The following is a 61,194-nucleotide window of genomic DNA, read 5'->3' as shown; positions in this document are numbered from 1 at the left end:
TCCCCTCAAGTAACAACCTGGCTTAGCATTTTCCCTTGTCATTTCAATGGCTGAGTGGGTAATGGGATGTCAGCTGCTCTCCATCAGAGATCTGCATGATGCCAAAGGACTGCAGATAACCAAATGTCTGGTACCCTGCAAACAAATGAAGGTGAATCAGTTTCACAGCTTCTGCTGCTCTTTCGGTTTCCTCTCAGCAACTCCTTCACAAGTCCCGTAGGCTTGTAATATATTTATGCTAATTATTGCCTCACTTATATGTCTGCAGAAGCCCACACCTTCATGGTGAATTGAGTCATGGTTTTCAATGTCAATAAAGCTCATTTAAATGTGAAAACACAGAGAGATCTCCTTTTTCTATGTTGACTTCTCTATGCATCGTTAAAAACTGACAGAAATAATTCGTGCATAAGCTACTTATCAGGGTAATTTGATTTATAAAATACAATTAAAACCATGAGGATTTCCGAGGCCATTCTCGAGGATTAGCTAAATGCAGAGGGTTATGGACTCAATGTAGCATCTTAAGGGAATAGCTCGATATTTCAGTATTCTCCTGCTTTCTTGTCCTCACATTAAAATCACTCTCGTGTCTGTGTTAAACGTAAATCAGGAGAAAGTGAACAATTAGGAGGAGGAGAAATGCGGCTAGCCAGGCTCAGTCTGAAAGAAATAAAATCCACACCTCTAATGCCTCAGTCACATTAAAGTAAAAAAAAAGGATGGCAACTTCCTCGCAACTGAGAGAAAAAATAAAGTGTTGGTTGCCTAGCGATTGCACATTTCACCTGGTGTCAGGCAACTTGTTTCCAAGGAATCGTGAAGTGAGGCCAACTCACTGTCAGACAGATTGACAAAGGTTTTCCAATAACTTCAATTCAGTTCAGTTTTATTTATATAGCACCAAATCCCAACAACAGTTGCCCCAAGGCATCTAAACAGGGTGCTCAACTCAGCTAGTTGCAGACTGGTGGTTTTCTGGTTATACTCCTATATAACAGCAAGGTTTCCCAGTGCCTATACCATTTTGCTCTTAAATTGCCATCCTGTAACAACTAAGTCACTATTTGTGGAGGACATGTCTGTGCAGGTTCTCTGTCATCCAGGTCATAGTACTCTAAGGAGCTTGCGAAGACTTCTTTAACTTAAACAAGTCCAGTCACTTTCAATCCAAGCTCCCCTTGGCTCTGAGTGGCAGCAGTTAATGTGAATTTCTGTTAAAGGTAGATTTCGCTATGTAGACATCGACAGATGGCAACAGATTTCTGATTTTTGCAGATTTATCTCACTTAATCACCGTATTATCACAAACAGATTGCACGTAGATGCCAACTTGACCCCATTTGGCCCATTTAATTGCAAAGTGATATCAGACATGAATCGGTCTTACTACCCCCTTTATCAACATGTTGAACACCAAAGTTGCTTTAAAGAGCCAACTGTCTGCAATTGGTCATGCACCTAGTCCCCATCTTTGAAAGCAAGTACACTGCACATGGTTGCAAACATTGTTGTCATGCTGCATTGTTCAACTGCCGTCTTCCACAGAATGACTGTAACACTACTACTGCATTATTCCTTACTTCAACACTTTTCTTCATTAGTAAAACAGGCTGTTACTTTTATTAAGCTAACCTGTTACATGTTAAAGAGACACGTGTGTGAGTGGTGGCAAGACAGTAAATTAGCATATTTTCGTATCTTTGAAAAAAGTTTATTTTTTTAAAATACTAAATTTATATTTTCACTGAAACGTGAATGTTAGTATGCTGTGAGTTTGGGCCTCATCTGGTTTTAAAGATAAAACAATAGTGCCATCTAGTGGCGTACTCCAGTGTCAGACTGCTTTATGACCACTAATCACATATATTCATTTTTATCCTTCTTTCGAGAGAGTGAGGAAGTGAGACACAGAAATCAGCCATATTTGACAGGTGAACTGAAAAACAACAGAGCAAATTTCTCCTGGGATATACACATTTCACCCAGAAACAAATCACAAAATGTGCAAAAATGGCCAAGATGATCGGCCTACAAATTCCCCCACACTACAGTCAGTAGTGTGTCAGTTTTTGAGTATAGGATGTGCTGGGAAAACAAGCCTGCTCCTGCTCCCATCACCTTACAAGATCTGCCATGTGTGATTTCTTTGCATGTGTGGAATGGATGGGTTGGTACTGACATCTGGTGTAAATCTCATATTTAGAAATATATTAGAAAAACCTAGAAAACTGGTGATGTGCTCAATATTTCGTTTCCCCGCCTCATCATTTGGACCACTTGAGTGAAGAGCAAACACACAATACAAACTCACGAGTTTAAGATTAAGATGGATTTTATTTTTTATTTGTATTCAAACACATGACTCGCACAGTGTAAAACCAACACAATCACAATTTTGACGAACTGTTCCAAATACATGTACACATAAGATTTAAACTATTGTATAGTGTTTTAAGAAATAGTACAAGCAACTGGAAGATGCAAGTGAAAAGAAATTGGACAAGACACTAGAAAGAGCCATTCTTAGAGCAATTACCGTGTGATTGCTGAAAGCTGTTGCAGGTGGCGGTTTTACATGGTAAAAAAGGGCAAGAGTTGCTTGACTTTTTAAGCGTGGAATTACATCTCAACCCTTTAGTATATGAGAGTGTAGTTGCATATACAGCTGAGCAGTTTTCATTTTAGTAGATTGAGCAATCAACCTGGCAAAGCAATGTAGGCAGCGGAAGGATCTCTTCCCTTTTTGCCTTAATTACATAGTGATAGTTACATGACAGGAAAGTGGGGAGACAGTACACAGGTTACAGGCTGCAAATGGCCTGGTGGCGGAAGCCGGGAAGGACCCAGCCCCCACACATGGGGCGTGCACTCTACCAGGACCTCTTTTAATTAGATTTATACTGAATTAGTGAATACATTTTTACAAAGTGTTACAGACTACAGCACAAAGCTTCATGCAGACACAAAAGCTTCGCTGCAGCTTTAGTATCACAGCATATCTCAAATATATATCTTGCACAATCTTAGATGGGAAACCTTCGTATTGCACACTGAAACCTCGGAAAGCATCCATCCTTGTTCCACCGTGTTTCATAAAGGTGTAAGTGTTTCTGTGACCTTACAGCGTGGAGGTTACAGTTGGCAGTGTTGACAGAGGAACGTATCTCCTCGTGTCAGTTTGGGACGTGTGGCTGAAAATGCTGTTGACTGGAATACCCAGCTGGCCTGCTTGCCCTGACCCCGCCTCAGAATTTACACCATAGGGCACCTTGGACGTAATGGCTAAACTTAATTTGAAAAGCACATTAAGGAGAGCCACACGGTACTCTTTTCTAACCAGGCAGTAGATGATGGGGTTGAAGCAGCTGCTGGTGAAAGCCAGACAGTTGGCCAGAGGGAAAAAGTACGCTTGAGCCGAGTAGAACGAGGGGCTGATATCAACCACGTCAAAATGAATCAGGGCTCTCCAAACCGTGAGGATGTTGTATGGGAACCAGCAGGCCCAGAAGGAAAACACCACCACTGCCACTGACTTTGAAATATCAGTCTTTCGCCGAGTGTTGCTGCCTTTCAGTTTATGCCGACAGAGGAAGCGCATCAGAAGCAGGTAGGAGAGGATGATAATGGTGTAGGGCAGCAGAAATCCCAGCACAACTCGCAGGAGGTGGTTTACTTCAAGCCATGTTGTAACAGGGAAACGGAGCAGGCATATTGTGTCGTTGCCAAGGCCCACATTTTTCAGTTCCGCAAACACGGCTCGGGGTACGGCCAAAATGAGCGCTCCGGCCCAAATAAAAGCTGTGGCCAGCGGGAAAGTCCAGGATCTGCTGCAGAAGGAAGCGCCTGGTTTGAGAGCAGTTGCCACATAGCAGTAACGAGTCAAACTCATAGCTGTGAGGAAAAAGCAACTAGCAAACACATTCAGCCCAGTGAATAGGGACACGGCCTTACATGTGCCCAAGCCAAAGGGCCAGCTATAGTCCAGCGCAGTATCAACAGCCCAAAATGGTAACGCCAGCGAAAACATTAGCTGAGCCACAGCTAAGTTAAAAACAAAGAAATTGATATTGCCTGTGGTGATGGTGTGAGTAGAGTAGAGGAGGAACATTACTAACAAGTTCCCCAGTATTCCAGCTGTAGCCACAATAAAGTAGACCACAGAGATGACAATCCTTAGCCAGTGGGGAGGATTAGGAAACTCCAGCCAGTTGTAAATACTCATATTTTGAAAAATCAGCTCAGAGTTGTTACAGAATGTGCCTGAACCGCAACTGCTCATGATGCTTTTGTAGAGCTCAAGTCTGTGCAAGTCAATGTTTGACATTTTGTCAAAGGGAAGGTGAAGTTTGTCCTGACGATGGCGAGATGTGTCCGCTTGTCCTCTTTTTAACTACAATAAATTAAAAATGTAAGTCTTGGCAGTCTGTTTATTAGATGACAATCATCTGTCCCTGCAAGGAAAGAGGAAGTTATTACTGCATAATAGGCGCTGGAGTTTATGAGCAAATAAGTAGATTAGCTCTGTCAGATAAACAAATTACACTTAAGTGTTAGCCACAGAGTTCAGAAAAGCCCCAGAATTAGTTTGTAATGGCGCAGTTATTCTTGTATGAAATAAAAGTTATTTTTGACAACAGCCAAATAGATTCACATTGCTTATGTTCCCGATAAGTGCTCGATTTATTAGTAAATCACTTATCAGTTATCTTGGAGATAACAGATGTGTTGCAAGTGTTGCTTGATGAAGACATATTCCTTTTGAATTTTACAAATTTTAAGCTGCAGCATGAGATGACCTCAATATGTGAATAATACTGGGACCCTGAGACGGTCAAAGCCAGAAAAGCCCCTTGGATGAACAAGGATTTCTTTTTAAACAAAAATAAGTTCTTATTTTTTTAATAAAATTTCTTTTCAACTTTTCAAGTGCAGTAATTTATTTCATGTGTGTAACAGATCAACAGATCTCCTGGAGACCTGTTATTTGTGAGCAAAAAGGAAAAAATTCTTTCAAACATAAGAATCAAAATGTTTTTTACATTAAAATACACTCCTGGATTTAATTTTTTGTTGTTGTTTAGTTTTAGAATGAATTTCTTATAGCTTTAGAGGAATTAATTGTTCGAGTACTTTAATTACATAGACATATATACGAGTACATCATCATCTAAAAACATTTTCACTTGAAAAATCATGGCATCAACCTTCAGAGGTAAACTGTCTCGCATGCACAGGGTTTTTTCCAAGTTCAGAAAAGTATGTTCTGTGTAGCGTGATTTCACACTAATCTACAGGCTGTAGCATGTGGTCTGTGTTGGCAAACATTACAAAGCATCGCTATCAGTGTTATACGGGGTAAAATAAATATTTTCACATTTGCATTTAAACATTTTAAAAACGTAAGTTTATTTTTTTTAAGTTTTCTTGATAACCAGAACATTTTTTCACCACAGGCGGCTTTAAAAACAAAAACAAAAACGTCTGCCATCTTTTAAACTGTCCCTTTTACAAGCTGCGGGGCGAACACAACATGTTTCTATGCTTTTTAAAACATTATCCTTTTTTTGTAATATGTGTATTGCTACACGACATCTCTTCATTCTCCTCTTTCCATTTTTTGTCTGCCAACACCTGATTTCCAATCTTTCTATGTGTTTCATTCGATCTAATATGTTATATCAGGGTAGATAATCATATTGGTAAATAGACTATAGTGTGAAGAATTAATGAAACTGTTCGCTGTATATATACAAAAAAATATTTTACTTACATTATAATCAACTTGGATTTGTTTTTTGTCGATTAAAATATGATTATTGAACTGTGAATTTTAGTTGTTACAGTTTCTGTCGCTCTCTTGGCTAAATCTGTTTTTAAAAATAAACTTTTAATGTCAGTGAGACTTTTGATGGATACATAAATAATATCTAACAACCACTTTGTCCAGAAAAAGCTTTCAATTTTTGATAGAAATGGTCCTTCTTGCTCAAAATGACACGATATAATTCATAAGAGATTTGTTTGAAAGATTTTCGTTCGATCAAGCGTTTAATTTCATTAAGTTTTGGGGGAAATGCCGGGAAATACTTTTTGGCACAACACTGGAACGTTGTCAAGTCAAAAACGAGGAAACGTTAGTTACCTTACCGATAACTAACGTTTAACAGTGTGACTGTAGCTTCGGTCTTTCTCCACGAGCGTTGGTTTCACATGTGAACATAGCCGAAGCCACAGCACAGCCATCCTTTAACGTGTGTGAACGGGGATTTGTAATCAGCTGGCTGATGTGAGTAAGCAGGAGAGAAGCAGACAGATGTAACGCGTTTCCCTGTTCTTGTGAGGAGTTTACTTTTAAATAAAAGTTATAAACACTGGCACAGTGCCAAGCTTACATTTATATCTAAACTTAACCTTATCCCTAGCCCTAACCATAACCTTTTTCCTGACTTTAACCAGGACTTTAATAATGTTAAATAGCGTGTTTCTAAGCGATTTGAAAAAAAAGGAGCGAACATGTGTAGATTGAGTCCATACGGTTCTCACATTTACTCATTTTTCCGAGGTCGTCGTTTAGGAACATGGTGTGTAGCCGAAAACGTAATATGTTGACGATTTGTCACCTAGCGTAAAATGTTACGCTTTGGGAGTGAGAACGTGTTGTTATATCCCACCTTGCAACTGAAAAGGGTATAATAAAACACAAAGACTGTGTTTGATTACGGTAATAATCCAGTTTAGCTTGTTATAAAGTTTCTACCCACAACTTCATGAATAAAAATAAAATTTACTTAAATATATCTTACCCGACTATCAAAAGGTGGCAGGTCTTCAGCAGGTTTTTGTAGCCTCTGTTGCATCGTGCCAGACAACAGCAAGAATGTCCATGCAACCCACTCTGAGTGCATGCAGCTCCACCCCATTCTGTTTTTCAGTTTGCATATTCAGAATCAGCTGAAAAGTTCGAAACACTAAGAAACTTCCCTTCCACGCGAAGTCAAACTGCAGAAGCTCCACACATACCTAAATGGACATAAATGACCCTGATCCTAGGTGCTAATTTGGAGCAAGGAATATTCTTTAAGATGATAGGATAAACCACTGAGTCTTCGCCAACTTGCATATATATGCAAGTGTATCATAGTAGATACACTTACACTTTAGTAGTATTTATAGTACTTACTTACTGAGTAATTGTTGTTTGACTGGTTTCAAAAGACATTGATTGTAAAGTAAAGAAGCAAGAACTGAGACATGCTTATAAACTTGAATTTTTATTTCTTACACTGTCTTTTAATTTGTAAATTGATTTATTAATTTCACTACAAAAACTTCTGAATAACAGATTTTATAAAACATAAAATCCACATTTAGATTTCTTGAGAAAAAAGTAATGACATTTCAATTATTCAGTTCTTGCTTTACTACATTTTAGCATTTAGACATTTCTTACTTGCTATCCCTTTCTAAAGCAACAGTATATAGACCATACGGTAGTTCTTGATTTCGCTCCAAAGGCTACAATTTTCCTGTAAATTTCTCCCACAGAATCCTATAACATTGAATGATTAATCTTCCTTTAAGGATCTTTGCAAGGATAACAGGTAACAGTGTGTTTGACATATTGATTATGAACACAAGATTATGAACACAAAAGAACAACAGCACCAATTTGTATTCTTGTTTTTTCTTCTATTTATATCCGAGTCATTGCTTGGAGATTAGATTGAGCAGCCGAGATGACTCTTTGTTACAAATTGTTGATAGTGGAAGGAACATCAGCAGTGACCTACGAAATGAGATTAGGTGGGAAAAAGCGGAAGAGTGAGGAAATTGATTTATGCTGCTCTGTCTAAGCTGAGGCATCGCTATAAACTGGCTGAACAAAACAAGCAGCTCTCAGTGTTCCTGTTTTTACTGCCAGCAACAGGTTTTCAGGAACTGCATGCTAATTCCAGCCTGTGTACTTTCCTCAGTGACCTTAATCAGTTATTGTCCAGGGCTGGTCTATAATAATCTCCAAAGCTGTGCAGTTATTATGTTCTGTGTTCTTATTAATGTGCATTAAACACAAATGATGAAAACATTGGGTTATGGTTTTGTGAATTATATGCTGTGCTATCATTTGAGCTTTAGCTGTTAGATGGACTTTGTTAACATTTACCAGAGCCAGGCTAAAAGTTTCATCCTGTTTGCAGACATTGCACTAAACTAAGCTTAAGCAATCCCCTGAAATTTCCTGATAATTTCCTGCAGATCTTGTATCGTCGGAAGAATGTGAGTATTTCCAAATCGGAAAATATTTATCTAACTGAGTGTTTCAGGCGGGCCTCCAAAGCAGTAACTAAACATGGTAATAAATCACTCTTGCCAGTGTCAAACAAGCAAAACAGATACCCAGATGTGAGAAATACACTTAAATGTAGTTCAATGGGATTTGCTTATTAATTCCCACAGTTGGCTCAGTGGTGCCATAAATCTAGGACTATTTAAGTGTATGGATCCCACCTACACCACAATGGTGTGTCCCTCTCTGAGCGTGCCAGCTGAGTTGCCTCAGGGAGCACAAAGGTCTGTGGGCAGAATGAGACATTTGCAATAAATGCAAAGTATACCAAGAAAAAAAATCAAATTTAAAAACTAAACTTGAGGTATTGTAGTGACCATAAAAAGTTGTTTTAGTGATCAGATAGTAGGAGAAAAAAAACCACCACCACCACCACCACCACCACCACCACCACACACACATAAAACATATTAAGAATTGTACATTAACATAAAACTGTTGTCGGAACCATACTGAATTTCACCAGAGAAACACACACACACATGAAGAGAGAGAGAGTATGCATAGTATGCAAACAGCTACCAAACAGCCATCATAATTCATCATACAATGAGAACAGAACAAATCGACAAATGACAATGACTAATTAATATTAAAATCTGTAACATAATGTATTGTTTGGAGTTTAGTCTGTTACTGTTGCTATTTTTACCATTTCTTCTTGGAGCAACTGTAACCCACATAATTTCCTTAGGGATTAATAAAGTATTCTGATTCTGATTCTGATTGTTTCAGGATACATACATTATCCAATGACACATCTGCTTACCTGTATCTTTTGCTCGTTTCTCCTCCTCTTCTTTTCTCTTTTTTCTAAACTGAAGACATGATGGCTTTGAATTTTTCTTGTCCATCTTCCATTGGTTTTAATTTTGCACTCCAGTATGAGCACCCATCCCCCAACTCAGGGATCACCACAACATAACCTAATAAACCTACACCTTACTTAGTCCATAGATTCGCTTTGTCTATGGTTTATTTCTGGGATTTCGCACAACCCAGGATTCAAATCATGAATACATAATGGGCTTGGATTTACATCATTATGAATGAAATGTGCTCTACTTGGAAGCAGCAGGGCTCTCCTCCCCCTTCGACGGGTTGTGTGTGAAACTTTAAATCATCAAACTGTAGTCAAGTCAAGTCAAGTCAAGTTTATTTATAAAGCACATTTAAAAACAACCAAGGCTGACCAAAGTGCTGTACAATAAAATACAAATATAAAATACAATAAAACACAAGTACATAAAACACCTCACTGATAAAACAATAAGTTAATACAGTAAGTTAAACCTTGCTAAAAGCCAATGAGAAGAGGTGAGTTCTAAGAGCAGTTTTAAAAGTCCCTAGGCTTGTGGAGAATCTGATGTGAGGAGGTAAACTGTTCCACAGTCTGGGTGCAGCCACAGCAGAAGCCCTCTCTCCCCTAGTCTTTAATCTGTACCTGGGAACATCTAAAAGCATCAGGTCTGCTGACCTCAAAGATCTCCTGGGGCGGTAAATGCTAAGAAGCTCTGCCAGGTAAGGAGGTGCAGTACCGTTAAGAACCTTAAAAACCAGCAGTAAAATTTTAAAATCAATCCTAAAAGCAACTGGGAGCCAGTGAAGAGAGCAGAGGACCGGAGTGATGTGGTCTCTCTTTTTGGAACCGGTCAGCATGCGAGCAGCAGCGTTCTGCACCAGTTGGAGGCGATGCAGACAGGAACGATCTAAACCAGCATAAAGGGAGTTACAGTAGTCCAGCCGTGATGTAATAAAAGCATGGACCACCCTTTCTAGATCGTTCCTGCACAGGTAGGACTTGACTTTAGCTAAAATCCGTAGATGATAAAAAGATCCCTTGACTACGGAGCTGATTTGTTTATCAAATTTAAAAGCACTGTCAAAAGTAACACTGAGGCTCTTAATGGAGGAAGTACATTTGGAAGTTAGGGGTCCCATAAAATCAAAGGAAAGGTTGGGGTCTTTAGGAAGCCCAAACACAATGACTTCAGTTTTACTTTCATTTAGATGTAGGAAGTTAAGAGCCATCCAAGTCTTAATGTCAGACAGACAGGAGAATAACGGCTGCAAAGAGTCCTTACAGTCTAACCTCAGAGGGAGGTAGATCTGAATGTCATCAGCAAAGGTGTGGAAGGACACATTATGTTTGCGCAGCACATCGCCCAGAGGGAGCAAATACAGAGTAAACAACAGGGGGCCTAGAATGGACCCCTGAGGTACACCACAAGTTAAAGGAGCTCTGGGAGATGACAGTTCACCGAGGTGAACAGAAAAACTCCTGTTATCCAGGTAGGACTGGAAAAACTTTAAGACAGTACCTTTCAAACCGACACAGTGTTCTAGGCGGGATAACAGTATGTTGTGATCAACAGTGTCGAAGGCTGCTGTCAGGTCTAAGGTTACTAGGACAGCAGCACAACCAGAGTCTACAGTTAAAAGCAAATCATTAAAAACTCTCAGTAAGGCGGTTTCAGTGCTGTGACGAGCTCTAAAACCAGACTGAAACTGTAAATTATGAATTTTAAATTGTTATTGATCCCTTTACCCCGAGTCCTAAAGTGTATATTTTTTTCTTACTCTTCTTATATATATATTGTTTGTTTACTTGCACTGCTGTAACTGGAGCCTCGTTCTCTCGTCTCTCTGTATACTTTACTGTATGTATGTAAGATGACAATAAAGTTTACTTTGACTTCAGCAGCGAGCAGGCATACCGAGGGCTCTCGCGCTCACTTTTCGCTAATAGAATTTCGAAAAAACATCGGTGCAAATTATAAGTCTGTATCATAATGTCTGGTGTTTTCGTGTTTGTTAGTTTGTTTTTATTTAGTTTTATTTTGGTTGGTTATTAGACGCTGCTCTAGCCAGCCAGAGAATCCCCCGCCCGCCCTCTCCTCCCTGTGCCGCAAGCAGCAGGCGCACCTCGCAAACGGAGGGCGCCCTTACTCCCAGCAAATGGGCGGCAGAAAACCGATTGGTGCCTATACCATTCAGAATATGCGCTGGCATGACATCGGGGCAGCATGGGTCCGAGCAATTTTTTTATTTTTATTTTTTGCCGATGCACGTGATGCCGCCCCCCACCACGATGCCACCACGATGCCGCCCCGGGCAACCGCCCGTGTCGCCCGTATCAAAAACCGCTACTGCTTGTAAAGTTATGTTTCTTTTAAAACTGTTTGAAAAAGAGAAATCGATTCACCTTTATAGTAATGTTTGCAGTTGTATGCTGTGGTGACTATACCTCAGATAGTCTAGCCTGTGACTGGGGAGCCTAGACTATGAGAAATGCCTCTGATATAGTGTGAACAAAGTTGTGGAAAGACACATTATAGCATAAAAAACAAACTGAATATTTTACACCTTCCCATAGCTTAAGTTTTCATTTGTCATGTCTGTCAGTCACTCATATGAGCCATCCATTAATAATCAATGCCTATGTTAACATATATAGATGTACATATACTGTATAGTAGATTTACACAATATGAAATAAGTAGCAGTAGTAGTACTTTAAGCAACTTGATGACTGGAAATAAAAGCAGTCTTTTTGCACCCCCAAGTGGCCAAATGAAATAAGGTTAGGATGAAAACATCAAGGAGTTACTGAAATATGTCCTCAGTTTGAGTATGACAGATATGCTGCAGAATATGGCCTCTGAAAATATGCTTCACTGCCATAGATCCCAGTACTGCTGGAACTGGTATGACAGAGAGTTTGTTTCTTAGGTCATCTATTTAAAGGATTTCAAAAGGTAATTTCATTTTTGAAAATCTCTGACATTTGGCCCACATGTTCTAAACAAGCTGCTGTGCTGTACAGTCAAGGCATGGTAAACAATTAGCTGACTTTCACTAAACAGTATGTCTAAATAAACACATTACTGTTCAGCTTGTGGATTTGTCACATTCTTCAAGCAGAATAAAGAAGAAAAACATGCAATAATAAAGTTTTTGCCCCCAAAGTAGCACCTGCATCAACTGTCTGCCCCTATTAATTAGTACTCTTAATTTTACAGTGATCAAAACACCTGGATAAGTAGTAGGAAAGTAATGTGGTATGTTTACTCAAGTCCTTCACTAAAGTAGCATTACAAATTACTTTTATGTTGTGCTTCTCTCTGCTTCCCCACTAACATTTGCATTAACTCTATCATTAGAAACAGATTGATGATTTCCAATTGGTGTTTCTCTCACGTCTTTTCACTCTGTGAGTCTATACACCATTGCTGTATTTAATCAAACTCAAAAAGACTTTAATTGCGCTCTTTATAAAATAGCTGCTAAAATCTCCAGTTGTTCACTCCTCTCTGAGCCTGGTTTCTGTTAAAAGTGAGTTTTTCCTTCCTACAGTTGCCAAGTGCTTGCTCATAGGGGTTCGTGTAATTGTTGGGGTTTCTTTCTGGTGTTGTAGGGTCTTTACCTTACAATATAAAGCACATTAAGGTGGCTATTGTTCTAAACTGGTGCTATGTAAATAAAATGTAATAGAACGACTGTATATGCAAATATTAGCATTTAAAATCTATACCATTTATTTGAGGAAGGTTTTAATTTATATGCTTTTAATATACTTTAAATCATATAACGTGTGAACTAATAAGCCATTAAAGTAGGATTTAAAGTTTTTTGCTTATATGAAAAGTCTATATATTATTATTTATTATTATTATTATTGCAACTATTGTTGCAAAACATCGCAAAACAATAATCCAAACCGTAAACTCCTCGTTTCTACTCAAGGTGGCATTAGTGAAGTGGCGGTGTGGGCACACTTTTACCTCCGTTTGAGCCGCAAACACGAGCTCGACCTCACTCAATGTTCCGCACGCGCGTGCACCGGTCACCTCTCAGCAGTCAGGCTCAGCTGCAGTGAATGGAAGCGAGGCGCGCGCACGCAGAGATCACTCGCCCTTGCTTGTTATTAACGTTAATAACGTTATCTCTCGCGTCACTCATGTCCCCGGCGACGACGACGGCCGCCGCAGCAGCCGAGGAGCGGAACGGGAACCGCGGTTCAGGTGCACCGCTGTGATTGAAATACGCGGAAGTTTTGACGCCACCGAGCAGAAAGGAGATGAGCACACCGCTCAAAGGATAGCCCCCCTCCGCCTCCCTCCTCCTCCGCTCCCCTCCCTTCGGTTTGTGGACAAGTGTTTATCCGCTGCGAGGCGAGAGCTCGGTCCGTGATGGGATTCCTTCAGGAGCGACCTGCCGCTTATCGTTAACCGCTCTGGAGGTAAGGAGTGAAGCCAAACGACGGTTAACTAACATAAGAGACCCGGTGGGGTGTCGGACGGGAGCAGCCTATACGAGAAGTGCTCCGTTTTGAGTTTGTGCTGGCGAAAGTTGACTACAACATCCCCGTCGGTTAGTTGGCAACTAAATATGGATGTCAGTTATTTGTAACGCACTCGGGAGAAGTCGTGTGTCCCGTGAAGCGAGGCTGTTTCCTACATGTAGCGACTTGACAGCCCCCTCCCTGCCAGCTCCACACATTATCGCTTCTTTAACCATTACCATCATCTCCGGTGCGGTTCGGGCACAGCTGTGAAGGCGGTCGACGCACACAAACTTGTGGTGAGTAAGTGAGCGCAAACGGGACAGACAACAAGGCTGCCATTGTACCGGATCAGCGGCGGATTAACGGAATTCCTTTTCTCTGCTCTGCACTGTCTGAATGGCCTCCAGCCTCTCTCTCAGCCTGCCCGCCTGCCTTCGTGTCACAGTGGGTCTAACATCTTGATTTCTAACCACTCTCACCCCTTGCACTCGTTAGAAACAGTGAGCTAAAACACCCACCGAGCCTCCACACCACAGAGGCCTCAGTGAAACATGTGGATGGGCCACTTAAACTGTATTGTTATCAGGAGAGGACTGATGAGTAGGGTCCAAAAGTCAAAAAATGGTGTGTGTTTTGCTTCTTTTGTCTGACCAGTAGTACCAAACAAAGCAAAAGAAACAAAAAATAGTGCATATTAATCTATAACAAAATATAATTGAAACCTTTAACGTTTTATAAAGATTGAGGCTGATTTAGCACTCAAACTGGATTTCAACTGGGCTAAGCAGGAGGAGCGGTCCCAATTTTTGTCAGAAAGGGCCTTGGGGGGTGTTGTTTATCTACCCCTGCCTCAAAAAGCTCTTGTCTTATGACTGATTATGCACAGCATACATACTGAATGATAAAGATTGTTATGTGGGTGCTTAAAAGTCTTAATTACATCCCACAGAGAGTAATATTGGTTTGTCTTTTATAGTACTCACAGGCAACAAACAAATCCAGGTCTAGATTTTAATTTTAATTTTTTAATATGTTTTACTCCCCCCCTCCCTCTTTGCACTTGCACATCATGCACCATCTCCAGCCCTCCCCTCCTCCCCTAGAGTAACCAACCAACATGTGGGGAGGTAATCCCAGCTATTAGGGTAATCTCCTCAGCATGGCGATCAATAGGGGAGGGTGTGCGACAACTACCAGACAAGACTAGTGGGGGGACAAAATTTGTGCTAAAGAAAAATGATTTAATCATCTAGATTAGGTCAGGAGGCCGGGGGTCTGGACAGAGGCTTGTTGCTGGAAGGGGGAGGGGTGCAGACAGCGCAGGCAGGAGGATGTGAGGGGTCAGGCCATCTCCACTTTGGGCAGCACCCATTGTGACAGTGGGCTGAAAGTAGGGATGCAGTGATTGGGAAATTCTGTGTGGAAAATTGTGTTGAAAATAAGACACTTGTTAAATAAGCAGTGCCCATGCTAATGTTTTTATGTAATGACCTGTTTTGTGGTTGCAAAACAAAGGCAATTGTTATTGTAAGTGAAAATAAGCACAAACACAAGTTTTAAAATGGGTGGTAATAATCATTTCAATTTCCTTTCTTTTTAGTGGGCAGCACTTTAATCTGGGGTGAATGTCAATGACCTCATCAACTGAAAATTAAGCTTCTTAGTCTTTAAATTATTTTTACAAACCTCAGTTTACAATAAAAAAAAAATCCCTGAAAACATTAAACGGTTGTTCCCTGTGAATCCAGCATGAAGCAGTAAATACTCAGCATGTTTTCATGTTTCTGCTTTGTGCCTCAGTGACACCAAAAGAGAAATCAGATGACAACTTCCTTGAATCTACAAAAAAACAAACAACAAACTTCAGTTGTAGTTTTTGTTTGATTGTTTTTTTTGCATTCAGCGACTGATTGAAGTGGCTGCGTTACCAGTTGGTCGCCCACAGGCTGAGTGTTCAACATCCTCAACCTCTGGGTGGCCACTTTTGATCATAAAGCTATTCCTGGAGACAGGCAACCCGTCTCCAATAATTTGCCGTCTAATTGCCAACACTGATGAGGGAAACTCCCATTCAACACGTGTCTTTGCAATAGGGCACCCGATGCAGCTAGTTGTATTCAGGTTATAATTGTATATAAAAGCAAGGCGTCATTATGTCATTTTGCAGTTGAATGGCTGTCCTGCAACAGATATGTCACTGTTGTCGATGGATTTCCGAATGCGTTTCAAATCTCTGAGGTTCTGGATGGATTCTGAATGTAAGCAGTTAATGTGAATTTCTGTTTATGTAGACGAGAGCAGGTTTGCAATTTTTTCAGATTGATAACAAACTGCCTACCTAACCCAGTCTTTGAAACAGCCATTTCAAAGGCAGTAAAATTCCAAGTTCACTGCACCTGGTCTCAGTACTTTTGGTCGTGCGGCAAACACTTCAACCAGTTTCCTGTAGCGTTGTTAAAAAAAGTCATGTTAACACAAATGGCCAAACATGAGCTGCAGTGCTGCTGTTGATCACAACTTCTGTTATCACTTACTGTTTTCATACAGACACTCTCCGCCCCAAATGTTTTAAGCAATCCAGATCATGCAATCATGTAACTTTAAACCATCTTTGAAAGATTTCCTCGTCCGTGAGGGAAAAGTGGCTTTCGTCAATTTATTTCTCAGTGTAACATCTATAGTAGGCGTAACAATCTTTCAGTTATGTTTAACATACATCCAAATCACAGTGGAGTTAGTTTTTTCAGAATGAAACAACTAAAAACCCCTAAAAAAGAAAACAAGTTTTGAGTGGGTTAAACATAGAAAACTGAGCTTTACACTTAGACGTAAAAACATCTGCACTGTTCAGTGGGCCAAATGTCTGCAGCAGGTGAATCTGTGGCTAAAAGGCGTACGCGTTCTTGCTGAGTGTGCATCCTCTCTTTTGATGTGATTACCTAACTGCACATCATACAGATGGATCACATGCTGCATTCAGAGCATGTGGTGGTGGTCACATTACCTGGGCCTTATGTAAACAGATGAGAAACATCATCCTACAGAAAATCTTTAGGGACAAGCGCGTTAAAGCTTAAGCATTTAAAATTTAAGCAATTTAAGCTACTTTTTCCAAAACAAAAAAAGAGAATTATAAATGTAAAATATTTAAACATGCTTTTTTTTTTCTTTTCTAAAGTTCAAAGTTTCAACTTTTATAACGTGTTTGCTAATTTTTTGACACCAAATTATTAATCAGGAAATTTGTCTTCTAATTACAAATGAAAAATATTCATATTTATGTTTAAAAAATTCTGAAAATGTAAATGTAAAACAAATTGAATTTTCTTTAGGAGCTTATTACCATCAGTATTGTTCTTTGAGCAACACTGATCTACCTACTGCATCATTTTTTACAAAACCACAAAGCAGCGTTCCTTTATTTTAGCACAATTAAGAATTGAATGGGCGGAGAACATTTATAGTTTTTGATGATTTATATAGGTTCCTCAATAAAGAAAAGAAAGAAGAACATGGCCTTTAAGTCTCCGGTGGAGGAACTGGAGTGCAGACACTGGCAGATGGAAGATGGGAGGGATGAGTAAGGCGTTCACAGATCCCTTCTGTTTGGTCCCATTGAGACCAATGAGACGAGATTGGATGGGTCTGGAGGAATCAGGTTACTATCGGCTCATTCTATTCCAAAGAAGTGGTGGTGTAAAAGATGCAATACCCCTCTGGGAAACCTAATCCAGACCCTCCTGCCAGCTGTCATTCTTTTGCTCCAGGGTAAAATCGCTAAGCAGGTATCCCCTTACGCTTTTTCAATCCTTACCTTAATCATCAGGAAACGGGAAATTACACACACATGTCGTTACAAATCATTATCTACTACGTAACTTGAGAATTATGATCTTTTACGCAGATCGAGATCAACATTAGATGTCAGGAAAAAGCAAAACCAAATCAACTTCAAGTATGTTTGATTAGAAATATCAGCTTTAGCATTTTGTATTTATTTTAGTTAAAATTATGTCAAATTTCTTTCTGATTTGCAGGGGAGTGATTCAGCCTCCTCAGCCTCTGATGCACTTTTGCATGCAGACATTAATTCTGACTGCAAACCTGTCATAAAAATAATATTTACTGTACAGTTAAAGTGGCTGTGTCCATTATTTGGGCTCAATCTTCATTAGTCTGAGGATCAACTCAAGCTAAAGTTTATGTCCAATTTAAGATGCATAAGATTACAGTGACAGCCTCCTTTTTGATGAACCTATTAGTCAGTCACCAGAAAAATAACTAGAAAATGATGAGAATCATAATTAGGCTTAACAAAACAATAATACTTTTACATAATTTAAATCAACAAAACATTTTCTAATAAGTGTTCTGATTTACTGCTTTTCTTGGCCTTATTCTGTAGGCTTAATCTCCTTTAATCTGTTGTCATTTCTTTTACTTAGTGGCTTGACTCGTATTTAGGTGACAATGAAATCAGTCTCTTCGAATTTACACCTATGGACAGGAGGCCGAACGATGAGAGGAAGGCCGATAAAGTAAAACCAGAGTGATAGAGACATAAAGGGAGACAGTCGGAGTGAGTTTGAGTTGACCTTGCCATGATAATCTAATCCCTGTCGAGAGTGCTTTTTTTAGAGAGCAAGTTAATGCCAGCAGATTATACTCCAGTGTCTCCCACACTAGCCAATCCGAACCGAAAAGAGAGTGGGTACACAGTGGATCCTCAGGCCTACCATGGAGGATAAATCAACAGTAATAATAACCTATAGTAATTGAAAATAGCCCTAAAAATAACAACTCTTCATCTTTGCTTTTCTGCTCTTTAGTGGAGCTGCTCAGGTAGTTTCTGATGTCTGCCTGACACCACTGTGTATTTCTGCAGCAGGTAAAACTGCTGCTGTCTTTTCTGTCATGCCACGGATGCCCCCTTTTGTGCACAAAGGGGCATCCATGATAAAAGCCACTCATTGAGCAGCTCATCTCATGCAATGAAGAGTAATCCCTGTATATGTTGTGTAACCAAGTGGAGAGTTGCCCAAGGAGGGGGATGGGCACGAATGTGCGCAAGTTTGTCCGTGCTTGTGACTGTTGAGCTCATGGCTGTCTAATCTTTTAGGTACATTAGGCTGGTCGCCCACAGCACCGTGTGGCCTCACTGTTTTTGTGCAATTAAGTCATTCTAGGAACGCCATAGGCCCTGAATAATAACAGGAGTTGCTTGTGAGCTGTAAAAGGATAATCCAGCTGTGGTGAGATGGAGAGTTGTCTGGAAGGACTGAGCTGTGTACTTTTATCACTGTGTGTTGATCCTGTTTTGCCAGTTTTTTCACGACTTCACTCTAATGAGGTTGTTCTGTGGTCACTAGGTTATTCTAAGACCTCTACTGCTGCATTCAGGCCACGCTGGCAGAATGGGAAGAAGCATGCCTGTATTACTCTGAGAAAGTCATTGTTAGCTCTGCAGTCACATCACGCAAGTGGAAAAATATCTTGACATTTAACATTTTTATGATGACACATATTTCTTTATATTTTTTATAGAAGGTATTTGACTGAAGGATAGAAGGAAAGCTTCTTCTTTTTTTTAAACACAGTGATATTTCTTTTGTTAACTGGACGAGTTTGTATTCAAAGCAATATATCTGATGTCCAGTTGCTGACTTGTATTGGATAGTTGCTACACATGAAGTCATGCTTGCACCTAGAGTTTGTTTTGAGCCCACAAAACCTGTAAGAAATTATCTTAAACTAACCAGAGAAAAAAAATTGGTGAATTGACGAGTCTAAAAGACAGAAGACACCCTGACACAAAACTGACATACACCTGCTTGTTTCATACATCAGAGTACTGCACAACAGCGCCGGCTAGGATGGCTATCATCTGTTTACTTGTTCCCCTTCTCAGAGAGAGAGAGAGAGAGAGAGAGAGAGAGAGAGAGAGAGAGAGAGAGAGAGGCAGGTAGTGAACTGGGACCTGCTGTTGAACATTAATAAAATAAATAATACATTTAATCCACTAGTATTTCTGCCATTAACTCGGAAGGGCAGCAATATTTAAATGTCTACTCAACTATTTATTGTTTTTTAACATTGACATTCAAAGTAAAAAATTCTTATATCAATTAACCAGAAGCTGGCCATTTTTGCTTTGAAGAGTAGGTAATGATAAAAGATAGATAAAAGATGGGCGTAGCTGCTGTGACATCACCTGTTGTCCTGATCTAAAGCCTTGAGCGTTTCTGCTGTCGCCTTCTTGGTTGCAAAGACTAAGATGGCTCGAGAAGGGGCGGGTCTGACTGTGAGACCACATGCTCAATGACTTGTGATTGACAGCTGCGAGTGTGTGAGTGTGTGGTTTCATACTTCCAGTTTGAACCATCGTATGATCAAGATCTACAAATTTTGTGAATTTGATTATTCAGTATATCCGACAGTGAATGACTTGAGTGCATAAAAAGGGCAGGAAAGTGTCTACAGAGGTCAAGTAAGAAATCCTCTTTCACGTAGATTTCTATGGGATTGAAGGCCATTAATTAAAAGTAAAGTGAGTAAAGTAATTAATCTTTACAGATCATTGAGTTTCAGTTGTGCCTACTATAGATATACCTATGCCAGAAATGTAGAAGTCAGTAGCAATACCAGTAGAATTACATGATTCCCGATACCCAACTCCTTTATTAAAAAAAACACTTGAACATTACAAAATTACATTATCTGTAAATAAAAGCAGTACAGAACAAGAAATGTTAAGATTTTACTTTGATGACAGGAAATGGACTGAAATGTGAGTAGCTTAACTTTAAACGGTAAAACTAGTTAAATCATTAGCCATTATAGTTAACTTCACAACAGCAGTTCTTGCTTTAAAAAACAAAATGGTAATATGTATTTCAGGAGAACATGATACTTTGCATATTTAAATGCTGAACTGAAACTCGGTCGCCTTTCATTCTGTGAACTGGTCTAGATGTCGGGCGTTTAGGTTCTTCTCTTAACTATTTTCTTGCTTGTTCTAAAAATCACAGTAGCATCATTGAACATTGGCTTTTGTGAATCAATAATCACTCCCTGATCATCCTCCTTGCAAATGCAAAGTATTTCCATATCTGACTCTTGCTACTTTTCTTATCATCGGGTTGGGGTGCAGCTATTGCAGCAGCTGCACGAGTCACCATCTTCCACATGTAGTGTTTGCTATGCTTGTGGGCGTCCTCCTTCTTCTTCAGCATGTAAGAATAGAACATTTTGTAAGTTTAAACCGCCCCACACTTTCAGAATTTTCGTAATGAAAGATGTGATAATTATCAGTTCTGAGGATATCTCTGGTCCACTAGGACTTGATGTGGCAAGCTCGACTTTGCTTTTAATTTGTTGTGAAATATCCCTTGTGTAACACTGTATTTCCTGTAATCCGCTAACAACTGACACAAGATTAATCATACTGTCAGGAATGACTGATGGGCAGAAAGGTTTTTCTTAAATTTATTGTACTGTCCATCTGGATAAGGTAAAGATGGGGAAAAAATATGATAGAAAATATCCTGAATATAGACTCAGACTATATTTGCAGCAAAGATAACGTGTAATATTTTCATTTGTGTTTGCAGTTGGTGGACAGGATTACTGGACACAAAACGGTAGATGCGAGGTGAGGCTTAGCGAGTCACTGTGGCTTTGAACACTAGCATAAGGACAGTCACATGCCATCTCCAGTCAGGGGTATGTTGGCACAGGTTTGTGGATGTGAATATTTGGATGACTTCAGCACATGCACACACACACTTGCACTGTGTGCACATATGCATGCACACAGTCATGGGGTATACACACAGCAATGATTTTTCACATCTCTCACTAGTTTGCAAATACAGAAATGCGCAGACTTCAGCTGTTGTGGACACTTCTTTATTGCAAAAGGAAAAATTGGTATTTGAGGCTTTTTTAGGTGTTTTTAAAGATTAGATGGGAGACTTCCAGTCCACAGCAGCAACCGGGCACACAATCAGTGCACAAACATGCAACGCTGTGGATATTTTCATGCGAGTACACACGCACATCGCAGAACGCAGGCTCTCAGCATCAGTGCCCTGACCATAGGGAGTTTGTGCTGAGCTGGTTGGGACGTCAGGATGAATCAGTGTGCGGACAGCTGACTGGACGTGCCTATTCATCAGCCAGAGAAAAGAGAGTGAAAAATGGAGCGAGGGATTCTAAAAGAAACGAGTTAAGCCCCAGAGCAACATGTTTGGCTATCTGCATTACTTTACAGATCCTCCAATGGGCTTTGACTGTTGTATGGGATAAAGGCTGAAGAGGTGGAAAAGATAGCCGAGTACGGGAAGGAGAGGAGGGGGGTAAGACAAGGGGAGTTTTCACGATTATTTTTGTTGTGTACACATGCAGTAGTAGGACACTGCAGATGCAAATATTAACACTCACTAAGCAGATAGGCTGCTTTGACAAAGGCATAAGCTCATACTGTAGAGGCGGCTACCTCCATTCTGATGGCCCGTTTATTCCCATCTGTTGCCCTCAGCTCTCTGACTTTATCCCCATTGTGTTAACTCATTACATTCGCCTTAACCATAACCCCTTAATTGCCACCTTCCAGTTTCTCTCCCATATCCTCCCCCCTCTTGGAGACAGTGTGCCACATTGCCCGTGCGTTAATCTGATAGCGTCTGCCTACCAAACACCTGCCATGTCCAGAAAAAACCCTCCTAAACTCCTCCAGATTCTGGGTTCAGCACCCATTGTAGCGTGAGCGGATCAGCACACATGATAGCAAGCAGGCAGGCACGCATTTAGACAGATGCAGATGCACATACAGCAGATAATTAGACGAACAACCTCACCGCTTGAAAATCATGCTGGAGTCAGTGTTTTTGCTTTAGCCTTTATGAGTATGTGTACCTATTTTTTCCCCCTTGCATTCAAAGAAAGACGAGACAAACAAAAGTTGTCTTTTGTCTCGCCTCTTCGCCCATTTGAAGACAGTGATGGGTAGGCCCAGGCCTCTTGGGTTTAACAATAACTCTCTCGACCCCCTAATGAGGGGTGGAGGGCCAGACATGAGGCGATGTGACAGTTCTGGTGCGGCTGACACAATAGCAGGTTTTTCTTTTGACTGCCTGGCTGAGCTAGAGTACCTTCTTTCACTAAAACAGCCAAACAAATGGTCGTCCTTGCCTGAGGAACATGTTTAGCTACATCAGGCTGCCTCTGCCATGCACTGTTCGTTATGTAGAGCACCACAGCTGCTTTTATGTTTGCCATTTTTTGAGGTCTTGATAAGAAGTCTCTAAAGGAGCTTCTCACATCAAACTCATTTTCCTGGCAGACAAGATCATTTATCTCTAAAATGATGAAGGATTTATCGCGAGATTCCAATTTTCTTTAACCGATTCTGATTTTTCCCTAAGCTTGACCTGCTGATAGAGACTTTTGTCAATTTGGTGTTTCTTTCTAAGTACTGTCAGCATATACAAGCAAAAATCAGATTTTCGTCAATGCAGAATATCATTTTTGTAGTAAAATAAGACTGAATAAGGCTGAGATAGAGCTAGCAGAGTTAAAGATGCACAAATTGCTTTTATAGGCAAAGTTAGAGAGGAAAGGTTGAGATGGTTTGAACTTGAACCTCAAGAAAAAAAAGTTCCCTATATGAGTTGAAAAAGAAACATGTTGCGAATATGAGCAGCTGACCTGTTCAAGATGAGTCTCAAAGCATATATTGGACAGGCATCCATAAGAGGGACAGGATTTTATGCAAACATAAAAGGTTCAATTTTATGCTTATTTTATGTATTATATGATAATATTTAGCTAATGTGTTAAATTAACTCTTTTAAATACCATTTCCTATAACTTCAGGGTCACCAACATTTTTATCTGCTACTGAATCTTGTTTGATTCACAACTAAATATGTGATTATGAATCAGCGTCGCAGGCCATGCAAAAATGACCCAGTATGTGCTGATTAGCCTTGTGTTCATTTTGCCAAAGCTTTTTAGCTATGTGGAGTTTTGATAAAACATTACTGTCCGAGGCAAGCTATTTTGAAATTTAAAAAAAACAACATCATCCTTGAAAAAAAAAAAAAAGCCAAAAATGTAGGTATAAACCAGGTCAGGGATCTGAACAAATGCTACATCACTATACCTGCAGTCTCAACAATGATTTGTGTGTAAAACCTTAAAGATTTAGATTATTTTGATACTAAAAGTTACAAATATACCTTCTTACCTTTTTACTTACAATCTTGCATCAGCACTCAGCCCAGAATCTGTGCTCTGTATGTGCTAGTAAGTGAGTTTCTAAAATGAAGTTTGTTGATAATGGATTATTGATCGTGAATTAGAGTGGATGGCCCCTGGGGGCTCATCCTGGCTGGCCAGGAATGAATACATCTCTTCATGCTTCACCTCACACACTCAATTTCGGCATAAGCAACCAAAGGTCTGACAGACACACGCATGTTGAGACACTGACCCGTGGTCTAATAGGTACAGACAGCCGTCGTTCATCCAGTAAAGGACAAAGGTTATTCCAAAATCTCCGTGATGCAAATTGCCTCAGTGAGGTCTCACCCTCTCTTAGCACAGAGTAAAACAACCTTAATGTGAATCAACAACTGCTTGATCTTAAACAGTTTTTGAACCAAAATATTATTCAATTATTCAGTCATCAGTTTATTCTATTTAAAGAGATGAAATTAAACCATGGGTGTCTACTCTCACTGCAGTGCTTTTTTATATATTGCAAATCTCTTGTTGGTATAGATTGTTATACAATCTGGTTTACAAGATAGTGAGTCACAAATGCTGTGGCCACTTTCACATTCACTTTTAAGCTTTAATATTTTTTCTGTGTAGTTTCTCAGTTCTGAAGAATTAAAGTTTTCCTTTTTTCTTTTTGGACATCAGCTGCTTTTTCACTCATTTTCAGTCCTTGTACCTGACCATGTTCACTGGAATGTTGTTCATCTGTTAGGCCACTTAACACTGAGCTCACATAAAAACCAATGTTGTGTGAACTTGGACAAAAAACAACTATTGCATTAAATTGTATCTTTAGACACTTTGTTACCAGCAGCCTGTCATGAAAACATATGACGTGTTCCTACTTCTTTAGTTGAATTTATGAAAAAAATACATAAAACGCTATTTTTGCACCATTTTGGTGATTTTGGGACGGCTATTACCCGAAAACCTGGCAAGACCTCGAAAACTATCTACAGCAGAAGAATACTAAAGAATTAAGGTGGTCATACCAAGGATTGACTTTCAAGCTTGTTGTCTTTGTGCAATCTCTGTTTTTTCCTTAAATACTGTATTTTCATTTATGTTTTCATATTATTTTAAAGCCATTTGGACAGACTTTTTTTAACTGCCTTTTTTCTGAATTTTGGTAGTTAATTTAATTATCATGGGACTCATTTCAGTTTCTTTTTTTCCAGGTATCATAAAAACAGCATGCCACTTGATGAAGGAACTTCTCTTCAGAGATCGGGATTGGATACTAAAGCTGTGATGTTTGGCAAGTTTTTGTTACCTGTGCTGAGAACTCAATAAGTTTTGGAAGAATAACTTTTCTAGAGTTTCACAGAGGATTTATTAAACAGCTGTGGTGATTCTTGATGACCGGTGGTCTTGGAAAAGTGATGGAGACAGAAGAAAGGGAGGATGTTTCACAAAAACACACAGCTAAGGTGGAGGCAGAGGATGAGGTAACCCCATGCCACACCTGCGGGGTGTGTGGCCGCAGTTTTCCACTTCTAAGCTCTCTATCTCAGCACATGAGAAGACATACTCGGGAGAAGCCTTACAAGTGTCCCTACTGTGAGCACAGGACAGCTCAGAAGGGCAGTCTAAAGGCCCATATTAGAAGCCATAAATTGGGCCTTTTGAGCCAAAACCTCAGTGACAGGGAGGGGGATGGAGATGAAGGGCAGAAAGAGGATGCTGATATAACTGACCCTCCTGAGCTCAGTAGCCCACCTGATAAAGCTCATAACATTAATGGAAAGGTTAAGAAGAAAACAACCAAGAAAAAGGTTAAGGGTAAAGATGGTGTCGAGGTTAGCGATGGAGGTGATGACGGACCTTTTTGCTGCACCATTTGTGGCCAGGTTTTCCCTCAGGTATTACTCCTCAAGTCCCACATGAAAAGGCACCGTGGCTCTCAGGATCACGGTTGCCGGATATGTGGACGACGCTTTCGCCAAGCGTGGTTCCTCCAAAGTCACATGCGCATTCATCGAGTGAAAGCCCAGCTAAGGGGCAGCAAAAGCAACGAACCGCCTGCCACTATCAATGGGGTTCCTCAGGACCCAGCATTACTGATGAATGAAGAGTGCCTCTATGAGCTCTGTGCAGGCTGCGGTAACTTCTTCAATGACCGCAGGACACTGCAGATACATGAAAAGTTGCATAAACTGAATCACACTCGCACTCAGATGCAAAACCCAACACAAGGAAATGTGGAGTCCCCCGAGGTGCAAGATGCTAAGAGGCAGTTTTTGGAAAGCCTGAACCTCATTTCTGCTGGACCCAGGGAAAGCCCTGCGGAAGTGAAGCCGGGCAGTCGAATTCCTGAGCTGGATCCAATTTGTAGTTACCAGTCATGGCAGTTAGCTACAAGAGGACGGCTAGTGGAGGCTACAGAAAAATGTCTGGGATGGGAGGAGAGATTAGCTGATGCGGAAGTGGCATATGACATAGAAAAAGGCGAGTACGTCCCCTTGAAGCAAGAGAAAAAGAGAAAGCCAAATGACACAGCCGGCTCCAATCTTAAGAAGAGGAAGGGTGACGCAGGCCTTGATCACAAAGGTGGTGACAAAAAGATTAGCCAGAAGGACTCTATTCTGCTGAATGGACTTGGTCAAGCATTTTATGAGGCACTACAGACTAAAAACGTTAAAGATGTTCACTCCTCATCTAAACAGACGAAGAACATCAAGAGCCTGGACCAGGAAGGTGAGCCGAATACACCACAACACACCATAATACATTATCCACGACAGAGCTTAGACAAGAGTTTATATTCGTTGATCAGACTTAGAACAGTTTTGTACTTTTACCATTTATAAGCATCAAAGCATCAATTAAGGGCTGTATTTTATACAAATTGATTTCTGGAAGGTAAATGAAACTACAACTCTAGTACAAAAATGAGTTAAATTGGCAATATATTGTGTAAAGGAGAGATCACTAGCGAATTTCTAAATGAATTACAGCAGCAGTAATTGCCCTTTTTTAGACAAGAATGTCTGTAAAAATACAAACGCAGTAAGGTTACCTTACCTAATATTTTTAAGGGACTCCTAATATATAAATCTCAGCATTAATAATTGTTTTATTGGCTTAACAAATCTTTAAAAAACTGTTTTGGTTGGATTTGTAGATTCAGATTTAGATTTATTAATTGTGTGTCAGGGGTGGGACAAAATATCAATATGGAAAATTTTATGTAACAGCTTCTATTTGTGTACAATATCTTTAGACTAATGGCAAATGTCTTTATTACTATTAAAACATGCTGATGCTATGGTCTACCAGTCTGACTTACCACAATGACTGTCAATACTTATCATGGCAGCACCAATAATCATGAAATAAAGCTAATAGGGCCAATATTAGCTGTTTGCTAATATTTTGGCATCTGCATTTATAATGGCCAATAAATAAACACAATTTACATTTAATAATAGCACAATACATAATTCTTGCTTTTTGTCTAATTAGGGGTGTTTTTTCCTTCCTTAGAAGGATCACACATCTAGCTATCTTTATTATACAGTCTTTTTGTATATGTAAAAAAACCTGACCTCATCTGTTATGAATGTCCCCTTCTGTTTTTACCTGCAGATAAAAAAAAATATTTCTGCGAGCACTGTGATTTCCACACTGTTGACACCGCGCTACTCAGGTCTCACCTGCACACGCAGCACCAGGACTTCCTGAGTTCCTACAGCAAACAGAGCACCAATTTGGACATAAGCAGAAGTGGTTCCAAAGCCTCAAGATACATGGACTACCTCAGAAGCAGGAGCATCCTGCTCAGTCAGCCATATTGGAATCCATATTCATGTTCTCCAAGCCAGGAGTTAGTAGAGTCAAACATTAAAATGGAAAAGACAAATGGCTCAGAGGTGAAAGAGCAGGGACATGCTACTGGCGATGCTAGCAGCCTCCTCAATCTTTCTTCTTTACCCATAACTGATGTTAGTTTTCCAGTAAAAACACAGGGCCTGGTGAGACATCAGTGCCCATACTGCTCCCACACCACCAACTACCCAGAAGTACTGTGGATCCATCAGCGTGTTGCCCACAGGGTGGATGGCAGCAGCACCATGGCACCCAAGTGGGCACCTAGCATTAATAGTCTCAAGAGTTTAAAGGCAGGTGCTTCTCAGTGGAGACGCACAGGGCCGCCACCCTTCCTCGAAGGCAAGGACTGTCCAGCTTTGCCTACTCCAAGAACGCAGCGCACACAGCCTCCCGGTGTCACAAACCATGGCAGCAGCAGCAGCAATAAGCAGTCGTCCCACAAGAATCAATCAAGCACCTTGAAGTCCAAGCATCAGTCAAAGGACTCACGACCTTCAGATGCGACACAGTCTAGTGGCAAGGTTGGACTCCAAAATCAAAAGAAGGAGCATAACCGAACAGTGGAGGGTGGATCTAAAGGCTCCAGCACCCAAGCTACTTCGTCAAACAGCATTGTGAACAGCAAGAGTCTCCAGAGCTTGCAGCCTACAAGCAGCCCAAAACAAAGAGGCAACAGAGTCACTGTGGAGGGGAACTTCCCACAGGAGGGTTTGGGTTTTATGCTGGCAAGAAATCGCAGTGGGAATTCTTCTTCTTCTTCTAACACAGATAAGCTCCACTCTCGCAGGCATTCAAGTGACTTTTCTTCAGGTCCCAAAGGTTCTGATCTCTGGGCTGCCATGAATATGTGGGGGCTACACGGAAGCAAAGCATATTTAGATACACTCCGAATATCTCAGGGAAAGAGTGAATCAACAGGAGAAACGCCAACGGACATCGATATTTTAAGTCTCCTGAAAAACTACAGTCCACATGATCTGGCATCTCTCTATCAGCACTGGGGCTTTGTTGATCCCAGGCTTGTTTCACAGGGTAAGGAGGAAGCTTTGCTTTCTGCTTTATTTTCTGTAAATGATCAAAGAACTGAGTACTGTTTAGATCAGGGGTGGGGAGCTCCAGGCCTCAAGGGCCGGTGTCCTGCAGGTTTTAGATGTGTCCTTGATCCAACAGAGCTAATTTAAATGGTTAAATTACCTCCTCAGTATGTCTTCATGTTCTCCAGAGGCCTGGTAATGAACTAATGATTTGATTCAGGTGATATCTAAAACCTGCAGGACACTGGCCCTTGAGGCCTGGAGTTCCCCCACCCCTGGTTTAGATGGAGGCCTAACGTTTTTCAATGGTTGATGTATAGTTGCCAACTATTATAAAAATCTACTGCTTTCAGCATGAGAAACAGATGTTTCAATGCTCTTTCACTACTTTCTACTTTCACAGCAACGATGCAGTTAAATGGAAACTTTGGAAATGAAGTCCATTCCTCGTCTGAAGCTTCCAAACAGGTATGTTTTTGATTTTACTGATAATTTCTAGATTTGTATTTCAGGCAAAAAGAATTGTGAATTAAAATAATCTTTGCATCCTTCATTTTAAAATCTTTAAGACTTTTCGAATCATTGATGATCATAATTGGTTATTCGACTAGGTTGGTGTATATATACACTTATAAATTATATAAATATGGTTTTAAAATGGAAAAAATAGCATTTTGTGCTCCAAACCAATTATATCTGAAAACATAAGCCCACCTTTACATCATTATTGATTAACTTTACATAGAACATGTTTTTAAAATCCTGTTAGTTATCTGGTGCAGGGCAGTGTTTCTCTTTATATTTGTATCACAGTTCAAACCTTAACTACAGTTTCATCTAAAAGGTAACTCAAGCCAGTTAACCGTAGATCAGTTATTTCACTTTCCAGAGCGAAGTACAGCATAAAGTCCCTGCTCACCTCGTGTACAGTATGTCTTTACCAACTGCGTGTTCCTGCTCTGTGTCTGTACCTCGTCTGTGTCTGAGCACAGTCTGTCATTTCTGCGCACACGTGTGTCTGCGTATTGTCTTGTATCTACGTGCGTGGCTGTCAGCTCCCACAACCTGGCTGTCTCTTCCTTCTCATTTCTGTAACAGAAGCTGACAGGGATGAGGCAAACAAATAATAAAAAAACATTGTTGTCCCCCTCAGGGTAAAATTCGCACAGCATCTCCATATGGTGTGTCATCAGCTTGTCAGTCAGGCCTACCCTGATGCTACCTACAACTGTTCTTGCTTTCTCCTATTCCCCCTAGAGTAATGTGTGGGCAACTTTTTGAACACGAGTGATGGGCACTGTCTGTCTTCAGGGTTGAGGATTTCTAAGCCAGACAACAGTTGTATGTGAGGTGTAAAACAATACTGGAGAAACATGACTTTGTGAAAGATTTTTACAGATTTCTATTTCTCCATATCTTATACAGTATTTGTGCATCGCTCATTTCCATCTTTGTGAGGACACTTATAGACCTTTGTCTTAACTAAAGGGCTAAAGCCGACCCACCGGTTCTCAAACTGTGGGTAAAGCTACTGCAGGGGTGAGGGGTGTGGGCAGAATTTAATGAAAATGAAGTTGAGATAATGAATGATTTATTGCAGGGACTATGGACTGGTTCCTTTATAAAACTTTTCTACTCTACCTGAGCAATTAAAGTGCTTTATACAACTTGCTTCATTCGTTCAGGCACTTTTTTCTATGCTTAAGTGCTTTTTTGATAACATTCACACACATTCATACTCCATTGGAGGCATCAGAGTAACTTGGTCAGTCGCACCACCAACCTTCTGATCAGTAGTTGACCTGCTCTACCTCCTGAGCTACAGCCACCCTCAAAAACGAACCAGTTGAAAATCTGTGCTAGTGCTAACTATTGTTACTCACACTTGTCTTCTGCAGATGAACAGCCACTCCACTTCATCCTCAGGGTCTCTGCATAAAGGAACGTAACGAAACATTGTGCTTCTCTTGGTTGCAAAGTTCTAACTGCTGAAAAAAGAGAGGCCTGCTGTTCTTCAAAGGAACTAGCCATAACTCCTGGAGAGCACAGAGGCTCTGGAATATGCACAATATATGCAAAGCAATGCGGTGGACTTGTTTGATTTTGTATTATGACTGTTTGATTTGAAGTGTTAAGCATGTTACGAGTGTAGATATGATAGTTAAATAAACACACATGATGTGTTTTTGATTATTTTATTTGGTGAAAATGAGGCAAATGTTCAGGATTATTGTACAAAACAACAGGAAAGCATTGTAGAAGTACCACAGCCAGGTGGAAATTAAATGTAGAGCCACAACTATGTGGCTGAACAGATGTTCTCTTGGCTTTAGGCCCAGATATCTGCTTGTTTTTGGTTACAAAAAGTAGATCCTTGCAGAGCAATACAACATACCAAATCTTACAACTCATAATTCCACTAAAACAGCTGTGATGCAAATACATGTTTTTAACTGCTGTATATCAGTGTCGAGTTTAAGTTTGTTGTTTTGTTTCATGTACAAATGTCTTTTTTTTTAAGTTTTTAATTTCCTTGGCTGAGTATGTGATTTTTGTTGCAGATAACGTGGTGTCACTTGTGTTTTTAGACCACAATTTAAATAATAATAATAATAATAATTTAAAAACTGCGAACAGCTTTTGAGTCAATGTTTTGAGTTTGCCAGTTTTTATTTGGTCAAAAGTTATTTGTCACTATGCACCATCTCAAGAGTAGTTTGGGCAAATTCAGAGGACTCTCCTTTAAAATGCAGGTGTTGACCCAAGGCCTTAGTCACACAGGCCTAGAGACCCTTTTGCAAACCCCTGGCAGACTTTTGGTACCCTAACAGCTGGTGAGTCGTTCCTGGAGGTTGCTGAGTGAGACGTGTCGCAAGGAAAAAATGTGTCGCACCAAAAATCTTCTTGTCATTGCTTTGGTCATTAGCATATTAATGCTATCGCTCATTGTTTACACTGGAAATGTTGATTTGTATGCTAGCACTTGTCAACTTGTCACTTTAACCAAGACATTTCAGAAGGCACAACTCTTTAAAGGTAAATGTTCTACATTGCCCAGTTTGCACTTCTCTTTTTAAAATATTTTTGGCCTTTTTACAGCTTTCTTTGAAAGGGTACAGTGAAGAATAAAAGGAAAGCAGAGGAGCGAGAGCAGGGAAGGCACAGGTCAGATTCAAACCCAGGCTGGCTGCTCTCAGCCATGCGGCATATGGGCGCTTGCTCATCACAGTGAGCTAAACCGGCACCTCACTGTTCCCACTTTTCATTGTTTGACTGACACTCGACAAGTAGTTGGCGACTGTTTGCAACATCTTCTGTATAAACTGCAGGGGATCACAGCAATGAGAGACCAAAGCAATAACAAGGTTTTTGTTGCGGCACCTTTTTGATGACCAATATCAACAAGCAGCCATCCGCCTGGTGACGTGGACACCAGTAAATGCAATACCTCGTATGTGGCCCACGGTGTAAAAAGACTTTGACATCCCTGCTCTAAGGTTTTAGCAGATGTTTTCACAGAACAACAAGCAGCCCATTTTCCCCTAGCAACTGATGTTTGAAAGGTGGTTGCCAAACGGTCGCTATCCCTGTGTGACCAGGGCCTAAGACAGAAATAGTGCTTTTTTTTCCTGTCAGTTTGGAATCAGTATTTTTCCTAAGGTCAGATATGTAATTCAGTTGCTTCAAGCACAGCAATGCCATCGAGTCCTCTAGCTCTGCTTCAGGTTAACAAACTGCTCCGTTGTAGTTTACAGTAACTTCAGCAGAATCTTTTTGACCAGTGAAACAGCACAACCAGAAACGGTGCCCTAATGTTTATCTTGTATTTTGTTAATGAAAAGTCGTTGGCCATTTTCCAAACTTTAGGTCCAGGATTGATGTGAAAAATGAATCTAGACTCACGCTCGTCATCGAAGCCAGTCTTCAAAAAGGGTCTCAGAACAACCAGTGAACAATGAAAAGTGCTGCCATGTTTTTATTTTTATTTTAAATCCAAGTTTAAAATTTAAATGCAACAATTTGCCCTTATGTTTTCAATTAGAGCGCAGACATCTGCACTTCTTTTGGCATTATTCTAGTGATGTAGCCATTTAATGCTGTGATTTATTTCTTTTAGAAGTAGAACTTTTAGCAATGAGCATTTCTACTGATCCAAAACTCACCTCAGTCTCCAGTTGTTTTCATGTGTTTCATTGTTTGCAGATTTTAGTATGTTTACATTTCAATTCCTCCTTCTCAGTGTATTCATATCCCATAGAGACGTAGTCTATGCATTTAACTAAAAGCCATCAACTTATGGATTCTTGGGCAATCTTAAGAATCCATAATTATGAAAGCACTGACTTTAATCTGTGTGGAGAGATTTTTCTTCTTTTTGATAAATATTGTAAATGATAGTTTTATTTAATGGTCTTTGTTTGTTTGCTATGAGTCGGATTTCAACAATTAAAAAGTATTTGATATTTGTAGTAGCAGAACATGTTAAAAACATGTTGAATTTTCGTCACCTTTGAGGTCAGGGTCAGCGGGGTGTGACGCTCCCACAGCAGGTATCACTGAGCCTGTGTTTTGCAACGACCCTGTAACTGTAACTCCTGTTTGGCATGAAGAGACAGGAAGCACTGAGAGAGGGATATTTACGCAAGTCTGAACTCTTATGCAAACCTCCAGCTTACAGTTGAGCTCTCGCTGGGTTCATTTTTGTGACTATGTAAACATGTTTCATAGTTATTATGTTGGTTCAGAATTTATATTTTCGACAGATCAACAATTTTTGTCTGACTGTAAAATTCAAATAAAGTTGGTTGATGCCGATGTGCGATGGCGTTGTTTTTTTTTTCTCCATCACACATCTTCACTCAGAAGCCTCACGTCACTGTGTCACGTTCCTTCTCAGCAGTTTAACAGACTCAGCTCTCTTCTTCTAGTTTGCACAATATATATTCGAATAAAGTACAACGCATTTCTTCTGCTCTTTAATAAACAAAATGACAAAACTAAATAAAAATTGGGGTCATTCTTGCTGCAGTGTATCACTTCTACCAGCAGGTGGCAGACAACGTCAACAAATGAAGGAGTTGAAAGGCGCTTTTGTTTACTCGTTGGCTCTTGGATAAGTGGCTTTATACCTTATTTCTTCTACACTGTTTAACAAGTAACTCTTTCTCCTATTTGCAGTGAGACTTCCTTTATATGCTGTCTGTGTGTACAACTCACAGCAAAGAAATCACGACGACTGCTGATGAATTAAACCTTTCTCCCCATCATCCACCTTTGCGATGGTCTTATAAAAACACAGTTACAGCAGATCTTGTAGATTTAAACTCAAACTCCTCGTGCAACTTTCAGCAGCTCTTCCTTTTTTGTGTGTGTCAATTATAAAAATCCACAAACGTACATCAAAGCATAATTTTTGAGTCGGGGTGTGTGTGCCGCTGACCTGATCTGACAGAGGAGAAAATAACAGCTGAATAAAGGCATTACTTGCACTGACTCTTGTGCAGCATATTGACGAGACATGAGCACAACTGTGTTGTACACTGTGCGTGCCTGTGTGTCCTTGTCACAATGTGTTTGTCAGCGGGTCGTGTTGAATCTTGGTGCAGTGACAGCATCAGTTTGCTGCCTGAGAGACATCAGAGATCATGTTCGCAGAGCCACCAGCAAGAGGGCTGAGAGCTGGTGCTGGCCACAGGGACTGGGAGTAGATAATGTCAGGCAGCTCGGAGCAGGAGAAATGCAGTGGCATATGTTGTCTGACAGGGAAACGCCTGGATGTTGTCGGGCAGAGAGGGGGAGACGGTTTGGTGGCCAATGGGAGTGACAGCTGTCAGGAAGTGCTTTCTGTGTGTGTGAGAGCTACTGCTAAGAGAACCTAAGAGCTTTAGTCCATGTAACTGAGTGTTTTCATTATGGGAAGTGCCTAAAAATGCTCTTTTGGGTGGATTAAAGGTCAGAATTTGAGTTTAGGGCTCACTTGAATTTGGTTAGTTTTAAATTAAAGCTTGAAATCAGACTTGACGTCAGCTCTGTAGAAAAACATCTAAATCTTGATATCATACGAAAGTTACGAGGCTTTGAGTTCTCTGATTTCATGAAGAAAAGTCTCACACATTATAATACATGAAAATAATTAAAACAATGATAAGGACGTTAGTCTGCTGTGTCACCAAGCCACTGGGAGATTAGAGAAAATATTCCTCTTCTATAAAATTGTACAAAGTTTGGTAAGCAGCTAATAAATACTGTCGTGAACTCTGCTGGCAAATGCTCTGCTTAAGGATAATAAAAGGTAAGATTTAATTAGAGTGTGAAAGGTGACAGCTGGGTGTGATTATTTAAACAATCAAAGTTTGATTTTAGGGTTTAAATTAAATGCAATCAGTGTAAGCACAGAAGCAAGATGTTTCTTAAACATGCTGCTTCTTTTGGTTAGAAAATTTCAACCCTATACACACAAAGCCATAACCGGCTATTTTCAGTGATTGGACTGTATGTCGCTAAACAGAAATTACAAACGTAATATAAGGGGGTCACGAGATAATGTAGGACTTTAGGACTAATCCCTGGTCCCAAAATCTCCTGAAAGAGAAAATTAGGAAAGAAAGTTAGAGATGTAAGGCTAAGATGATGTGGTGTGATGTGCAAGAGGAGGGATAGTAGACGTTGAAGATGGAGCTGTGAGGCAGGAGGAAGATCACAGAGAAGATTCACCTTTTCCTTTAACAGTAGTAAGTATAAAGTGTTACACAGAAAAAAATTAAGCAAGCATTTTTAAAACTGTTATTTCAACTTTATTTTGTATTTAACAAAACCAAACCACAGTTTTACCTGTTCAGGCCTCTTAAATCACTAAAATTAAACAGCCACAGTTTTCTATTCATGCCACGGAAAATAAATAAATGAATGAGCAAAAAAATAAATAACATTTACAACCGCTGATCTCGGCCTTAAGTCGCAAACGACAGACATGTTGCATTAATATTTCAACGCATTTTACACAGTTTTTGTCACATCTTCTTCCATCTATTTGATTTTGAAACCTTTGCATGCGCTTCATGAAGCTCTGCGTTGGCTTTCTGGTTGTGAGTGTCGCCATATTTCCATATAAAAGCAGGTTTTAATTTGGCCTTACAGTGCATTGCTGTGCCTCAGTTTTACATACTGAGACCCCACTGTGACAGTAATGACTAGGCAGCGGGCTAAAATACTGAGCGCTGCCTCAGACAGGTGGACACTACCGATAAGGAGATTTCCCAGCAGCCTCAGCAGGTGGTTGTAAATGTTGTTCTGTACACCCTGATTGTTAGATCATGTGACCCGGATCAGATATGTGATTCCTACCTGAATGCGTGCAGTCCTACTCGGTTGATGAGAAGCAGCCACTAAATTGTAATAAGAAAAAAAGAAATTAATAACAGTTTTTGTGAACTTCTTTCACATATTAAACATGTCCCAAATATTCAGAGAGAATCCAGTCAGTCAATGAAAAAAAAGAATAATTGTTAATAGGGAAAAAAAAGGTGCATCAATTTCCATTAAGCTGAAAAGAGTTTTAAGGTAATCTACACCTTTATGAGTTTAGATTTGCAGATATGCATATGAGAAAAACTGCTTATAAGATGTAAGCTTCAAGTGAGGAGTGTAGAAGCTGCTCAGTTATGTTTTGTTTTTTGTTTTTTTAAGTGAAGCGTAATAGCTAAACCAAAGAAATCAATGAAGCAGTTAATATCTCAGTCTAGCATAAGAAAGTTGTGATGCATCGATGCAAAGGATGGCAGGACACACCAAAAAAAAAAAAAAAGCTGTGTTGGGGCTGGCTGCTTTCTTTGTGCCTCCCAAGTTGGTATCTTACAGGATAACACAGAGTAGTAACTCAGTAATGACCCTGGTATTGGAGGCAAATCCACTACAGAATGACTTCAAACAAAGAAAATCTGCCTTTCAGTGTGGCCCAGTCAGAGCTAAGCACTTTAACCCAATAATGATGTTGTGCAGTGACCTCAAGATGTAGCTGTTTCCCCTGGAAGTCCTAAAATTATGGCTAAGCTCGAGGAGTTTGGTAAACGAGGCTCTGAATCGGAGGGTTGTTTTTTTTGCCACATAAGCTTTTAAAGAAATACATATTACTATAATTTTTGGCTTGTTATTAGCTTCATTCTGTTGTGTTTCTTTCTTCATGACACTGACAAAGATTAGGTCATCTGTTACGACCGTTTCATGCAGGAATCCTGGTGATTTTAAGTGGTTTGTTTACATCAGGAGGTTTTTACAGGAGTATGAACTTTAAGTTTACAGTGTTCTTAATCAACAAGGAAATCCTCAACTGTCTGCAAACACAAGAAATACAGTGAAATGCAAGTTATTTGGGCCATGATATGAAGCTATTCTATATGTAGTAAAGACAGAGTGTGACAGGCCAGGTAGAGACACACAGGACAGAAGAAGGCATATCCATCAGATTAACACACAGTAATGTCTTCCTGGTCTGGCTCCCAGCATCAGTGATTTATCAATGCAAAGCTAATAGCATCAATATGAATCTAACTAAAAATCAATATTTCATTATCTAATTGTTAGTGGGAATGAAGAAGGATGATTGCAGGAGATGGCGTTTGAGAGCTTCTGGAGTTCACAGAGACATCTGGAGGACAAACTCGAGCAGTAACTGCACACTTAGTTATGACACACTTCCAAAGGGTAGGGGGTGAAAAAAAAATGAATGTATGTGCCTTTAATGTAGTAAAACACTAACAACAAACAGGGAAAAATCCAATGATTTGTTGCAAAATGCTGCCGCAAGGTTAAAACAGAGTCACCACCTTACATTTCATCAAACGGATCCCCGCCTCATCCCCACACATACACCCACAAGCTGCAGTCTGAACCATCCATTAAAAATACTGAAATCAAACCAACACAATCATCTCGGACCTCCTACATCCATCACTCCTGGCAAATGGGGGTATGCTGGCAAAAGTCAATATGATGCAATTTGGTAACAAAGATGCATAAAATGAATCAGCTTAATCCTTTCAGTCACTCTGGCACAAGGACGTCACATCTTTAAGACCGCAGTTTCACTAACCTCATTAATTGCTTAAAATTGTTTCTGCTTGTTTCCACTAATCAGGTTCGATTTGCATCTGGAATACAAAGTGAGCACTGCAGTTATCATCTCAGAGGGTAAAGAGCATCCCAGCACCTTTAACTTACGATTACTGGAATTACACTTTTTCACATTGTCACCTAATTTCATAAGAAAAAAGAAAATAAAGAAAGACCCAAACATCAACAAACACAAAATATAAATAGCTATCCTAGAACTGTTTGGAGGGAGCATGCACAACGCCTCAGAGTGTACACAAATGTCTCGGACCCTCGCATATTTGCCACTGGAGAAAGTAGACCACTGGCATAAGGCTGTCAGTTCCAGACCCCCAACGCAGAGCTGTACCTCATTACATACTTTGAAAAAATAAACCTAACTCTTATGTGGTCCGGTGTACAAGCCTTTGTCAGGGAGTTTAGTGTTTAACTTTCTGTACATATACATTAATAGACATTTTCGTGTTGTCTGATGGGGAATCATTTGTAAGCAGGTACGTCATCTGTTGTTTTGCAGATCTTTAAACGATTCTCTTAAACGAAAAACATCCCTGAGTTTCTGGTTTTTGCCCTCCAGCTTCTCTTTTCATTTTTATTTCTCTGTGTCAAAAATAAAGAGAAACATTATCTAACCTGTGGCAGCGCTTTTGGGTTTTACCCATCAGAGCTACAGTCATTCGTCTGCAAGCATTTAGCTGCAGAGAAAGCGCGGCTTAAGATGAAACCCGGCAAGCGAAAACACAGAACATGTATTTATTCTAAAGACGGGAACGAAAAAGAATCTGAGAAAAGGAAACAAATGTGCATTTTTCTCTTCACCCTGTCCACAACCATGTAGTAAATGTAAGTGGTGCATTTGTGTGCTGTGAAACTGCTTTGGAAATTTATTCCATCGTGTTCTTGAACCGCAGTGCCATGTAATCCAGCATCTCGCAGTACATTTATGAATGTGCTTTCTTCAGCAGTAACTGCAAAAGTATGAGGGTAAAATGCACTTTAAAGTCAGGGCCAAAAGAAAATTAAGGCAGAGTTGAGTGTTATGTGAGATACTGAAAGAAAGGAAGGTTTCACATCTTCGCCCACACATACCAGAGATACAAATAAATAACTAGGACTTTAGGTTTGTGACAATATGTTGTTATTTTAGGGCAAAATGTCTGTTAGCTTCTTTTCATATTTTGCATAAAGAGCTAGGTTTAATAGCAGGACTTAGTGGTGGGCATATCGATCCAAATTATCGACAGTATCGATAACAATGCTGGTATTGGTATCGATTCAATCCCCGCTCGATAGCATCCACCCAAACATGCACAACATAATAAACATAAAAAATGTCTGGATTTTTTTTGTGTGTTGACCGTCACATCCACTTTATTTATAGTATACAGCACATTTAAACAACAGAAGCAAACCCAAAATGCTTTAGATAAAGGCATAGTTACATTCCAGCTCCCCTGTTTGAAAATGCATGAGAAGCTGACATGTGTTTTGTTGTGTTGACTAAGAAATTTGGAAAGAAAAAAAATCATAGTGAGTTAAAATGTAGACAGAATTTGGCAAATTGATGATGATAAATAATGACACACTGCTTTCCCCTACATAAGCTGCCTTTATGAGTTAAAGGTATCGGTACTGGTATTACGGTATTTACAAATTTGCAGTATTGCACAACATTAGCAGAAATACCAGAAAATTAAAAAGGTCATGATTACAATTCAGAGTGCGCACACAAACTTTCACTGGTCACATCCTTTAATGTTTCAGAACAGCAGACTATGGATTTCTCGTACTTGATCTGAAGATATTGTCAGGCTTTCTTTGGTTTTTCTCTTTTATGGATAATATTTACTACATCTGAGGTTTCTTTTTGAAAATGCCTAGTAAAGCTGCTCTGCCATCTCTGTCACCTCAAGAAATCCTGGAACAGTGCTGCATTGGCTGTGCATCATTTGGCCCCTTAAAGGAACAGTAGGAGGAGCAATAGCATCTGTCGCCAAATAAAGAGTAACCTGACTGTGTTATGAATATGAGAGCTGCATTATGCAAGACCTTGAAGATATCACAGCCATATACTGCAGTTGTTAAAAAGACTGAGAGGATATTATCTCCACGGTGCCAAAATAAATCTCTGAGCTAAAGGTATTATTTGTTATGTCAAAGAGCTCGCCGTGCGGCGACACTTGTTAATGCTTTGTAATTTATGAAATGGTTATTTACAGGCTTTGAATCTGTAGCGCAGAGTGAAAAGAGGGGTTTTGGTTTAATTGCTGTGGAGCGGAGTACATGACAAGGCCCAGGAACTGGAAAGAAGCCAGACCCCTCCACTGTCGGGCACTAATAACACATCACGATGACAGAGATGCGCCTCCTCTCTACCTTGCTGTATCGATCTCCCATCTTGCTGTTAATAGTCCTGTTAAACACCAGCTCTCGGCTCTTTACTGTGTCCAAGCCCACTTAACAATGAAATTCCCCTTCTCCTTTTAAAATGCCTCAAAGGCAGAGAAACAGCTGGGGGGCAGAACTGTTGGATTAGATGCAGAAAAACCTCCTTTTTATTTTTATTTTTAAATTAATCTGCATGATACAGATCAAGGAATAAAGAGCCGATGTGTCAATCAAACAGTTAAGAGGCTGACCATAGTACTCAGAACTGAAAGGCAAATAGGCAGCACAACAGTGGTTTGACAATGTCAGGTCGTGAGATGGTTGGTTGCTCATCCACTTTAATCCAGACTGAAAATTAGACTGTAAACTATATATCTTAATGCCTTTACTGACTCTTTGACACCTAATTTAAATTTCTTGATTTCTTCATTTGGTTACTTGAGACTGACTCCAGAAGTCCACATTTTTGCACAGCACTGTGCTTTGTTGGCGATAGCTCCCTTTTTAAATACTAAATCTGACACGTGGCTCTGAAAGATGCCCAGGCTTGTCTTGTTGTTGTTCACAGGGGGAAGGGAAAAAAAAAAACAAAAAAACCCCAGAAACACACGGCGTTGCTATAGCAATGTGATATTACACTTTTATATCACATAAAAAATTTATATTGTGGACAATATGATATGACAGAGCCCTACAGACCACGGTGACAGTCGTTAAGATGCTCTTCTATGGCTGTTGTGCTACCATTTATGCGTTCAGCTGCTAGTGAGGGGAGGGGTCGAATGTCTGCAGTGACACTTAAGTTTTGTGCCAAGAGGAGGCAAAGATAGCACGCTGTTTTATTATTGCAAGTAGGTCTCTCATCAGATTTTAGACTGTTGTCATCAATTTTAGTTTTTTTGACAATGCTAATATTCACTCTTTAAATTTTATTAAAGCTTAACATTCTGCATTAATAGAGGTTTAGCTGCTAGCTGTCTTCTATGCCTCCCTTTGGTTAATTTGACTGACCTAACTGGACCGTTTTATGAGGTGCTGGTGCCTTTTGGAGCATTTCTAATGCAACAAAGTAACTCAAGATTGCATTAACAACCTGTTCGTGGAATTTGTGCATCCGTTTTACTTTGTGAAAACTACTAATACTCTACCTCCAACAAACCAAGGTGATGATGGTCATGGGTTCAAAAGCAGACATCATAGCCTTTCATTTTCCAAACAGCACTAACTCTTTATTTAGCACCATCTAGCATGTTTCTCTGAGCTTACAGTTGCCTCCTTGTTATAAATATTCAGAAAAAAAGAGGAAGTAATGGACCCTGATACTGTGCCAAGTGGAGCTTTAAATAAGTATCGCTACAGTTCTCGTATGGTAGGATTAAAAAAAGAAAAATCATCCAGGCAAGAATCTCTAATGTATGGTAAACGAACATGTTTAAGCAGTAAACAATGCATTAGGTAATTGCAGATGTGGGAAGAGATGGAGGAGTGAGTCAAGGCAAACAATTGCTCCCCATGTAGAGCAGACGTCCAGAGGGAGCCCGAGTCTTTAGTCAAGGACTTGTGTTTTATTAGTTGAATGATATAAAACATGACAAAATGCCTACTCAAAGACTATCAAAGATTTTCCACCCTTCCCTTGGGGACCATGTATATAGGGCAAGAGCTCCACGCATCTCTTTCAGTTTGCCTCTCTCGCTCACGCGTAGGCATCTTCGGAAACGCACAAAAAACCTCTCCCGTTGACAACCAACATTCGCATTTGTAACAACGCGTGTGAGAAAACAAGATTTTACAAAAGCTCATTCAGCAGGAGTCTGTTTAGTTTGTGGAAATGAGCTTTTTTGTAATATTACCTTAAAATTCTGTCCTTTTAAATGCAGTTATATTAATAACTCACTTTAATCTCACTTTAACTAAACTATGCAAATAGCTCAGATCGTAATTCAAACTCAGTCACGATGGTGCCAACCACCAAAGAAGAGGTAAAAGCAATTTGTCACAATTTGCCAACCCTTTGTCACAAACTCACATTAGACAAAAAAAAGAGAAAAAAAGAAAAAGAAAAACACAGTTTGCTCGTGTCTGCGGTGAACATGCTGAGATAAGAAAGACAAAAACTGATACAGTGAGCATACGTGTGTTTGAACTTTGAAACTTTCTTGATGGTTTGTTCTCTCTCCTGCTGTAGCACAACTCCAGTTTAGCAGAAGAAACAACATTTGAGTAACTAAACAGGAGCATAAGTGCGGTGTTTGTTGTTTTTGATTTCACTGATGCCTCAGGAAGGAATTTCTAGCTTTGGTGGTGAAGCTTTGAAGAAGAGTTTTCTTAAAGGTGTGCAATGTTTTTCTTGTCTCCAAACAGCATTTGATTTTTATTTATCCTGCTAATGTCACGTATCCAAGACACACACACGCAAAATTTACCGCACACACTCACAGACATAGTTAGACATCAGAGAAATATTACGTTTACTGGGCCAGGCTGTGGGATTATAAATGTTCGTATATTCATATAAAACAGATGGAAAAGTCGACTAAAACTGCTCTTTGGTGTATGTGTTTATCCTTTCATAGCCGTCAGTATCTGAAAAAAACCTGGTACACGATTTTAATGGTGATCACGAACAGAGACATCCTTGGTTTGAGTGTGGTCTCATTTCTCTGCTGTCAGTTGTGGAATAAAAGGAAATGCCCAAGAGAATTAAAAAATGCTGTGTATACCAGCTGGATTATAATATTCATATTTATCGTCGTCCGGGCTGATTTTAATTATATAATTTTCCTCAGAGGATGAGCATCTAGCAAACTTTCCACTGACCACAACCAAGAGACTCATTTTTACTTAATGAAAACTCATTAAGTAAATTCTGATTTAAGATCATTTTCTGATTGACTGGACCGAATCAGGAGCTTTTTAGAAGTGGAGCTAGTGAAGAGTTTGCGAAATGCATTAACACCCATCCCATATATCAGAAGGCCGGGTATATTAGCCAATATTAGCTATTTATCGATATCTGAGATTAAAAACGGGCTGATAAATGGAAACTTTTAAGAAGTAGAGATGGGAGGATCGCCCTTCAACCATGATATGAGTGTTGATGCTGCATCGTTTGTCTACAAGAAGCCAGTTAGGAACTTGGAGCGGCACAAACACAGCAATCAGCTGACCCAAGCAGAGTTGGGACTCGTGACATTAAAACCAGATATTTTTAAACTGTACTGCAATATTATGCTTATAACGACCCACACCTACACTAACAAACTATAGGGCAAATGGTCTTTGGTCGGTTAAATTCAGTTTGTTAAGTGTTAGTTGTGTGCGTTTCCTGTTTGCCATGATGGTACAGCTTAGTTTGTGACAAACTTGATTTTACTTCTGATACAGACCTAGTTTTGCCAGAGCCACAGTCAGTCATTTAGGTGTACATAGCCCCTGCGATGTGTTGATTATGAAGCCTTTAACTTTGAGTTTTTACTCTTGCCATCTTAGAACCTTTTCCGACTCTTAGAAAAACAATAACATAGAGAATGAATTGAAATATTTTGTTTAGTGTGACTTTAAACAAGTGATTGAGCCCGTAAAACATTAGGAAAGTGATTAATGAGGTCTTTTTCCCTCTGACTTTAAGAACTGGAAGTCTTGTGGCAGCCCCCTGGTGGCAAGAAAAAGAATGCAGCTTTAAGCTACTTCTGCACTGGCCGCACTGACATCTTTGATATACAGGGTGTGGATTAAAAATACAAGTGAACTGAGGAAAGTCATTAATATTTGTTGAGGCATAAAAAGTGGTGCAATCATTTATTAATGCATCACGCAAGTTAAACAGATAAAAAAAATATAGACAAAAACAAATCATTATATAACTCTAAATTATTCTATTAAAAAAATTTGTAATGTCCATAATACAGAAAAACAAGCTTGTTTGGGAATTAAATGATAAATATGACTGTTAAAAAAAAAAAGAGTCCACATATTGTGTGTGTTTACTACGTCGCCTGCAAAGGCAGGCTCTTGACTTTGCTATAAAAATGGTGCTGAACTTACCTTTTCAGAGTATTGCACAATAAAATGACATTTTTCCCGCCGATGTGCGTTATTCATCACCGAGGTGATTTCTGGCTGTAAAACTGGTGCTCTGACTCCGTTCATGTCGTGTTGCCAAATGATTCATAAACTGTGCTGAGCCTGCAATTTGCTGAAATGTGAACATTTTTCCTGCTGAAATGCTCAACATCATAGCTCCGTTCTGAATTATAGCATTCCTGAAGGTGGCAATCATGTTGTGACATTAGTCATCCTAATTTGACCACAAAAAAAAAAGAAGAAAAAAGTGGGGGGAAAAGGAGAAAGGACAGAGAATGACGACACAAGTCTCTTACAAACATGAAGAAAAATTGTATTGTAGTTCCTGCAAACTTCTTTACAAATTCACTTGCACTTTAAGCAAATAAAACACATTTTTCTGCTTGTCTCATAAAAAGTAAACTCTCCCCGACTGCAACAAAAAAATCTATATCTTTGGAGTAAAACTGCATTTCAATCAGTACCAAAGCTGCAGCAGGTGTAGATGATCTTTGTTTCTTTATTGAGTTATTTGAAAAGACTCAACGGAGAGATGAAAGATAAAGTGAAAAGAAGTGTTTCTCCCAGTGAGGGCCCCTGAGGCTCAGCACTCGGATCCCTCACCGCTACACAGGACTCGTCATGCTTGTCATGTCAATGTTCCTGAAGGTCGCTTCACCAAAAAGGCTGGGAGGGACTGAGGTGAAGAAATATTCACATGTGGAGCCCTCGCTGTAAGCTAGAGCCTTTCTCGTACAGTCATTATTTTGATCTTTTAAATAAACATTTGATTAGATGAGAGTGCGAGAACATGTTCCAAACATTACCGAATGAAGGCCGCTTCATCTAAACGCACAGTGGTCACTTCGGCAGCACCTGTTGTCTCAGGTTGCCTTAACTGTAACTGTGACATTTTTAGTTCACAGTTAGATTTCGTCATGTTGTCTGTAACTCTCCTTCAGGGCCATAGATACCAGAGTGGCAGAGACGCCCTCTGGTGTGTCTATGGATAAGACTCTATAAGTTTGTGTTTGGGAGAGAATGACAAAGAAAGAAGATGATTTTTATTATAGTGAAGTATTTTTAGAACATCTGTTTAGTCACCCATCCACACAAGTTTTTTGGGACTGACCGGTTCTTCCACAGATACGGTGGCTGTGAGAGATCAAACAGCAAACTGAAAAATACAGCAAAAAGCACAACAAACACAACAAAATGTGAATGAAATCCATTTCCATTTTCTATTCCTGTTGTATTTCATTCAAAGTTTCTTGTTTCTAAGCAGTTTCTATTTCCTTTCTTAAGTGGCAGCGCATTTGACCTCTCAGGGCCACCGTACATCGAAACAATTTGCACACAATCAGAATATATGCACACATTGCAAATAATACATTAAAAAAATGTACCCTACAGAGCTCTATGGCTCAGTACAGAAGCAACAAATACCAATTGGCACATTTATTCAGTCAAGTAAACATCAAAACATTAAAGGTACAGTTACACTAAAGTGTGTTCAGTGTGGTCAACTTTAAGTTGACCACACTGAACACCCTTTAGTGTAACTGTAATAAAGCTAAAAGAAAAGTCAAACAGTAAAATGCGTTTTTGCTACTGTGGTATCAGAAGTTCCACAACCCATGGTGTTTTCATTAAAGTAGTTTACCAGAGCGTCAGGTTAGTAAGAACAGGTAAATCAGCAGATGGGCTTTCAATGTTCCCTTCTCCCTAAATGGAGGAAGCTAATATCAGCTAATGTGTCTGTCACAGTGCTGCAAAAAAGATTCTTTTTAAAATTATGTGTTGAGATATTGGCTTTATTGCAGATGTGTGTTTTGGGTTAACGTATCCAGAACAAAGCCGTGTTTTGTGTTTTCCTTCTGCGTGATAATTACATTTAGATATGCTCATCTCTCTTTGAAATAGTTCACATGGATCTAACACTGAAGGAAACACGTTCTCACATTGTTGCAGTTCCTGCTGGTCACCAACAGAGGCTGGTAAAGGTCACGGATGGCTGAATGCCCTTCAGAGCACATACTGATACTGTTGAGCATATTAAGGTAATGTGATATTTACAGTCTGTTGTGTGTCCTGTGCTGGTTCCAGTCTCTCTTCATCTTTCCTTCAATTGTTTCCAAATTAATTGCTTTCCTGCCCCCTGAATACCCTTCTCTCTCGTCTGCCTCTCTGGCCTGTCTCTCTTTTCTTTTTCTTCTCAACCCCCCTACCCCGCCTTCTTCCCCATACGCATTTCCTCTGGCCCCGAGTCAGGCAGGGCAGCTGCAAAAGGCCTCACCAATGCAGGCTGATGAGAAGTGACAGCTCTCTGTATCACTCCCTGGCACTGACAACTGACAGATGGATACCACTCACACACACTGCAGGGGAAAAGAAAGAGAAAGACAGAGAGAGGGAGAGAGAACACAGAGGTCGAGGAAGAGGAAAGCACCAAGAAGGATGATTCTCCAACATTATTCTCTTTTCATGGAGCTGCTGTGTGATTGAGTGCTGGGTAGAATAACAAGCTTGTGCCATGCCAACCTGAAGCTCTTTTCCCCTTCCGGGCACAAACATAAACATGTCCACATGCATTCTCACACATGCAGTGAAATCATTAGAATAAAACTAAATAGACAATTTACTTCTACTGTACTTAAAAAAAATATATACATTGATTTACGATTTGAAAATCGTGAGAATGCTACTAAATGGAGGCGTTCCTGCAGTGCAGTCCTGCTATTTTATATTTATTCTGTTTGCTTCAGTTAAAAGAAAAAGAAAAAAAAAGAAAAACCCTTTGTTTTCTCGATCGCTCGCATACCAGATGTTTAACATGTTGCTTGATTGACGCCAACACATTGTGAATGTGAATATATACAGTTTCCCTTCCTGACACACTGAGGGAACTGTATGCATCCATCACAGCGTCGTACGTATCTGATGCCACAAACAAAAACAAGTTGCATGATGAGATGTTGAGCTGTTTGACACAAAACCCAGACAGAATTTTTATCCTCTGCATTGATGTTTCTTCAATTACAAACAAGAGTACAGAAAAAAAGTGTTAGAAATTTGTGTGAATTATTATGTGCCAGAATGTAAGACACTGTAAATTAGCAGAATCAGCTTCTGTGCATACTGCATGGATAATGTCCTTTACATATTTAAATACAAGGAATTTAATATTTTATGTGTTCAGTGTATGTGTGGTATCAGTGAGAAATGTGTTGAGTATTCCATCGTTTTCACAGAATTTTTACACTAAATGTTTCCACACTATACCAAGGGTTATTTTTTATGTATACTATATGACTGTGAAGACAAAATGAGCTTCAGCAGCTTTAGAAGTAGAGTGAGGAGCTCATTCAGGAGAGGCTTAAAGAAGAGCTGCTACTCCTCCAAACAGAAAGGAGCTAGCTGAGGGGGATTCAGCTTTCCCAGCATGTCCAACTGGGAGGAGGCCCCGGGATAAATCCCGGACACTCAGGAGAGATTACAGCTCTTGGCTCGCTTGGGAACACCCTCGGTGTGCTTAGATTGCTGCCCCCTCGACCCAGACTGGGATAAGCATCAGAGGACGGGTGGATGGATGCTCATCTGTGACTATTTGCTGACCTTCTCTGCCTTACTTTTTACAAATCTCTTTTAAATTTTTCACTGTGGGTTTAAAGAGGGACAGTAGACTGTACATAAAAGATGGAGAAAGCCTCTGGGTCTGAAAGGGCCTGTTTTAACTACTTTCTGACCTGATTGTCGCTCGATAACTCGCAAAATTAAAAAGCAAATTGATCAACAGTTGAATTTAAAAAAAATATGTTATTGAATTTCCTTTCCTTAAAAAAGGATTTTAGTGATTTTAAGGGCAGTTGTACCTACATGTCTGATTAGTGGCTGAATTGTTTTAAAAGAAGTCAAGTATAAACAGGATACCTGCTGTAAATAATGCTGCATGTGTTCAGTATGAAAATGTGAAAGTGGTATGTCCACTGCTGGGACGTAAACAAACAATCCTTTTCACAGTTTTCACGAAAAAAAGGCCGCGTGCTAGCAAAAGTTGCAAAACAAATCTATTTTCACCTCAGCTGTTGGGCTTGGTCCTATTCACAGGAGAATCAATAGCCAGGAAGTCGCCATGCTCGTGACTGACTCCACTGTGCAGAAAAGTAGAGAGTGAGAAAAGGATATGTTGCAGGAAAGGAAATCCCAGGGGAATTAAGCTAAGTAGGCACGTATCAAAATGGACAATGAAACTAGAAAATAACACGTGCTCGGCTGTATTTCCCGTGTCTGCTCTCGGCGACACGGTTTACCTTAAAAATCCAGCACGTTTCCTCAAACACCAGAGAGGCCTCCTCTCAGACGTGTCACTGCCGTAAATCACCTTCTTCTCTAAAATCAAATTTTACACTTGACTATAAGAGCCACACGGGGAGATTTGGCGAAGTTGGGATTCAGCGTGCCCAGATTTGATTTTAAGTTGGCACATACTAAGCATCCGCTCTGAGTCTGATTGAACTAATAAGCTTGTGCCTGAAACCTTAAGTGACACTCTAAAATAGCAACAGTGTCAAAGTCTCAAACGGGCGACGCCACACCAAGGCGATGATGACACGAGCATTGTGTATAGGAGGTGAAGAGTATGGTAATGTTGTCAGTGCACCCCGAGGCTTCAGAGCCATCACGGAGCAAAACAAGAACCTCAGCGATACGCTGTCTCGTTACTGGCTGGCACATATTCTGTCAGTCTTCCTAACGCCAGACTGCTGCTCTGATTACTTCCTCTCCACTTCCTACATCTCTTGCAGGCTGCTTGACCTTTTGTAATTACGTAAAATGATATTTATTTTGCTTCTTCTGGAGGGTAAAAATCTCCCGTACACGAAAGCTTGTGATCATGATAGCTTGAGTCTCATGTGATCACCGTAACTGCAGTCTCCCATGAGCATGATTGCTAGTCTGTTGATAGCTGAAGGCAGCTTGTTTTCTTGGAAAGAGCGAAGCCTGATGAGTTTGATTCTCAGCCAGTAGAAGGACTTAAGAGCCAGGGGACTCTTTGGCTGTCTGGAAACCCCAAAAACATTCAAACAATATGCAGTCAGATTACTGCTTGTGTTTTTTTGCTCTTGTGTCGATGACAGAATTGTGCTCTTTCAGAGAATATTTTTTACATCCTGTCTGCCACATTGTAAAGTGGAGAGCGCCACAAATAACAGCCAAAAAAAACTTTAAAAGCAAAGCACGATGTACAAGAACTGGAATAATAACGTGAACACATGGATACTCTGTAGCCAACAGCAGCTTGTGAAACACCGTACTGTGTCAGAATAATGCATCAATCCAGCAACTTTGAAACCACAGTTGTTCTTCTCTTTTAATTATTTGACAATACAACAGGAGGTTGTGTTGTCACAGCATTAAAACCACCGACAGGAGAAGCGGATAATGCCGATCGTCTTCAAGAATTCAGTTCTTGCAGGGAACCCTTTGGGTCTTGGCTTTCATGCGGACGTTCCTTTGACATGTTGCACACTAAGGCGCATCCCCTATGGCCTTGGATGCCCACGTCTCTCTGCCAGACACTACAAGCAACCCAAGAGGTCCTGTGTTCATGCAGCAATAGAGGCAGAGCTGTTCTGGCTGTGTGGAGGCATCTATACGATGTTAAGCAGCTAGCTTTTAAACACTCGTGTCACGCTTTTCTGGTTAAACGTTATTTAGTGGCAGCATCAGAATAATCCCAATCAGAATAAAAAGAAATCAACCCCTCCAGTAGATATCACAAGACCAAATGCAACTGCTGCCAGAAAGATTCTTTTTTTTCAGAATAGAGGTGGAGCTATGCTAAATTGTGTTAAAGCTGCAACCACATCTGTATTTGCCATCCAACTTGTAGCTTTTTCAGACATTCTCAGTAAACCCTAGAGGAGATGGTTGTGTATAAAAATCTCAGTAAATCAGCAGCTCACATGACCCTGTCTAAGAGTTGAAATTAGATATTTGCTTAAGAAGCAGTTGAACAGATGTACCTAATAAAGTGGCCAGTGACCGTAGTCGCCCAGTGCTGCCTAATAAAAATGGCCACGTCCTTGCAAGAGTTATTGCATCAAGCCTGTAAGTTTTTCAAGAAGATTATGCATGCATAGAAACAAAGGAATCGAAATAAAGGTGTACAAGATTGCGCGGCGAGTCTGCTTTTTGATTTATGTACACTCGGTGAGTCAGAAAAAAATAATAATGCAGACCCTACTTTATTTGTCTCCATTAAGAAAAAATAATACAAGTATCCGCAGCAAAAAAAAATTAAAATCTTGACATTTTTAGTCTCTCCCATACATTCACGCATACGTGTGAGAACAATGAAAAAAAAAATCTGCCATTAACTTAATCACAAAAGGTCATGTTGTTGAATGAGAAACAGATTAAATTAGCATAGTGTTAGATGTGGAAAATGATTTCCGGCAAATAAAACTGCAGCACAATTATAATATGTTAATTACTTATTTCATTAAGGAAGTTGATTGCAGTGCACAGAAGAAATCATGCGGGCAGAGACACCTGGAAAGAGGTGATGAAGCTTGAAACCAGCCTCTCTCGCTGCCTTGTCCCTCCACTCTGACTCCTCTCGTTTCCTGCCGCCGTCCTTGTCATCGGCTCTCATCTATCCTCGCTTTGGCTTTTTACGCACGCATTAATTGCCTGAATGTGCCACACAAAAATGCTTCAAAGGGCACAGGACTTCTCATTTGTTCATCAAAGGGAAGATGATGAGTAGTGTGAGATCATATGACCTACCCACAATGCTCCTCAAGGGAAGCGGGTGGCAGATGCAGTGTGTGAGCCAGTGAAAACACGGGGAAAAAGGAAAGCAAGGGAAACATTTAGCAATCAGCCTTATAATAACAAGGAATCGTTTGTAGTAGCAGAGAATATGATCTGTGGCTTTGTGAGTATTGTCTAAACTTAAAATGGTAAAATCAGAGCTGTAATTGAAGCCTTACTGAATTTTTGTGTTGTAAAAACTGTTTAATCTTGTAATCTAATTAGGGATTTATTACTGCTGCAACAACCTTTGTGCGAATTTAACGGGCGGCTGTCAGTGTTTGTTTTAAAAATACAGATAACAATATAAATTGTACTTGAAAGGGGATTGTTGATGCCTACATAACATGTTGTAATAAATGAGGATTTCCGTTTTTGAGAGCAGTTCTCTATGATTGTTTCCTGGTACAGCTCAGCATAAGCACAGTAAAGTAAAGTTGGTGCAGACTGAAGACTAGCCATAACAAAGCACTAGATGAAACATCAAGCCCCGGCATGTATTTTCTTTCTTTAATACCCCAAATTTGGTAAACAAACCTACAAATGTAAGGCTAGCAAAAAAAAAAACTTCTTCTAATGAAATTCAACTGAAATTCCAACAAATTTGATTAAAATCAAACAGTTCAGTTAGTTTAGTTTTGCCACAACACCACAGTGGATTTGAAATCGAACAGTCGTGATGCTCACGGGCTCAAAAATAATATACATTTACATCACAGACAGACAAGCAGTTTCATGGCCAGGTAATATTTCATGATTAATGAAGAAAGCAAAATATCTCAAGCTTACTCAAAGTGTTGAACTGGTATTTTATAGCTTTAATTTAACTGTAATTTTAAATATGAAACCCAAAGACAAGTGAAATTGAGGGAGAACATCGGGGTAGCAAAACTTTAAGAATGGCCAAATCAACAATCTTATAAAGAAGGAAAGCACGGGCCAGCTCAGCAACATAAAAAGGACTGAAAGACCACAGAAGACGACTTAAGTACCGGACAGAATTATTTCTCTGGTAACAAAAAAACTTAACAGCACCTAACCAAGTCAAGAACACTTTCAAGGAGGTAGGTGTGTCATTGACAATGTCAAGGTGTATAATCAAGAACAGATTGGACAGATGAAACCAAGGTGAACGTGTGGCCAAATGAAATGAAAGAAAAAAGTATGGACAAGGACAAACAGCTCATGATCTAAAGCAGAGTGCATTAACATAGTGGAGGTAATGTAATGGCCAGTCTTCCTGTTAAAAGGGAGTTTTTCCTTCCCACCGCTGCCAAAGCTCATAGAGGGTCATATGATTGCTGGTTTTTCTCTGTATGTATTATTGTAGGGTCTACCTTAAAATATAAAGCACCTCGAGGCGACTGTTGTTGGGATTTGGCGCTGTACGAATAAAACTGAATTGAATTGAAGTATGGCATGGGCATGTATGACTGTCAGTGGAACAAAGCCACGACTGTTTATCAGTGATATGATGATAAAAGTGGGAGGATCAATTATGAAGTGTACAGGGCTATACTCCCTGTTCAGACAGAAATCGGCTAAATCAGATCAGATGGCACTTCAGTGCAAATGGATAATGACCCAAAGCATGCAAAAGTTTCTCAAAGCAAAGAAATGGGACTTAATGGCCAAGTCAGTCACGTGATCTCACCTCAGTACCTCAGCTTTTCAGTTAATGATGATAAAACTGAAAGCAGAGAAACCCACAAACACGCAACAACTGAAGGTGGCGGCAGTAAAGGCTAGCAGAGCCTCTCACGGGAGGAAACGCAGCATCTGGTGATGTCTCTGGGTTCCAGACTTCAGGCAGTCACTGACTGTAAACAGTTTTTACTTAAGTATTAAAAACAGTCCTGATCATTAGAATTATGATGGCTTGTCCACTAATTGAGCCTCGTAAAAAGGAGTGTGTATAAAAATGAAGGTTTTGTTAAAACCCTTGAAATTGAAAACTAAGCTGAAAGTTTAACTTGGATCGCATGTTGATTGTTTGATTGAAAATCTACTGTAATGGTGTACAAAACAAACAAACAAAAAAGAAAAAAAAAAGTACAAAGTTGTGTAATTGTCCAACAAACTATGGACCCTACCGTACATCTATTAGTACCTGTAGCACTACTATAAATAATCTGCAACAGGTGTGTGTTTCTAACAAATATGGTCTGGTCCTTGGACATTCCCCCACTATAATTACCATACATACAAATGAAGGGAAATCATTACCGATAATTGTAATTGATATAGTACACATCAGAAAGTCAGACACATTAGTATGCAGAAGATGACTAAAAGCTTGATGAGCTCTAAATAAGCAGCAGATGACCATAAGTACTTATAAAACTGAAGACAGCTGCAGCAGCAGTCTGAAGGATAAAACAGCTTGTCTGTTAGTTATTATGAATAATAAACAAACTGACTCATGACCTGTGTTTTGAGAATACTTTGCTAACTTCCCAGGAAACAAATACTAATGGAACATGATCACATACAGTTGACTGCAATATTCATGTTCACATCCCCAAAGCTAGTATGCACTAAAAAGCCACATAAAATAAAGAAAACGTTCCAAACAGCAGGGACAGATAACTGTGTGCGCCACAAGAACATAATACAAACGCAAATATTACACACAGCGCGCAGACATCAAAGACAAACACATCCCATGTGCAGATCTTAAAGAGTGTACTGTACCTTTGTCACCAGCCCCAAAGCTTTATGTTACTGCAAACAAGCGCTATCTGACCGAGGCCTAGACATGACGTCACCAAGCAACAAACACGTAACTTGATGAGGAGAAGCAGTGCAGTAAATCCTGCAAGGTGATCTGACAAGACGAGATATCCTAATTTGCAGTAAAACTCTACATCCGGCATGAAGTGTTCACTGAGGCCATTGGGTGATTTCATAAATAGAAACCCAGAATAAACCTTAAGGGATGTCATCCTGTTTGGTGGTAGATTTGTTTAAGAGTGCTACATTTCAGATTCAGCACACACAGCGGTTTAGAAAGTGCACAAGGCAAAGGAGTGGGCGGAGCTTTGACATGGCAGCCAAAGGTGCGTTCAATATATGTTACAGCCTGGAGACATTGTCAGGTGATCAATCTAGTTGTCTACCTAACTGCACCGTAGCATTGATATGCTAATTTTTTCACGTTTCAACTAAATTCTTGTTGATGCTTCAATGTGAGCAGAAATGTTCAAATGTGATCGGGTGTAAAGTAATAAAACAACGAATTCTCAACTGCATCTTTGTTCTTGTTTGAATCTTTATCACCAACATTTCAGCTTGAATGTGACGTGAGTGAGCAGCACAGGGTTGATTATGCGATGGCCACCAGTGTTGGTCAAGTTACTTCAAGGAAGTTATTAGTTACTAATTACTGATTAGTACTCCAAGAAAGTAATCCCGTTGCTTTACTTATTACTTATTTTCAAAAGTAATTAGTTACTTTATTACTTAGTTTCTTTTTAAAAACATGGTACACAACCTGAATACGTAATAAAGTAACAGACCTTTCAGCCCAATTCTATTTTTCTGCATAATCCATCATATAAAACTGAATCAAATGGAAAAGTCTCTTTTTTAAAATTGTTTTATTAGTTTTAATCTTTTAACTTTATTCACATTGCATCAAGCAAAGATTAAATTATATGCAACTGTCTTTAACTTGAAGAAATTTGTTTAACATTTAAACCTATTTTCTGCATATTCCAACATATAAAATAAAATGTTTTTTGTGTTTACACTCACTTTAACAAATAGATGCAAATAAAACACAGCAAAAAATAAATAAAATCAAAGATTCAGCAGCACTAAGTCCTGTCGATCTTAAGTCTATTTTCACCTATTTAGCAGGAGTGGGGCCGCTCGGTGCCGCAGCGGTCATGTCAGTGGGGGGATCCGGGGGTTTCTCTGTGAATTTCACATTCCTGTGGCAGCGTGCTAGGTGCTTGCTCAGATTTGAAGCGTAATTTTTCACACGCAGAGTGTACAGCGGATGCTAATGTTTTTGTCACTTTTTACAGAATCAAACTCAAAGCACTTCCAAGCTTTAAACGCTGTATAGTTATACTCTCTCTTGCACTCCATATTATCCATTGTTGATCTGCACACGTCTGTTGCTGCCACGGACGTTGCATGTGCTTAAGTCATTGTCATGAGACACTCTCACAAACAAAATCACAGTTTAGTAACGCAGCATGCTTACGGGAAAGCAAGGGTAATCTAATTACTTTTTTGCAATAGTGATCCCTTACTTTACTCGTGACTTAAAAAAAGTAATCGGATTATGACGGCCACATAGTGGTCGTTGGTTGTGGCACAACCAAAATTATTGCAACGATGCGCAATGAAGTTGTAATCCTGTTGCTGGGATAAAGTTTACAACCATCCGTCATCAGATATCGCCTTCTTTAGTGTTTCAACATGGTGAAAAAATGGCAGCTGGATGAAGTCAGTCTGCTAACAGTTTGTATGGTTGAATAAATTAAATCTATCTGAGGTGTGACAGGAACTGTAATAAATCTTTGTGCAAATCTGTCACTGTCTACATACACAGAAATTCCTATTTAGAGCTTACATTCACAGTCCAGCTTGAACGTTGAAACAGAAATTTAGAAATTCCTCCACAAAAATTGACGTAGTTGCTGCAGGATCGGAATTTAACTGCAAACCTTGCTTTAACACAGGAATATAACCAGAGTATAACCAGTCGGCAACCAGGAGAGTTGAGTCTTCTGAAAATAGATTTACTGCAATGGGTTTATAAATTAGATAGTAATTATTCACTTTTGCCAATTTCTGGTCGCCTCCAACCAGGCAACCAGTGATCAAAAGTGGTGCTCAGAGGTTGCGTGTGGGCAATTGGTTGCCATGACTACTTGCAGTTGGCCTATGGCAGCAAAAAATTCACTGCAATCACTGGAAAACCACAGATTTTTACTGCTTGCGAGTACATTGCTGTGCAATTTTTCCAACAGTTTGACTGAACCTTTAAAAAAATACATTAAAAAGGTATAAAGATATTTTTCTGTTTTAATTTTTTTTTTAAAAATTAAGTGAAATATCTGAAAACCACACAATGCAATTTTAAAAAGCTGTATCTGTGGTTCTGTTACAAATCCACACCGCATTGCTTGCAGTTTTAGATACCAATCTAACAGTAATGCAACTCTACAGCAGTCATGAGGTGTAGGAAGCAGGGTGTAGAGTTTCATGGCTCCATCTGCCTTGAAGCCTGTAGCTGCTTATGATGTTTGGTCTTGGTTCTATACTTAATGCTGGGTGGACACATCCGCTGCTTCCACATAGCCCCTGGTCTATAAATCATTCTACAAAGCGCTTAAATTTTGCTAAATTGGATACATTTCTGGCATAATTTATTATCTAATCAGTGGCTAGAAAAGTTTAAGCTGATCTCAAAGCCCTTTGCTTGATTGAGAGACTGACACATCTTGTGTGAGTTACAGAAAGACTGGGAGAGGATGGCGACGCTAAAAGACACTTGCCTCTGACAAGTGGCAAATGGAGAGGATTAGCATAAGCCAATGAGCTACAGAATGAATATATGTTCAAACCTCATTTGAAGTGGCATCTGTGACATTGGCATGCCAATTTAGAGAGAATTCAATCTTCTGGCATCAACTCTCCAAAAGTGTGATTGGACTTGTGAAGAGCCCAATTTGTTTCTAAATATGTGCAGTCAGGCCTCTTTGTGATTACGATACCATATCTGTATCTATTCTTGAGCTTCAGCTGTATTCTCAACTCCATCAGCACTCAAATTAGCCTTTCTTATCAAGTATTTGAGAGAAGATTAGAACATAATACAGTCTATCATTTTGAGAGGCAGGGTTAATGTTTGCCGGAATGTTTGAGAGGTTATCAGCTGTCAGTACAAATTGCTAGAAAGTTGATGAAGTCTGTGTTTCATTTGTGACCAGCAGCTAATCCAATGTACCAGACTTGTATTCTGGGATGAATTATTTTTGATGAGGCTGCCATTCCTTTTTTTTTGTCAATTTCATGCATGTTTATACAGTCCATAATGTAACTGTCACTGCGCAAGTTTTTCCGACTTGTCCTGAAGGGTTCTGAGAGAGTTTTCTTTACAGCACGTTTTCCTCATCATTGATGCTAAACACCATCGTAATTTTGTTACACGTTTGATTTTTTTAAAATAAATTTATATTTACAATTTATTAGCTACACCTCTTTACAGTAACTGCACGTTTAGTGCAAATTTCTAATCGGTTGATCGTTTAATAATAATAATAATGGATTGCATTTATATAGCCCTCAAAGGGCTTTACAATTCCACTATTCATTCACTCTCACATTCACACACTGGTGAAGGCAAGCTACAGTTGTAGCCACAGCTGCCCTGGGGCAGACTGAGAGAAGCGAGGTTGCCACATTGCGCCATCGGCCCCTCTGGCCATCACCAGTAGGCGGTAGGTGAAGTGTCTTGCCCAAGGACACAACGACCGAGACTGTCCGAGCCGGGGCTCGAACCGGCAACCTTCCGATTACAAGACGAACACCCAACTCTTGAGCCACGATCGCCCCATTTACTAGCAACTCATTTAAGTATGTAGATTTAACCAAACTATGATGAAATATGGCATCATCCTTCCCATTAATGGTCAAAATGAATGGGGAAGAAAGGTGATTTAAGTGGCTGCGGTTTCTGGATGGTGCCAATATTTCAGAAACTGATGATGTTCTGGAATTTTCCTGCCCTCTCGAGGTTTTTCCAAAACTGACAAACAGAAAATATCCAGGGAGTGGCAAAGGGCCTTGTTGATCTCAGAGGTCATGGGTGAATGGTCAGACTGCTTCATGCTCAAAGGAGTAACAGTAACTCTAATAACCATGACTTTGAAACAGATGGTCTCCAGCAGCAGAAGACCACACCAGGACCACACCGCTGCCAAGTTGGACAAGAGAAGACTTGATTCATTTTACCTGGTCTGATCTGATTACAATGGTAGTCAGAATTTGCTGTGAAGAACATGAATATATGGATCCATCCTGCCTTATATCAATACTTCTGGCTGCTGCTGGGGTGGAATAGTGTGGCCATATTCACTTGGCACAAATTAGCACCTGAGTATCGTCCAAATATCTCAGCCTACTGAGTATCGTATACCTAGCATGTACATCCCTCTATAACCAGTGTACCTGTCTTCTGATGCACGCCTGCCTGCTCCCTGTCACAAAACTCAGATCATCTCAAACTGGTCTCTTGAACATGACAACGAGTTCACTGTATTCAAATAACCTCCACACCTGCAATCCACCTTTGGGATGAGGTGAAACGGAAGATTCAAATCATGAATGTTTAGCCGACAAATCTGCAGCAACGGTGTGATGCTATCATGCCAATATGCACCAAAATCTCAGAGGAATGTTTCCAGCACCTTGCTGAATCTATGCCACAAAGTTTTGAGGCAGTTCTGAAGGCAAAACTGGGTTCAACTGAGTAAGCAATAAAACAACTGCTTCCACTGGCCTAGAGGTAACAAAATGTGTTTCCCATTATTTCTAACTATAGTCTTTATGTGATCTGCATAAATAGAATTTAACCACATCCTGGTGTTTTACAAGATGTTCAAGACTATTGAAAGCTCTTGGACGGTTTCTGCTTATGCCTTAGAAATCACATTTTTAGTCACCTTTACCAGTTTTTACCCAATATTTCAAAAAGCAAAATGACAGTCTTTTATGAGACAGATCTTCAGCATCCCCTAATTTTAAGCAAGGAAGTAAATAAGTCTACTTCCCAGAAGGTCAGACTGCTCCTTCCACAAATATGGCTTTACACTGGTTCTTAAAGGCACCTCTCAAAAAAGAATAATATCAGTTAAACAAAAAACAGAAAACATAATAAGTAATATTTCTTTAGAGCTATAATTAAAAATCCATGTGGTGCTATTAAGGTTTATTGCATTATAATGTGAGGTGTTTCTATTATTTAGCCTTCTCTCATTAATACATAAATGGTGCTCAATATGCTCAAAAGAAGAAAAACCTCACAGGCGATATTGTCTATTCGAAAGCATTTTCTAATTAGGGGAATGAGTTAAAATCGTATAAATCACTTCATTTCAAATTCTCTAACCGGCCATCTGCTGTTTGCCTGAACCTTCTCCTGTTTCAAAGCACCAGTTTTACGACTCAGATATTTTAGGAAGCCGCTGAAGATCCTGCGCTGTGCCTCACGGTTTGATTATTGTGATGAATGATTATCATCTGTCTTGTTCTCACAGGGCAGCAGAGTATAGGAATGACCAGTTTCTTAGACTATTATCTTTCATCTGTTTGTGCAAATGGCCCTTTAATGCTTCAGAGATGTGTCTGAATAAAATTAGAATAGCTGGATGTGAAAGAGGAGGTTCACTCTGGTGGGGCCTGCTGCTTAAAACAAATTGCGTGTGTGTGTGTGTGTGACTGTAGACGGTGCTCATGTGTGCGTGTGTGTGTGTTATGTGTGCAGGGGAGCTTGTGTATGCCCTGTCGCATGATAAATGTTCTCTCTCTTATAATCTATGTGCTTCAAAATATGATGTATGTGAGGATGAACTTTGAATTATAACCTAAAGAGTGACTCATTAATCTTCTGACTTTGGTGGGGAGTGGACCAGAGGAATCCATTTTGCGTGTTTATGTTTTATGAATAATGCAATATTGCAGCTGGCCAGTTGGATCTAGGCAATGACGTTCAGACACATAGAAGTCGACGTGGAGGCAAACAGCTCTGTTTGCTGGAATGAAAAGGAGGTGAGTGCACGTTAGCATTCAGGAGGAAGGTCAACAGATCCTGTTGGGGTTTTACTCTGTGTGATACATGATCCACGTCTCCTGGAGATATAGTCACAACCAGCCTGCCCATTCTATCCGCGTCTGCTTCCATCTAATTTGTTTTGTTATGTTTTTAATCTTTTTCTAGTTTATTTCCACTTTTTTGCTCTTTTGGTGGTTTTCATACATGAAGGCACTGTTGAACTTGAAGTAAACAGCTTGTAATTCTCAGTATCTTCCTCCAAAGAGACTCCACTAAAGCAGCACTGCAGGAAAACGACTAAAGAGTTTGATGAGAATAAGTGAGGATTGTGGATCAGAAGTACCTGGCTCAGAGCCTTAACGTTAACATTTCCAGGATGGGCATGTCCAGTAAGTTTTAAATCAGTTAAAATTATGGGATTTATAAACGTTGGGGAATTTCAGCTTATAACTGGCTTTAGGTGTTAAATCAGATCCAAAAGATTTGTCTACAAGCCACATCACATCTTTTAAAACAGACTTTAACATTTTCATCATATTTTTCTTAAATGTACATACATGCATAAACATAATAATAATGAATACTAAACTTTAAACCAGAAATCAAGATGAAAGGAACAAAGAATCAGTCAATGAGAAAAAAGTGAATTTGGTAGTTGGGAAAAATTATGACTCAAGACTCTAGCAGCGGTTTCCACATGCTTTTAAATGCTGCTGTCCTTTAGATCATGTAGGTTTTTCCAGTGTAACTCAAGTTTTGCTATGTCACTTTTTTCCAACATACCATCTTCCTGGCCCGCAGGAGTTCAAGTCAATTAGAGCGAAAGGTTTAAGCTAACAGTTAAAATTCACACCTACAGTTTTAGAGGTAATCTGAACAAAAGGCTTCCAGTATTTCACCAGTTTTCGAGCAGCACCTTTACCTTTAAAGATTCAGTTTTACTGCAGTGAAAAGGTTGCTGTTAGCTACTTGGATTGTAACAGCTTTATTTATCTGTAATTTCGTGGATTTAAGTAAAAAAAACAAAAACATTACGTGATCTGAAGATTGAAAGGATCAAGATTGAAGCATAGAGCTGTAAACATTTCCTTCCTTCATGTTTGTCCTTCCCACAGCTACTGATTTGTCATTTAGCTTGACGTGCACGATGGCTGATCTCCACCTTTGTCAATAATCTGTTCTTCACTTATCACCAGAAACTCCTCAGACTTATTCACACAACGAGACAGGAAAAGGAACC

The 61,194-nt window shown here is 39.8% G+C and overlaps 2 protein-coding genes across 5 annotated transcripts; one reads left to right on the top strand and one right to left on the bottom strand.

Moving 5' to 3' along the window:
* Positions 1-3,121: 3,121 nt before the first annotated feature.
* LOC102796855 (relaxin-3 receptor 1-like) lies at positions 3,122-4,327 on the bottom strand. The gene has a single exon (XM_006788099.2). The coding sequence runs from the start codon at positions 4,325-4,327 to the stop codon at positions 3,122-3,124; it is 1,206 nt and encodes a 401-aa protein (XP_006788162.2).
* Positions 4,328-13,208: 8,881 nt separating this feature from the next.
* LOC102795450 (zinc finger protein 516-like) lies at positions 13,209-33,592 on the top strand. 4 transcript variants are annotated; one of them, XM_006787915.3, is made up of 6 exons: positions 13,209-13,589; positions 21,245-21,285; positions 25,097-26,615; positions 27,507-28,781; positions 29,187-29,251; positions 30,682-33,592. In XM_006787915.3, exons 3-6 carry the CDS (start codon positions 25,277-25,279, stop codon positions 30,730-30,732), a joined length of 2,730 nt encoding a protein of 909 aa, XP_006787978.1. In that variant the 5' UTR covers positions 13,209-13,589; positions 21,245-21,285; positions 25,097-25,276; the 3' UTR covers positions 30,733-33,592. The 4 variants fall into 4 exon arrangements, with proteins under 4 accessions (XP_006787978.1, XP_006787977.1, XP_006787979.1 ...); XM_006787914.3 differs by having other exon boundaries at positions 13,209-13,930; XM_006787916.3 differs by lacking the exon at positions 21,245-21,285.
* The last annotated feature ends 27,602 nt before the right edge of the window (positions 33,593-61,194 follow it).

The sequence above is a fragment of the Neolamprologus brichardi genome, chromosome 22 (assembly GCF_056152115.1).
Source record: "Neolamprologus brichardi isolate AB-2024 chromosome 22, ASM5615211v1, whole genome shotgun sequence".
In the NCBI taxonomy this organism is placed as follows: domain Eukaryota; kingdom Metazoa; phylum Chordata; class Actinopteri; order Cichliformes; family Cichlidae; genus Neolamprologus; species Neolamprologus brichardi.
The sequence above is the reverse complement of the archived record's forward strand: the minus strand, read 5'-3'. Positions and strand labels throughout refer to the sequence as shown.

What these genes read in the sequence shown, in the direction of transcription:
- LOC102796855 (XM_006788099.2), bottom strand. Translation starts at nt 4,327, where the DNA reads ATGTCAAACATTGACTTGCACAGACTTGAGCTCTACAAAAGCATCATG.
- LOC102795450 (XM_006787916.3), top strand. Translation starts at nt 25,277, where the DNA reads ATGACCGGTGGTCTTGGAAAAGTGATGGAGACAGAAGAAAGGGAGGAT. An exon ending in TCCCAGGCTTGTTTCACAGG is followed by an intron (nt 28,782 to 29,186) that starts GTAAGGAGGAAG and finishes CTACTTTCACAG; the next exon opens with CAACGATGCAGTTAAATGGA. An exon ending in CGTCTGAAGCTTCCAAACAG is followed by an intron (nt 29,252 to 30,681) that starts GTATGTTTTTGA and finishes TGTCTTCTGCAG; the next exon opens with ATGAACAGCCACTCCACTTC.